This window comes from Lissotriton helveticus, chromosome 2_1 (assembly GCF_964261635.1).
Source record: "Lissotriton helveticus chromosome 2_1, aLisHel1.1, whole genome shotgun sequence".
In the NCBI taxonomy this organism is placed as follows: Eukaryota; Metazoa; Chordata; class Amphibia; order Caudata; family Salamandridae; genus Lissotriton; species Lissotriton helveticus.
The window spans coordinates 109572876-109644964 of NC_136059.1; the positions used below are offsets into that span (position 1 = coordinate 109572876).

The following is a 72089-nucleotide window of genomic DNA, read 5'->3' on the forward strand; positions in this document are numbered from 1 at the left end:
CTCCCCACCTTGGGTTACATATGGTCCAAACCGATTCTGTTGACAGTTTGGAATTCTTCACTTCCATTTTTATGAGCATCTTCTTTGAGGAGGCCACCATCTCATTCTGGCCCACTGATACATTTTAATCACTGACCTCATCATTATCCACAACTTTTGCACCGCACTGTAGCTTGTTTGTAGCTGAAACAAATCTCTTTCTCCATTTGCTGTTTCTTTGCTATTGTCTAGCTTCCGGTCTGCCATGATTCTTTCACATTGCAGAAAAATGCATTGAGTCTGGAGGCAAGTGCCGGCCCCCTCCTCATACACCTCCCGATCCAGGGCTCAATGTATACTGAGCAGCAGGGCTTGTGCCAGCACTGGTTCCTCCTGCACCACCACCCTGGTCAGGATGGAAGACGACATCCCACCCTCAAGCCTTCAAGCAACATGTCCCTTCCGGGAATCTATATCAGCCTACCCCTCTCACTGGCCAGGCAGTGGTCACAGAGGGGGTTGTGTGATGGAGAAACGCATGTCTCAACAACGCATGCCTTAACCACGCAGTCTAACCCCGACCGCGTCTTTACCGCGCATGCCTTTACCACACAATTTTGTGATAAAGACATGTTTTGTAAATGGGCATGTGTGGAAAAGATCACACTCCTGCTTCTCCGTCCTAAACCCTAAAAACACTCTAAACCTAAAATCCCTACCTCACCCCTACCGCAGCCCAACTGCCCCCTCGACCTGAATACTGCTCCTATCCTGTCGCCTACAGTGAGCCCTACAACTCAGCCCCCTTAAAACCACTCTGACCCTAGCCCGCTCCCTGAGCCCTAAAACAACCTAACCCCACCTGCACCTGCCCAAGCCCAACTTCCCCCTTAGCCTTAAAAGTGCCCTTTTCCTGTCCCCTGCCCTAAGCCCTAAAACGTCCGGCCCTCAGCCCTGAAAACTACCACGACTTTCTACCCCCACCCCCAAAATTACCCCCAACCCAAATAAATCAACCCCACCTCCATCCCCTGCCCTGAGCCTTAATACTCTCAACTGTCCCACCACCTGAAAGCTGCCTCTATCCTGTCCCCTGTCCTGAGCCACACAACTCGCTCACTAAAAACTACTTTGACCACAGCCCCCTCCCTGAGCCCTAAAACAAGCCCCCACCCCTACACCCTAACCCCACCTGCCCCCGCCCTGCTTAACTGCCCTCTCAGCCATAAAACTGCTCCTTTTCTGGCCCCTGCCCTGAGCCCTAAACTCCCAACCCCCTAGCCCTGAAAACTACCCCGACCATCTGCCCCCACCCCCAAAACTACTCCAACCCAAATAACCCAAACCCACCTCCATCCCCTGCACCCTAAAACTCCAAATCCTCTGTCGTCCATGTAAACTACCCTGACCCCTTGCAGCCCTGAAAACTACCCCACAACCCCTACAAACGACCCCCCCTCAAAACCCAACTTACCTCTACGCCTTTTTCTGATCCTTCCTCTTCCTGCTTCCTACTCTTCCGCCCGGAAGCAGCAGCAGCTAGAGCGCGCATATGACTTAACCGCGCATTGCGTTGTTAAGGCATATTCAGGTGTTAGCCGTGCGTGGTACCGCCTGTGTGGTCCATACCGGGTAGTTCATGCTGCGCGGGTAAGGCTGTTCCCCCACAGAGGGTCCTACTGGCAGCAGTCGTCCTCTTGTTCCATCACCACTACTGCAAATCCCAGGAACCTCATTCCAGTCCCAATTAAAGCTACCATGGCCTCCAAGACCAAGACCTCCTATAACAGGAGTTTAATCCACAAATGCAGATCATCGGCCAAACACAAACTCAACATTGCTGATGTGATTGAGGCACACAACCAGATCTACCGTTCCTCACTGAAGCATGGCTCAGGTCCCTTTCACTGATTAATCTAGACCTCCTCGTCTCCTCCAGATTGTACACTTGCTTGCATAGATCATGAAGGAAAACATAGAGGAGAAGAGTCAGTCATATAAAGAGCCTCGTTTCTGTGCAAAACCATAAAATCAGACCAACCTTGTACCTTCCAATGCCTATCAATGGAAATAAAAACTTCTAATCTGAAAACCATGATTACTTCACGCCGTCTACCATCCACCCGGGCAAAATACTCTGCTTCTGAACAAAGGAGAGAATTCATCCTAGAAAATAAGCGCTCCAATGCATCCCCTATTTTCCTAGGAGACTTCAATGCCCACTAGGGAGATAATCAAGACCCCACAGTCTCCAAACTGGAAACCTTTTTACGCAAAAATATCAGTGATTGATTATGCTCTAATCTCACTCACACTAAAGGCAATTTTCCTGACCCGAATATCTCTAACAGATATATAGTCAAGAAGCCGACTGAACTGAAGCAGGTTGCGAGAGAGAAGGATACTGCTTACAAAGCCAGGTCTTGAGGGCTTTCCTGAAAGATAGCAGATCAGTTTTCTTGTTCAGTTCAACAGTTAGGGAGTTTCAGAGTCATGAAGTGCTGCCTAACAAAGCCCCTTACACCCCAATGAGCTTTCTTATAGTTAGGAACAATCAGATTTTGAGCCTCAGCAAAGCGGAGTGATCTCAGCGGGTTGTAAAAGCAAAATCTTTGCTTGAAGTAAACTGGTCCACGTCTGAGGCAAATCAGAGGGCCTTAAAATCAACGCGCTTCTTGATGGAAAGCCAGTGGAGGTGAGTAAGGGCGGAGGAAGCAGATGCAAATTTAGAAATGCCCGAGGAAGTCGGGCAGCCACATTTGGCAGAATCTGTTTTATTGAGGCATTTCTTCTGAATGTTGACAAATAGGGCATTGCAATAATCAATTCTGGAAAGGATAAGGCATGATATCACTGTTATCTGTAATTCCCTTGGGATAAAGGGAAAGATATTCCTGAGAAGTTTCTTGTGAAAAATTAGGCTTATGTGGTGGAAAGGATGTGGCACTCAAAGGAGAGTTTATTGTCAAAGACATCTTCAAGATGTTTAACCTTTTTTGACTGGGGTGGGGAGTGTGCTGGGTTCCGGCGGCCACCACATTGGGAACCAAAAGGAGGTGTCTCTCCCGCAAAGCAGAACCTGTGTTGCTTCAGACAATTGTGGGGCATCCATTTCCCAAACTAAAGCATGCAGTTGTGGAAACGCTTGGCCGTATCTACAGGGTCACTGGTCATTGAGACCACAATTTGGGGATCATCGCCTAAAATACTGCCTCAAACCCAAATGACCTGACCAGTTTGGCCAGTGAGGTAACATAAATATTAAAAGTGTCTGGCTTAACGATGACCCCTGGGGGACATCACAAGGTAGAGTGAAAGGGAATAAGTTAAAAGCTTCAAGAGCAACAAATTGTTTTGGTTCAATTAGAAAAAATTTAAGAAGGGTGACTGACCCTAGATGCCTATAGATGACAGACACCAAGAAATATGTTGTGATTGACTTGTCAAATGCCGCTGAGAGGTCTAAAAGGATCAAGGCAGTGTTTCCTCCTGCATCAATAGTCTGTCTAATTTACTGTGACACTGTTATTAGAGACAGCTCTGTGCTGTGATGGGTTCTAAACCCAAACTGAGAGGTGTCAAGGTGACACTGCTCCTCAATAAAGGACAACTGTTGAGAATGAATGGCTTTCTCAGTAATTTTTGCAGGGAATGGAAGGCATAAGATCAGACAGTAGCTATTAGGATTCGAAGCAGGGTGGATACTAGATTCCATACATTGGGAGTATCCTGTGCTGAGCACCTGATTTAAATGTATGTGAGAATCACAGAGATATTCTCGGGTACAAGATGAATGATTTTAGTGGGGGGTAGGGGTCGAGAGGGGAGCCTGATTTAATTTAGGTGAGTAAGGTTGTGATGTGCTGGAGAGAGTGAGGAGAAGGTGGATAGAGTGGCCTGGTCATCGTCCACAGTGGGCTCAGACCTGTTTATGTACTGACTTTCTTTTAAAGCCTCTTTCTATGACAAGCCCTAGGCACAAACATGACCTCACCTGTAAATGTTCCAGGAAACGGAAATATAGTCACTTAAGAACTGGACAGAAAATTATGCATAACAGTTTCGAATTTTGCTCCCTCTCCATTTTCCGTTGGCATCAACATTTTAATTTTACCAGAAACCATGGTCATGTTTTCATTGCTGTTATGATTATCCGCTGCTCTTTGGTTCCATTCCACACAAGGGTTACGATAACTAAAAATGTTTTAATGTCATTGTTATCTGTACCTGTTCTGTGACGTTTTCATCATGGTGGTATGTTCCACTCTTTTTATGATTTTAACAGATCAAATAAAAGTATTTTTACACAGTGGGCTGGAGGCCAATTGTATTATCTATAGAAATGGCAAAGAGTCCTGATGGTCCAAGGGTGATGTGTGGTCCTAGGTCGACTGGTGGGACCTCCAGAGCGGAGACCTAGGTATGCCCTTGATCAATTGAAAAAAGATTGATAACTGTATTCACCTCATCTTGAAGGAACAAGGCTACTGAATTGCAAAACGCTTGAGTAATATTGCAATTGTTTTTTTCTGGGGGCTTGGTTAGATTTTTTAACAGTGGCAAAGAGTTCTTTCAAGGGGTTTTAAAGAGATTCAATCTTGTGGGTGTAATAGTTAGTTTTCTCCGTGAAGATCATGTCTTTGTATATTGCTAAAAAGCGTTTATACGTCTTTTTTTGGTTGAGCCAGGTGTCCCTTCCTGCTCATAAACAATTATTTAAAACAAAATTATGTTTTGCAACTTCTATGTGTGCTGTATTAAGCAGCACGCATAGAAATTACTAAAAGCCATTTAAAGATTGTGTATGTGCAGGAAGGAACACCTTCCTGCACATAAACAATATTCCCCTGCAACGCAGGCACCCTTGTACTATGGCGCAAGGGTGCCTGCATTGGCGTTAGGCAGCTAAAGTTAGACCCAGCTCAGGGGGAAACGCAGGGCTGCACCGTATTCTAGTAAATATGGTGCAGCCATGCGTTTCTAAACTGACGGAACGTGTTGTTAGCCTTCTTGGCTTAACGACAAGCTTTGCCACTTTCTAAGAAATATGTCCCATAGCTCCAATGGTGAATTCAATCTTATATATAGAAGGATTACAACATTTCATATCTGGTTTATTGCGAAATCCTGACTTGTTTCAGAATGCAGTGTCATTTTACTAGAAGTCAATGTCATTTTATCTTAACTCGCAAGGTCAGAAGGATAAACTTTGTTCTTCATAATACATAATCTTGAGGTCAATGTAGTTTTATCTACTGTTGTGCAACAACCATCCTATCTCAAAAGGTCAAAAGGTTATAACTTGTTCTTCAAGCCATAGTCCCTAGGTGCATTAATCAAGTTAAAACAAGCACAACATTAATAACACTTTTTATTTCCTTTGCATAAAAATATCTGGCATTTTGATTCTGAGCAGATGTAATTCATCTGATTAATAAGATCACAGAGGCTGGTTCCACAAACCCAAGTTACTTGTGTAAATCAATGTTTGGGTTTCACAAAGCATGCATTTATACTCACATCAAAGATTTACTAGCACACAGTTGTTTGTGTGTAAATCCTTCTCAAGTGTAGGAAGTGGGAGTTCCAGAACACAAATGTTTGTAAACAACAAATGTACATTTCTGGGGGAATACAGAAACATTTATTCAAGGTATATTCCTACTCTGAATAGGGTAAGAAATGTACTTCTGGCTATAGCAGCAGTACATTCGTAGCTACAGAGGGAGTGAGGCGAGAATAACACGATCTGAATAGGGTAAGAAATGTACTTCTGGCTATAGCAGCAGTAAATTCGTAGCTACAGAGGGAGTGAGGCGAGAACAACACGAGAATGAGGGGGCAGTTTCTCCCTGGGTAAAAATATTTTCCTCTGGAGACAAACAGATTTGAAGTAAAGTTGTACCATCATGACGTCTGTGCACACCTGTAAATGCACAAGATGCATAGCTGCACAAGTGAAAATGCCTTTTCATTTGAGAAAACTGAAATTCACAAAAGAATCTCAAAACTCATCCTGGGAATCATGTGATTGTCTCAGCTCCCGGCTGTACTCCTGGAATCTTCTATGAGTTTCTAGAACGTTTTTGCAGGCATATATCTACATATGTAATGATCATTCCTTTAGTCATTTCAAGCCCATAGAATTTCATGGCAACTAAAATATCAAAAAGCATTTTTTCTAAAATGTAATGCAGTGAGGGAGGTCCTTTCTTTCTATATATACAAAATGACATAGCAACTGTTAGTTTTTATATTTTCTCTTTTGTGACTCAATACAGCAAAAATTAAAACTGTTTCAAAGTGACATGACCACTGTAATCCCTTTGGTGACTTTGCGTATGGTTTTGAAAAATGTAGACGTAAAGAACGGAGACCTTTTGATGGTAGCCACATAACAGTAGATGTTTGTGATTAACTTTTTAGGTTTTTTTCAGTGCTGTTCATCTGTGGTAATATTATTAGCCACTGGAGGAATGTCACTGTTGCAATGGCTTGTATGTGAAATTGAGGTTTTTCATGTACTGTGTATTTTGTATTCATACTATGAATATGTTCCTTAATTGCTTTTTAACATTTGTATAGTTTCCCATTTGGTATGCCCTTTCCTTTATTCCTTGTTCCCTTCCCACTTGGTACATTCTGTGCTGGAATGTTAAGCACAGGGCCACTGTTTAGTCAGTTACCGCGACTTGAGGTTGTATAAGGTTGGAAAATAAATACCCTTGTACATTCTTCATCGTGTCCTTCGTTACTTAACATCAGTGGTGACAATTTTGAACAACGGAGCTTGCAATTCAGGGGACAGCAGCACAACCTCACCTCTGTTCACTTCGCAATGCTGTGCTGGTGTGCTAAGAGTTATCGAGTACAGGGGTCAAAGAAGCTCCTCAACCTGCCTCTAAAGAGGCACTTACATTTTTCATGGGGCGGTCGAATACATGGCCAAATTGTAAGGAACTTTGCTGATTAGACTGCACTGGTAAGGCCTCTGCTAAAAAATGTAGCACAATTTGTGTGGGATGATGCATGTAAAGTAGACTTTGAGAGTATTAAACTAGCTATTGTGAATGCACCGTCTTTGGGGAATTATTATACTACACGTAACACTATTTTGTACACAGATCCGAGTGCCAAAGGGTTAGGTGTGTCTTTAGAGCAGATGGCGGATGGCAGTGAAAAAATGGTAAGTATATGCGTGCCCCAACTCAAGGAACGTCCCCTTGGCACTACAGTGTCCCTAAACGAGGTTAATCCGTTTTCAATAAAAGTTTTGACTCCAATGTTGTTGTTGGTATTTACATTTTCATTTTATTAGTTCATAAACCATTTGGTATGCATGTTGCTCAAACCAAGTTATTCTTCACTCCCAACATGTTAAACATCAATCCAATGCATTTCGGGTAGTAATACCCTTCATCAGGGTACATGTATCTGTGAACAGATAAGTGTGTTTGAATGCACTTAAAAAATAAAAAAAAGTTTGTTTGAATGCACGAGAAGACCATTATGAAGTAATAGTGAACTGGAACCTATAAAATGTGAATTTAATGTGTGCTGAAACGTCGGGTCGAGTCCTACTACGTGCGGACCGTGAAAAGAGTGCACAAGATTATTTGAACTAACTAGGTAAGTCTTAAACGGAACTTGCAAACTATGCGCTTAAGTATAATTCAGTGAATCACTGGGTAGGTGTTCGATGGAACTATGAACTTAATGCAAGTGAAAGTGCCCATGAGTTTACAAGAAAGCTCATTGGTAACGGTACCAGAGTTAAATAAATGTCATGCGTTCATGATCAATAAAGGATTCATTGTGACCGACAAAACGAATGGTGCGTCATCGTCAGAGACTGTGTCTCTTGAACGATTCAAAGATGTAAGGTAAAACCGGGGTCGGTTACCTACTGGGATTTTCTCTTTTGGTGGCATTCTCATCAAGAATGTGGGAGAATGCGGAATCTAACTATTTAACCATTGAAAGGGAAGCATTAGCACGTTTCTTTGGCCATTACTCATTTCAAATTGTTTTTCTGGGGTCTTCTTTTTACGTTAAGGACAGACCATAAACCCTTGACATACATTTTCCTTACCAATGGAAGGGAACACCACTCCCCGTATAGCCAAGTGGATGTTCGGTCTAGAGGGATATAATTTTTTTATTGACTTCATTCAAGGGAACAGGAATTCTGTGGCTGATTGTCTCTTGCAATTACCATGGAAAGGGAGTGTGGTGGGAGGCGAAGGGAAGTTCGGGGATCTTGTTTTACTGATAAATTGTCCTGGTATTTCCAAAGAGGAGTGGGTTGCGTGTTCCACCAATGATTCTATTCTTGTTGGCTCAAGAGACAAAATTGTCAAAGTATGGTTCCCAAACCTAATGGCTTCCGTGGTTTTTGGGAAGATTTACATGGACATGATCATGGGAGAGGAGAAAATTGTTCCTCCTGAGAAGTTGTGGGAGAGAATTGTAGATTTGGCACATGAGGGACACTTAGGGTGTATCATTACCAAATCCTAAGTGAGAGCGACCTACTAGTTCCCTGGTCTGGATAGTCTTGTGCAAGAAAAAGTCAAGAAATGCGTCACATGTTCCATGAGTGGCAAGAGTAAGAACTTAAGGAAAGCACCTTTGTCCCTTGTAATGGTTGCCACCAAACCGTGGGACAAACTTGGTCTAGATACAGTGGGTACTCTTAACAGTTTGGCGAGGGATGGGAAGTTTATCATTGTTTTGGTGGACTACTTTTCACATTTGATAGTGCTGAAAGCAGTTCATCACATCGCTACACAAGACATGATTGCATTCTTATCTGATACTTTTATGACAGAAGGAATACCCAGTTCCATTGTGCCTGATAATGGTGTCCAGTTTCCTCAGAAAAAAATTGATAATATCTAACGGAATTGTCAATTGTACACCTTAAAACTTCCTTGTATTGCCCAAAAGCTAATGGACTGGTGAAAAGGGTAAACTGCATGTTAAGGAGTGTATTCAGTCAGGACAAGTAGCAGGGGCCCCTGTACGGAATTCTATAAAGAAGTTGTTGTAGTCTTACCACACTGCCCAGAATGGTGTAATAGGGGCCTCTCCTTTTTTGATGCTTAAAGGTCGTCTACCTAGTACTAAATTGTTCCCCAGTAGGATGGGAGATGGGGAAACTAGATGGGTTCATCAAGAGAGTGTGGATGAATGTGTCAGGAACCATGAAAATACGTATAAAGGAAGATATGACATTAAACATTGTGTGGTTGGTGATAAGTAGAAAGAGGGTGACTGGGTGGTTTTCAGAGCGCCTGATACCTCCAAAGGTTTATTTATTTATTTATGCCTTTTATGGTGTCAAAGCGCTTCGCAGTAGAAACAGTAATGATACATGAGGAGAAAATTACAAGTGAACAAATTACAAATTAGGTGGAGTCGCCAAGTTGTCCAAACCAGTGCGTGTAGCTAAAGTCAGTACTAATTTATTTATAAAGTGATGCTTGAAGATGGCCGAGTGTGGAGCATGGAAAGTATATCCAAGTGTAATAGCTCTTCCATAGAGAGGGTTCACAATACTAGTGAAACTTCTCCTCCCAGTCAAGACCAGTTTGAGAAGAGCTATGATTCCCGTTGACACCGCCCACCTGGGTGGCACCAGGGGTAAGTAATCCTCCATAGGAATGAGATATGTTGTAATGGCTTGTATGTGTAATGGAGGTTTTTCATGGACTGTGTTCTTTGTATTCATACTATAAATATATTCCTTAATTGTTTCTTATCATTTGTATAGTTTCCCCTTTGGTATACCCTTTCCTGTATTCGGTTCCCTTCCCACGTGGTACATTCTGTGCTGGAATGTTAAGCACAGGACGACTATTTAGTCAGTAACTTCGACTGAAGGTTGTGTAAGGTTGGAGAATAAATAACCTTATAAATTCTTCGTTGCCTGCTTTGTTACTTTACATCAGTGAATTACATAATGGTTATGTTTATGGAGTAAGCATCATTACTCAGGGCATTAGGGCCAACAGTGTGTGTTTTTTTGTGCTTAGCGTTTTTCTAACTACATTATTTTAAGCTCCACGTTGTTTACTAGTTGCTATATAAAATGTAAATCCATGCACGCATGTAATGTAGATATATACATTGTTATGCTGACTGACTGAGAACACTGCTACAGGGTAAACTGTCCAAAATGTGTCTCTTAACACTTGCAATCTTATGGTATATCCACAATAGATATGAATTTGGCAGGTTCCTACAACTGCTATTTGAGATGTCATCAGTGATGCAAGGTTTTTAAATGGCGTCATGTTATAGTATTACAATTCTGTGATGTCATTTGTGATGTAATCAATAATGTCATTTAACATGTCATGAGGGATGTAATATGTGCGGTCAGAAGCAGCATGTTATAGTTAGCTTAGAATTATAGCTGTTGAATTCAGTATTTTTGTTTTTAAACGTTACTTTTTGTGTTATTTCAACCAGTCGCTCTGTCCTGACCAGATTGTGGGGGTAGGTGTTATCGGCTCTGACCGCACGCCGAACGGGTACCTGACCCATACGTGCAGGTCCCACAGGAGCAGACTGCGGGGCACCTTAGGATTTTCCTTAGAGTTGCATCAAATTGGCAGGACCTGTTGGCCTGCTTTATTACTGACCTCAAGGAATAGAGTTGTAATACACTTTTATTTTTATTTTTTCACTGTGTAGTACTGAACACCTAGGTCCTAAAGAATTGCCATTTAGGCAAGAAACATGTTGACCTGATCAGAGGGTTGTAGGTATCTTGCTTTGAACCTCCTCAGCACACATCTCCCCTCCCACTATTTTAACCAAGGGCGTCGACCACGCCAATAAAGTTCATTGTGGATTGACCCACCTTTTTTAACTCACCACTATCTCACGACTACACTTTCACTTGCCCTCTCACTAGCATGCACCATATGGCTGGAACAAAAGATCTCCGATAAAGAGCCCCTTTACGGGTGCCCGTCAGACATTGCAGCGCCAGTCTGACGAGGAGCAGAAACCATATGATGAAGCATGACATCTAGCTTACTAGGTGTGTGAGGGTTTTAGTTCCAAAAAGGGAATTCCCCTCCCTTTCTTCTCTTCTTCTACGCTCTACACACACTTGTCCTCTTCACTCATATCGGGGAACTTTGTACCCCTCTTGTGTTATTATTATTTCAACACCTAACTATATGACTTTAACCTTTGTTTTTTTGTGTGGGTTCGAATTTCCCGAGGGAGATCACTCCAGGGGGAGGCAGTTTGCACTCAAAAGCGCTTCGAAATCATGTGTCACGCAGTGAGCTGTAGGTCGTGAAGGTGGTTGCTCGGCCTTTGCCATCTGCAAGCAGCTTGAAGGAGGGCTCTGTAGATTAGAAGCGCTCGAGCTCTGCAGACAGAAAGGCAGAGTCTAACATTTTACTACTGCCCTTGGAGGTTTCCAGTTCCATGTGGGTTGCCCTGCTCCAACTTCAGTTTATTCCTTTGAATTCTGGGACCTGTCGTTTTGTTTACTCTGTAGGAAGAGGTGTGGCGCCGCGGCCAGGGCGACTGACGCTGGAATCTGGGGACCACGGTTCGATCCCCGGCTCCGGCGGCAGGTCAGCCCAGCACCATGTGACTCTGGGCAATAGCTCGCTTAATCTTCCCGACGGCCCCCTAGAGACCCTTACGGGTGATTGTGCGCTTTACAAATGTGGACTTTACTTTACTTTGTTATATCATGAAGCATTTTCGAGCCAGACCTGAAAACAGAGCACTGTGGGCTCCCTCTTTGTTGAAGCCTTTTTTTCTGAATAAAAAAAGGTCTAAAAAGCTGCGGTTGAGTCTCCTGCACCTAAAACCCCCACACCTGTCCATTACTTGCTTACACACTCATAGACTGACATCCAGAGCGGCCGTGACTGTCAGTCTGACAATACAAACCGACACCCCTCTGTTGCATCGGTACCAGCCCCAGGGGCGGCAGCAGGGCACGCCAGGCCATCTGTCTGTCACGCCGAGAATGCGGCCTGTCCGGTGAGAGGGTGGGGGCAGGGTTTCGATCGGGAGTCATTATAGGTTCCACGCGGGGTGATTTCATCACTGTTGTGTTTAGGCGCTGCCCGACCGAGCCCAGCTGCATTATGGGAGCTCCCCATCCCAGTCCGTTCCCGGCTGCAGTGCATCTGCCCCATCATGTGACCAGCGCTTAGAGGCAGGCGGCTAGTGCTTCCGGAGGCGGCTGGTGTTTCAGTCAGGCGGCTCAGTGCAGGGGCGCCGACAGTCTGAAAACGCTGCAGGCGAAGGGCAGAGCCATTTAGTGAAAGCATCCTCTGCAGGTAAGGCGTCCCATCCATCGGCGAAATAATCATTTATTTAGGTCTGCACCGAAAACTGCCACTTTCACTTCGCTGTGTTTATTTATCGTAATTTAAATGTTAACACACATTCCCAGAACATTTCAAGGGCTGCGCTGAACTCTCAGTCCCGGCATTCACGCACAAATCTTAAATGCCCTGCATTTTCCTCCGTTGTCGTTTCTCATCTGTCCATTTTACTTGTCAAGTGACTCTCGATTGTGTAGTCCAGACAAGCCATTTCCTGTGGTCACCCTCTGATCATTTCTTCAGCTCAGGCAGGCAGGCGTGTGACACTCTCGGGAAGTCCCGTCTCTGGAACCTCGCTGAACGTGGAGCTGGTCGTGTATGGCAGTAAACAGAAGCTCAAACTTCCCATAATGCAGCTTGCTCTTGGGCAGCGTGAGTGACCAGGTCAAGTCTAGAGACATGACGTCACTCTACATGGCAATGTACTTTAATCGAAAGTTTTACAACAGCACTCTTTTAACCATTGGATTTCAACACCTAACTATAACATCACATTAACCTTTCTTTTTCAGTGAAATCTATCTGCATACATTTGTTTACTAAACAAAAGGTCAAATTAAAGTTATTGTTAGTTTTGGTTATAAGAAATTAACATTTAAATAAAAGTCAACATTTTCTGGAGAAACCACAGTAAGTTATGGTTATTATAATTCAAAACTGAAAAAAAACACTGACATTTCCACGTTATGGTTAGGACCTCAATCAGCAACTCACACACCACATGCTATGCCATTGACCTCACCCTAGATAATAATAATAATAATATCCACATTTGTAAAGCGCACAATCACCCGTTAGGGTCTCTAGGCGCTGGGGGCCTAGATGTGACAGATGCAATTACAAATGTGGTAAATGGTTTTACAGATGAGATTACATATGATATTATGCTTAACACTAAAGGCCGCTATTAATGTAGCATTAATTGTTGGTTTAATAATGCCTTGCTTTTAGGTGCTGTTTCCTATTAGGATAACTATTGTGAGGTCAAAAGCATTGCATTTGTTGGGCGAGTTATGGTTTCATGTCTTACTGATGGTTTCACGGTGTCACAAGTGATAGGGCTTCTGTCGTTTTCAGAAGAGCTTCCCACCCATACCCCAGGGCCTTACAGGCCATTCTAATTTGTTTCCAGAGGGGCAGCAGGAACCGCTGCCCACAGTCGCCTGTGCCAGCATGGAACCTGTCTAATTGCAACCTCCTGCAGTCTGGGGCTGGTTTGTTAATTTTTGCCAGGACTGCTTTCCAGGCCGGCCCTCTAAAATACACAATAGTGGGATGTCCCCATTCTCCCTAGACATGTAGGTCGTGAAATAAATGAATGAATGAAGAGATTTGTAGAGCGCTCGGCTACTACGCGAGTGTCCTGTCGCATGCTCCTAAAGAAAAATAGGTCGTCTATGGCCATCTAGCTATCGGAAGGGCAGCGGTGACCTGGTTGTTCCCAAATGACTCCACTAACTCAAACTACAGGTCTCCCTGGTTTGTAAGGTGTCTGTCACACTTCCTACAAATCCTCAAGGTGCTCTTCTATTCCACTATGCTACTTGTATAGCATATCCTCCTGGCCTTATGCATGAGGCGAAAACATACTGCTTACACAGAAGCTCCCCAAGGGCTTCGCCTTGGCCTTCTGAACTGCAGATCCCTAGCAAAACACGCCCATGAAACATACCTGCTCATCCAGGACCGGATGTTAGACATTCTGTTCTTGACCGAAACATGGCTGACCCCACACACTGACTTTGACATGGTCAATGCAACACCCCCCGGTTACCAAATCTGCGGCCTTAATAGACCTATCGGGAGAGGTGGTGGCCTAGCCATAATTCACAAAAACCATCTCAAATGCAGAATAGAAGAGGGAACCATCAAAGATTGTGAAAATTGTAATTTCACCATTCAGATCTCGCCATCTATCTCCCTCTCGGGAGTTTTAGTGTACCGGCCGCCGGGCGCACTGGGAGAATTCTCCAGTACCCTGATGGATTACATCTCACTTAAAACGATTTCAGTTTCGAACTTCCTCCTTCTAGGGGATTTTAACCTTCACTTTTTGGATCCCGCGGACAATGCCGCATCCAACCTTCTCGCTGACCTAAACACGGCCGACCTCCACCTCCAAAATACTAAAGCCACCCACGAGAAAGGCCATCTCCTGGATCCTATTCTCACCAACGTTAAGAACTTAAAGACCCTGGACCCGACCCCTCTGCCTTGGACAGACCACATGCTGATCCCAATGCACTGGTCAATCAATCCCACCACTGTCACTAAACAGAAAACGAGGATACGCACCAGACGATGGTATAAGCTAATACCAGAGGAATGGGAATCCATGCTCCGGGAAACCATGAGTCCCCTGCCCACGGACCCCAACTCCGCTGACAGAGAATTTAACGACTGGCTAGTTCTTCCCCTAGACAGTCTTGTTCCCCTCAACAGTACCCTAAAACACGTCAAACGGGCCACTCCCGCTCCCTGGTACACACCCGCTCTCAACACCCTCAAGAAAGAGTGCAAAAAGTCCGAACGTTCTTGGAGGAGAAACAAGTTGACACCAGAGAAAAATGCGTACCAGTCATCCATGAAAGCATACAAACGTGCCCTCCACGAAGCAAAAAGTGCCTTCTACGAGGAAAAAATAAAGGGCTCCTCTTGTTCAGCTAAGGAGACATTCTCCATCCTTAAAGAGCTCCTCCATGTCCCCGACCCCCCACAGACACCTATGGACCCCAAAGCAGCGGAGGAAAAATGCGTAAAGCTGGCCGTCTTCTTTGACGAAAAAATCAAAAGAATCATCACCTCCCTTCCTGTCACTAAACCCGACATCATAAAATCCAAGGACCCATCGCCAACAACCAATAAGCCACATCTAGCGGCACTCGGCCCAGTCACAGAAGTGGAAGTGATGGCCGCACTCATTTCAATCAAGAGCGGAGCCCCCAGTGACCCAGTGCCGGTACGGTTCGTCAAAACCATCCCTCAGGCCATAGTCCCTCAACTGACAGCCCTTATTAACACCTCACTGGCACTGGGAGAAGTCCCCTCGAACTGGAAAGAGGCTATCGTCAAAGGACTCCTTAAAAACCATCGCTAGACCCTGCCGACCTATCCAACTATAGACCCATCTCACTCCTCCCTTGGATAGGCAAGGTGGCAGAAAAACTAGCAAATAAAAAATTATCACACTTTCTGGAGTCAAACCATCTCCTAAACGACTCCCAGACGGGCTTCAGACCAGGTCAGGGCACGGACACCGCCCTCCTGGCTGCAGTAGAAAAGACCAGGGAAATTATCGATACAGGAGGATCAGTGGCAGTGGTCCTCCTGGACCTGAGTGCGGCCTTCGACACGGTCAGTCACCAGGTCCTGACTCACCGTCTCGATAATATCGGGGTAAAAGACAGGGCACTGAAATGGCTCTCATCCTTTCTCTCCCGACGCTCCTTCCAAGTATGGGAAGGTGAAAGCCGCTCCCCCTCCATTCCCCTCCAGTGTGGCGTGCCTCAGGGCTCATCCCTGAGCCCCACGCTGTTTAACGTGTATATGGCCCCACTGGAGGAACTGGTGTCACCCTATGGAGTATCCATAGTCAGCTACGCCGACGACACCCAGTTAGTGGTAACGCTCTCCCACCCCAGGCTAGAGCCCTCTAATCTCCACGACTGTCTAACCAGTGTACATCAGTGGATGAGCAACTCTGCCTTGAAACTAAATGGCTCCAAGACAGAGATTCTGCTCCTAGGGCATAACACCACGAGCCTTCCCCCGAACATCTGGCCCGCCTGCATGGGTGAACCCCCCACCCCCAAGACTGAGGTCAAGAGCCTCGGAGTGTGGCTAGAGACTGATCTCTCCTTTAGGACTCAGGCAAGAAAGACAGCCGGCATCTGCTACGGACTACTGAGATCATGCAGGAAGGTACTCCCCCTACTACCTTCCCAATCGCGCCTCCTGCTGATCCAAGGCCTAATTTTATCGAGGCTGGATTACTGTAATGCCATATACCTAGGATCCCCAGAAGCATCACTCCAAACTCTTCAAAAAGCCCAAAATGCCGCAGCCCGACTCCTCACAAACACCCCGGCGAGAACATCTGCCAAGCCCGCCCTGAGGACGCTGCATTGGCTCCCTATTAGGGAAAGAGTTACCTTCAAGGCCCTATGTCTGGCCCACAAGGTACTGCACAATGCTGGCCCCCCTATTCTTCGGAACTGGATCACTCCCTACCGACCCACAAGAGCGCTCCGCTCCGAACATGGGAACTTCATCACGGTCCCTAAGGTGAAGAAGGCCCGGTTCGGTGGCCGTCGCTTCTCGGTCAATACGGGAAAAAAATGGAACACACTGCCCCTGAGCCTCAGAACAGAACCAAACCTTCTAAAATTTAGGAAGGCTCTCAAAACACTACTCTTTCCCTGAGCCATCCATCCCACTCCTGACTATCCTCCACTGGTGGTAATAGGTTCAGCGCTGGGATACCCCTGGAGGTGACTACGCGCTTTAGAAATCTATAAAAAAAATAAAAAAATATACGTGGCACTGCAAACAGCCTTTCCTGATAATGCACAACAAATGGAGTAACGTCTTACTAGACCAACCAAAAAAGCAGTTTACAGAGTAATCAAGCAGAAGTAAGCAATTGAAACTCCACACTGCTATATAATACAGACAAAGGCTCCCATCTTTTGAAGCTACAATTATGTCAAGTCAAAGATAGCTTTATTCAAAGTTCAAAGTTTATTTATTATGTTTTGGCTCTCAATAGAGGGCCACATAAAATTTATACACACAATTATATTTCCAAATAACACATAAAATCGACTTAGAACATAAGAGGACACTAATTATCAACAAGTAAAGCGATCATCAACATCTCCCTGTATTTCATTAATAAATATCTAAAATCTCTTTAAAAAATTTAAAAATCCTGGAACAAAACATTTCATTTGGGGGGCAATAAAGTGCATGGAAGAACATTTTTACATTTACAATTCCCAATTGTAAACAAATTGGTTTTAACCATTTGAGGCGCAATGGGCGCAATGCGGGACAAATAAACATAACATGATTGACATCCTGTACCGCAGTATTACAGAAATTGCATAGAGGAGATATCCCATACCATTTTGCTAGAAGTATATTAAGTGGAAGCAAATGATGTCTTAACAGGTACCATAGTCTACGGACACTGTGGGGAATATTCCAAATAAGATATTGTTGGGCTAATTTTGGAATATATGTTTTTATCAGGGCTTCTCTTTCTTTTTGGCTCGGATGGGCAAGGATGTCAGACTTATAACATAGCTCCCAAGATGCACTTTTTAGTTTGAGCTTAAGTTCAGATGGTGAAAGTAAAAATAATGTACTTTCATCCAATTCAAGCAGAGATACCGCTTTTCTAAAGTTTTTTACTAACTGCGAGTACTCATTAAAGTTACCCAGGAGTTCTTTTTTGATAAGTTCTCTTAAGGTACCTAGTTTACCTCTAGCCAAACAGGCTACCCATCTTACAAGAGCAACCAACCCCTGTACCCAACAGCTACGAAGTCCGAATTCTAACCTGCATGCAGATGTTGAGCATGCAGTGTTAAGGGAAGAAATTTTCCTTAGTACCTTTCCTTCTATTTTATGCATAAAGCCCCATTGATTCAACTCCACTAATTCCATTCCATATAAGAGTGTAGCGGGAATTTTCGCTCTAAATACATCCAGGAAGAGGGAAAAGTGCCTTTTCCCAGTTGCATTATACAAAGCATAAAGCCCTGTCCCATGAGCCAACGCTTTACGGGAGTTATGTTCAATATGAGGCTTCTCACTCAAATTTGCGGAGATTATTTTCCCTAAGAAGGTATAGGTTTTCACCACCTCAAGTTTTTGTCCGTTAATAGTCCAATTATAGTTACCGGACCTGCATTTCTTTTTATTCGATTTCAATTGAAAAATCATAAAAGCACATAAAAATAGATATATATATACAATAAGATTCAATAATAAAATGGCAAAGTTGAGGACAAGCCTTTATACTGTTCATAAAAAAATCTATTTCAACACATTGAGGATCTGCATCTAATGATACTTTTTAAAAACATAGAGACCATAGTTATAGACTTTTCATCTTGTAATAACTGGATCTTAAAAAAGGCAGGTCTACATTGTCTCAGGCCCCATGTCTTTAACAAAGGTAACAAATATCTCTTCCTGCTATATGCATAAAATTTACAAAATAGGATACAATGTATAGGTGATTGTAAGGAAGAATCATCACAGGGACATGGTATTAAATCTTTTGACCAGTCATTTATGTCTGGAAAAGTTACCAATCTGAAGAAAGTGCCAGTTCTCAATCGTGATAGCAGCATTCTGCTGTAGCTGGACCAATTAGATGATAGGTACAGGTGAATGCCCGGACCCTGCATTAAGTATTGATGTTGAATAACAGAGGCCTTCTTTCCCTCTGCCTGCCAACGTTTATCTTCCATATACACAAAACAAGCCTCCTTCAATGCTTTTCTAGAGATGGTGGTTAGTGTAGACGGGTCATTATAAAACTCCGGATAGGCAATGTCTGTTAGAAAAGTTTTTACATATCTTAACCACTGAATGTATTTTGCACCATGGTGTTTTACACAGTCCTGAGTAATGGCCCTATTAAACTCAGTTTCAGTAGATGACCATACTTTATGCCACAACAAAACTGGGGAAATCTTTGCCAAATCTGAAATATGGAGCAAGGCAAGCTCCTTGTGGCATACATATGTGGAGGTAGATTTTGAGGCGGCTAGCAGGTATCTCGTAAAACCATTTTCACATTTTTGAATTTCTGTACAATCAGCAAGCCCCCAAATGCCCGCCCCATATATGGCAGTTGACACGCATTTTGCCTTGTATATATCCAGCAGGATGCGTACCGGCCTTCCCCCCCCCCCCAATTTATTCGCAAACTGTTTTACAGCACCAATGGCCCGACCAAAAGCCATTTTCCTTGAAGCTGCAGCTGTGGACCATGTACCTTTGTTGTTAAAAACGATCCCTAGATATGAAAAAGTATTTGTAACAGCTATCTTTGACTGCTTTAAGAAAATATTACAAGGTACATTCTTTTTAGATGAGCAGCACATGGCAAAGGTTTTCCCGATATTAATCTTTAGGCCTCTTACGTCCATATATTCTGAAAAACTGGTTAGGGCCTTCTGGAGGCTCAATTGGGTCCTTGCCATTATGACAGCATCATCTGCGTACAGAAGTATAGGTACCGCGACACCGTCAATACAAGGGTAATCCAGATCTTGATCAATTAAAAAGGTTGCCACACTGTTTATGTAGAAATTGAATAAAAAGGGTGCCAAAATACAGCCCTGCCGTACGCCTTTCTTTATTGGGAATTTGGCTGTACATTCACCATTTTTGCCAAAACGTACCTTCGCCCCTGCCCCTCTGTATAATTCTTTTATAAAGTTAAGAATGTTAGCCTCAATACCGATATCTTTTAAAGTGTCCCACATCACTTCATGGCTCAGACAATCGAACGCTGAGCTCAAGTCAACAAATAAATTTCCCTTTTTAGCCACCACATACTTTCCCATAATCATGGCTAAGTTAAGACCTTGTTCGACAGTGCCTAAACCAGAAACAAAGCCATACTGGAATTTAGAAAGGGCGTTTACTTCCTTGGCCCATGTATGTAATCTGTTCAGTATGATTCTGCCAGCCACTTTCATTAAAGAGTCCAGTAATGATATTGGTCTTTAGCACTTAGGATCACTTCGATCTCCCTTTTTAAAAATTGGTACAACAATCGCCTCCTGCCAAGTTGATGGAAAACCGTTTTTATTACAACTGTTAAGTCCATTCGTCAGGAGGGGTGCCCAAAGGGAGATATTGAACTTGTAAATGTCTATCGGTACTCCGTCTGGTCCCAGGGCTTTATTTGACGAGCTATCTGTGATAGCTAATTCTACTTCTTCTAATGAGAAAGCTATTTCCAGGGGGAATGATCCCTGGGTTTCGGACTCATCGCTTATCTGGTGGGCAAGACATTCTGAGCTAATTGTATCATCTTTCTTGTATAGTTCAGAGAAATGATTTACCCATGCAGCCTCTTCTATTGCTATCTCGAGTGTGTCTGTATTCCTTTCAACGAAAAAAGGGGCATTTACGGCCTTCCAAAAGGCCGTATTGTCTCGCAGTGCACATGCCTTATGGAGTTTTTCCCAGGCAGCCTCCTTTATTTCTGATTTTCTCTTCTTTAATGCAGCTTTGTAGCCTGATCTAGCTGCCCTTATATCTAGAATGTTTTTGGGTATTTTTTTAAGGGTTGACATTAAGAGAGCATGTGTTTTGCTGCAGTCTGAGTTAAACCAGCCTTCAGTATTGAGTCTCTCTCCTTCCCTTGTCCTACGAGTTAGTTGGGTACAGATTTGACCTGTTATTTTAAGAAAGGCGGGTACGACCAGTATAGGATTGACCTCTTCTGTAAGGCAGGTCATAAAATTGTTCAAGTTGCCAGATATTAAAGTATGCAGAAAGGTGTCTGGGTCCACTTTATTCCATTTTATTGAGTAGCCGTTAACTCTAGACAAGGCAATCCCATGGCGATAAATATTTTCAGCTACTTCTATATTCTGTGGGTTGTCTACCGTAAAGTTAAAAGATGATGAAATTGGGAAGTGATCACTCATCACGTTATCCTCCGTTTTAAAACTCAGAACGCGGTGATGATAGCTTGTTGTTACTAATGTGAAATCAATCACTGACCCAGCACCACGCCCATTAAAAGTTGGTTGAAAGGCCACCTGTTGGGTGCAAAACTCGTTTGCAAATTCTAAATCCCATTTATATATCAGGTTATTAAAGAAATTCCCTATCTTTGTATGCTCAAAGTGGGTACAAGAATCTCCCTTAAGGATAGTCAATCCGCATATGCCAGGCCCGCTATGAGGGCATAAGTGGCAGTTGAAGTCGCCAGTCAGAATGACACACATCTCATTTTGCTTCTGATCCTGATGAGTGTGGAGGGTATTATTTAAATCCTTAGGGCTTTATCTACTTCATCTTTTGGGATATTATTATATAGATTAATCAGGAGGACCTGCTGTTTCCCCCCCCACCTTCAGTAGGAGTAACTGGTAGTAATCTCCGCCAGTACGTAGAATTTTTACTACCACGTTCAGCGTGTTTGATATGAAGGTACAGAGACCACCTGAACTCCTACCCCTGCTAGTCTGTTTCGCTGCAGTGAAGAATGTACGGTAGCCATTCATATGAATCTCCTTTTTTTTCCCAACATTCCTGTAAACAAATAACGTTTAAATTTTCTACAAATAACAGGAATGTGGGTTTTTTAACTTTACTGGACAATCCCGCTATATTCCAAGACAGGAGGGTTAAATTTCCCCCTACCATCATTTACAAAGGGCTACCATTATCGTGAGATACGACTTCTGGAGGTTGTCCATGATCACCCCTCCCATCACTTAAGACCGTTAGATGGTGAGCCCTATTGCCCGGGTCATCATATATTCGGGTGGGTCCACTGCAATCATTTAATTCCTTCCCTTTTTCTGGTGGACAGTCAATAATAAAGTTATCTGGTCAATTTTCCAAGTTTTGCTCGAATGATGGGTTGGTTATGTAGTGGTCACCCCTGATTTCAGGTAAATTTATTTTAATCTGTTCTCTCCTATAATCATCTGTGCTCCCTGATCTCGTTTTCAGTCAGTCCACCATCTCAAGACAACTGAAACGGTTAGTGGTGGGAATCCCCCTCCAATTTTCCATATATAAAGGGTTTCCATTTAAGTATCCTCCCCACTCTCGATGGCCTGTGTTTCCCAGATTACCCCATTGACCTCCATAATTGGGACCTGAAAAATTCCTATGTGGGTAGAAGTTTGAAAGGCGTCTGGTTTCTATCCCTACTTCACTTGTTTGTATACTCCATGTGCAAATATAATCGACCGTACGGTGGTCCTCAAAGTTAACCAGCACACAGTCTCCATTAATTGTTTTCCTCTCGTAACCTACCCATGGCGCCCTACGCACCATTAGAATCTTACTTGACATGTTCGGGGGTAGGGGACGATTTGTATTCAGCCAATGAGATACTTTGTTTTTCGAGGACCAAGTTGATTCCTCAGCTAATTCTTCCAGTTCTGGTATACCTGTCAGGACAACTACATAAGGGCTCGCCTCTGGGGGCAAATTCACGGGAGGTCTGCCCTCAGTAACCCCCCTTCCCCTGTGTTTTTTATGGTGAACATCGGGTGTAGTAGATGAATTCTCCTCCCTCCCAGATTGCTGAGTCGGGCCAGGGGGCTTATCGGCTACTTTCTTCTCAGTTGCAGATACAGGTTTAGAAATAGCTTTTTTTGCTGGTGTTGGGAGTTTTGTAGTCGCTAATCCTGTTTTGCCAACATTAGGGAGTTTAATATTAGGATTTGGATTTGGATTTGGATGAGGATTTATAGAGCGCATAGCTACCCTTGGGCATCCCAGCGCTGAGAGGACCAAGTTTATTCCAAGTGAGGTCAGTGCAGGAAGGTGATTAGGGAAAGAGCCAGGTTTTAAATTTTTTTCGGAATGATAGTAAGTTCTGTTCACTCCTCATGGGTAGTGGAAGGGAGTTCCACAGTTTAGGCGCGTTATAGGCGAACCTGCGGCCGCCCGATCTTGCCTTTTTTATTCTCGGGATGGAGGCCAGTGCCAGTGAATCAGATCTTAAGTGACGGCTGGCTTTGTGAGGTTTCATCAGGGATCTGAGTATAGGGGGGCCTTTATCCTGTAAGATTTTGTGCGCTATGCAGAGCGTTTTGAACGTAATGCGCTCTTTGACTGGGAGCCAGTGAAGGCTCCTGAGGGCAGGTTTCGCGGAGTTCCGTGCTTTGGTTCCCGTGAGGACTCTGGCTGCGGCATTTTGGGCCACCTGGAGTTTTTGAATGACTGATGCAGGGGCTCCCAAGTATAGGATGTTACCATAATCAAGTCTTGAGTTAACCAGTCCCTGCATCAGTAACTTCCTGGATTGGAAAGGGATCAGGTGGAGGATCTTACGGGCCATACGGATTAGTCCGAAGCAAGTCCCTGATGTTTTCCTGGCCTGAGTTTTGAAATTAAGGTCCTGGTCGAGCCAGATACCTAGGCTTTTAACTTCTGTTTTGGGAGTAGGGTAGGTGCCCATGCAGGCTGGCCAAGGAAGGTTTACAGGTAGTTTGTGTCGGTTGCCCAATAGGAGGATTTCGGATTTGTCGCCGTTGAGCTTGAGTCTAGAGTCCGACATCCATTGTGAGATCCCTTCTAGGCAACTAGCGAGATTTCCTAGGCTAGAGTCAGAGTGGTTAATGGACACCACCAGCTGGGTGTCGTCGGCGTACATCACTGACTTGACACCGAAGGGAGTGATGATGTCGTCAAGGGGGGCCATATAGACATTAAAAAGTGTGGGGCTGAGGGAGGAGCCCTGAGGGACCCCACACCACATAGGCAGGGGTTTAGACGTGGAACAGCCGTCTGATACCTGGAATGATCTTCCATCGAGGAAGGATTTAATCCATGCGAGGGCTGAGTCGGTGATTCCCAGCTGGCTCAGCCGGTGGACCAAGATGGAGTGGTCCACCGTGTCGAAGGCGGCACTTAGGTCGAGGAGGATCACTGCCACTGATCCTCCTGCGTCAATGATGGCTCTCGCCTCTTCGACAACTGCGAGCAAGGCGGTGTCGGTGCCTTGGCCCGGTCTGAAGCCAGTCTGGGAGTCGCGTAATAGGTGATTGGACTCCAAGAAGGAGGATAGCTGTTTGTTAGCTATTCGTTCAGCCACTTTACTAATCCCTGGAAGAAGTGAAATCGGCCTGAAGTTGGAAGGGTCTAGAGGGTCCAGGTGGGGTTTCTTTAGGAGGGCTTTAACCGTAGCCTTTTTCCAGTTAGCTGGTACGGCCCCACTCCTGAAGGAGGTGTTTATTAGATTGGTGAAGGGTTGGGCAATTGTAGGGGCAACCAGTTTCAACTTACTGATTGGAGCAGGGTCCGCTGGTGAGCCACTTTTTACAGCTTTCAGGGTTTCTAAAAAGGTATCCGTGGAGATCTGATCAAAAGTTCGCAGGCAAGGAGCCTCTGGCTGAGGGGGGGGAGTGCAATGGGATGGAGGGAGGCGGAAGGTGCGGGGAGTGAGGTGAGTATTTTCTCAATTTTTGCAGATTTTTGTAATTTTTTTGTTGTCCCAGGATTCGCCGTATTCTTAGTCAGATTATTTAATTCATTTAGCTGTTTTTCAATGTTTGATAATCTGCTTTCTAGTGGTGCGAGGAGGGTTTTAAGTAATTTCCCCAAATTAACTAGAAATTGGCCCTCTGGATCCGCATTGGTCTAAAGTCGGATTTGCGACTCCTGTTATCAAATGTTCCTGCCCTATCTTAGTTGGCTGCTCTAGGCCCTACCCCTGTTTATTAGATATATTTTGAGTACCCTTGGGTTTAACTACTTTAGTTTTTGTTGCCCTTGGGGTAGTCGTGTGGAAATTAGTGTTTTTCTTTTTAGGGATTGCGCCCTCGCTCCTTTCCCTAGATGAGCTGGTGTATATTTCTTGTTGTGTACGTTCTAAAATAAGTGACGGTGTTTTTTCCAGGTCTGTATCTGAATTCATCGATAGGTCAACTAAGGGGAGCGAGAATCTTTGAGCTCCCCCAGGCGGTACACTATGCACCTCCGCATTGATCTCTAGGGGGACAACTCCCTTTGTCAGTTCAGGGGTGCGAGCCGCCGCGAGGTGTCCCATGGAAGACCTTTTAGCAAACGCTAGGTCTTGGGATACCCTGCGTTCCATTAAAATGATGCCCTGGTCAATTACTGAATTAGCCCGTATTATAAAGTTATCAAGGGTCCCTGTTAGTTTGACTCCCTCTGCAGCAGTTTTGCTCCTGCTGCCTCGAGTGGACATGCTTATAGATTAATATTAGGTATCCACAGGTCAAATAACACACAGCGTTCGTACACTTTAGTCTGTTATAAATTGGGGAAACAAAAGACAGAAGGAGGCGAAAGAGGGGGGTCCCGGTCCGGTCTCACCCGGTCTCTAATGGGCTCAAACGGGCCCGCCCTTTGCCAGGGCTTCGCCCGGCGCTGCCCGCGCGTGTCCCGTGTGCGCGTGGGTGGGAATACTTAAATAGTGATGAAGAGGAAGAGGACGGGAAGGGGGCACAGGTGCGGCAGGTCCGTGAGCCGCAAAGCCCCCTGGTCCTCGCAGTCCCGCACTTCACAAGATGACCCAAATCGGCGTGGTCCTGGATTAATAACGCTTTCCCCAGCAGGTAATTGCAGCTGTGAAACTTCACTCAAGTCCCGACTGCGAGCGGCTCCCGCGGGGCGGGGGCGGCGAGTCGTTCAGTGCTGCCAGGTGGAGGAGGGCGGGAAGAGGGCACAGGTGCCGCAGGTCCGTGAGCCGCAAAGCTGCCTGGTCCTCGCAGACCCGCACTTCACAAGATGCCCCAAATCGGCGTGGTCCTGGATTAATAACGCTTTCCCCAACAGGTAATTGCAGCTGTGAAACTTCACTCAAGTCCCGACTGCGAGCGGCACCCAATTATGTTAATATACCTTTTACCTAGAGTGTGGACAGTCAGTTTAATGGGAAAATTAGCCTCCCCCAACTGGGCTTTCCAAATATTGGTCTGTTTGCTTATGGAAGCCCTGGACTTGAACATGTTGTAGCCCTTCCAAATGTCACTCATCGGGAGTCGGAGAAACACACATTTGTCACCATCACTGCACTTAAATAAATGTCACACAAATTAAGCAGCTCCTTTGCAGCTGTTCCACATGTGCTGAGAGCTTGGAAGAGATTGTAAATGATGGTGCGATCCTCACGCTGTCAAGCATCATGTTGCTGGACGCTGCATCCAACACCTTGGCAAGCTTCTTCGCCACCAAGACCTAAGTGGTGTTTCTGCACTCATGTTAATCTGCAGAGGTGCCCCCAAGCTGCAAGGGGTGTCTGGGAAGAGGGGTTCAGCGATGGGCAAAGGATGCTACACCTGGGCTTCTTCTTTGTGAGCCAAACTGACACCATGAGCTTCAGAAATGGGCTTGGATAATCCGTCTAAACTGTCCTTTTCCAAGATGGAGATCTGTCCAGAGAATTCTAGCAGAGGCTCCCAGTTCAAGATGAATGGACTCTTCTTGTCGTGTCAGTTCCTGTTTAAGTATGTGTGAGCTCAAGTTGTCTTATATCCGGTGCAAGTTCCTTTTTAGGTCTCGTCCTGGCGTTAGCAGTGCACATGCCCTGCTCTCGCCATGCGAGGGCCTTTTGGAATCGATACAGATTCCAGATGTGCACGCGGACGGACAGAAGATATGCACACAGGGACTGGATGCTTTACTCGTGGCGTGAGACGGACGTACTATATTTTTCCTGTTTGTTTCCTACTCAAGTGAACACGTCTTCGGACACCATGGTTTGCTCCAGTGCCACATAGGCGCACTGCAGTTTCTTCTTGCTTGAATTTGTTGCGAGTTTGACTCTGTATATGCTCAGAACCTTTCCATTTCTTTTTTTATGTCTCCCACATTAATTTTATTTATTTAAAAGGTTTTATATAGCGCTGGCTAGACCAAGAGGTATCAGAGCGCTTTACATGAGCATCAGATCATAGTTACAGGTTACATCGTTACAAAGGTTATTTATTATTTATTTATTTAAGGAATTTATAGAGCGCACGGCTACCCCCGAGGGGGTGTCCCGGCGCTAGCGACTAAAAACTCAGAAAAAAGTACAAAGAAACAGAATTATTGAGAGGAAAATAGCCAAGTTTTCAGTTTGCGGCAAAAAATGGGTTCAGTAGGAGCAAATCTTAAATCCAAGGGGAGGTTATTCCACAGTCTGGCAGTCAGGACTCCAAATGCTCTACCGCCCATCCTAGAAAGACGGAAACGAGGAACGATCAGAAGACGTAGACTATTAGATCGTAGAGATCTAACGGATTGTGATAGGACAAGCCGTTTTTTCAGATAACCTGGACCGGAATCGTTCAGAGCTCGAAAAGCGAGGGTCAAAATCTTAAATTGGATACGACAGGCAATAGGGAGCCAGTGCAGCTTTTTGCGGTAGGATGCTACAGACTGACGATAGGGAATGTTACCAATCAGTCTCGCCGCCGCATTCTGCACAATCTGCAAACGTTCAATTTGGTACAAAGGAGCACCGGCGTAGAGACTGTTGGCATAGTCCAAATGGGACGTAATTAATGCCTGGACCACAGTTCTACGAGCATCTAAAGGGAGGTATGGAAGAATCTTTCTAATCATACACAGTTTTGCAAAGCATGCAGAAGTAGTCTTGTTAATTTGGGGAGTGCAGGAGAGGGTATTATCAAACTGGAAACCCAAATTGCGTACTGTTAGTGCTGGGATGGGCGGGGGGTCGAGTACTGTCGGCCACCAAAGGCTTGAGGGAATAGCAGTTTTCTGATTAAAAAACAAAACCTCCGTCTTATCAGTGTTAAGCCTGAGATGGTTGGCAATCAATCAATCAATCAGGTCATTTGTAAAGCGCACTACTCACCCGTAGGGTCTCAAGGCGCTGGGAGGGGGGGGTGCCGCTACTGCTCGAACAGCCAAGTCTTGAGCTTCTTCCTGAAGGAGAGGTGGTCTTGGGTCAGGCGCAGATTGATGGGAAGTGAGTTCCAGGTCTTGGCGGCCAGGTAGGAGAAGGACCTTCCTCCTGTTGTCTCTCTTCGGATGCGGGGGACGGCGGCGAGGGCGTGGTTGGTTGATCTGAGGAGGCGCTTGGGAGTGTAGAAGTTGATCCGGTTGTTGAGGTAGCTCGGGCCTTGGTCGTGTAGGGCTTTGTGCGCGTGGGTGAGGAGACGGAAGGTGATTCTCTTGTTGACCGGGAGCCAGTGCAGGTCTCTCAGGTGTCCGGAGATGTGGCTGCGTCGGGGGATGTCGAGGATGAGTCTCGCCGAGGCGTTCTGGATCCGCTGGAGTCTCTTCTGGAGTTTGGCCGTGGTTCCGGCGTAGAGGGCGTTCCCGTAGTCCAGTCGGCTGGTGACGAGGGCTTGGGTGACCGTCTTCCTCGTCTCGGTGGGGATCCACCGGAAGATCTTACGTAGCATGCGCAGGATGTTGAAGCATGACGAGGAGACGGCGTTGACTTGTCTGGTCATGGAGAGGGAGGAGTCCAGGATGAAGCCCAGGTTGCGTGCGTGGTCCGTCGGTTTGGGTGCGGCGCCCAGGGCGGGGGGCCACCAGGAGTCGTCCCAGGCGGAGGGCGTGGAGCCCAGGATGAGGACCTCCGTCTTGTCTGAGTTCAGTTTCAGGCGGCTGGTCGTCATCCATTCGGCTACGTCTCTCATCCCTTCGTGCAGGTTGGCTCTGGCGGTGGCGGGGTCGTTGGTCAGGGAGAGGATCAGCTGGGTGTCGTCGGCGTAGGAGATTATGTTGAGGTTGTGTTGGCGTGCGATGGCCGCGAGGGGGCTCATGTAGATGTTGAAGAGGGTGGGGCTCAGTGAGGATCCTTGTGGGACGCCGCAGATGACTTTGGAGGCCTCTGACTTGTACGGTGGTAGGCGGACTCTTTGTGTTCTTCCGTCGAGGAAGGAGGTGATCCATTCCAGTGCCTTCTCCTGGATTCCGATGTTGCTGAGGCGCTGTACTAGGGTGCGGTGGCAGACAGTGTCGAAAGCCGCGGAGAGGTCCAGGAGGATGAGGGCCGCTGTTTCTCCGTTGTCCATCAGAGTTCGAAGGTCGTCGGTGGCGGCGATGAGGGCGGTCTCGGTGCTGTGGTTCGCTCGGAAGCCGGACTGCGAGGGGTCGAGGGATCCATTCGTCTCGAGGAAGGCGGCCAGCTGTTTGTTGACGGTCTTCTCGATGACTTTGGCCGGGAACGGGAGGAGCGAGATGGGACGGTAGTTCTTGAGGTCGGTGGGGTCTGCTGTGGGTTTCTTGAGGAGAGCGCTGAGTTCGGCGTGCTTCCAACTCTCAGGGAAGGTGGCGGAGTCGAAGGAGGTGTTGATGATGTCCCGTAGGTGGGGTGCGATGGCAGCGTCGGCCTTGTTGAAGACGTGGTGAGGGCAGGGGTCAGTCGGAGATCCGGAATGGATGGAGTTCATCGTGCGGATGGTGTCTTCGGTGCTGATCGGGGACCAGGTGCGGAGGGTGGTGGTGGGTGGCGTCGTTGCGGTTGTGGCTTGCGTTGGTTGGTTGTTGAAGCTGTTGTGTATGTCCGTGATCTTGTTGTGGAAGAAGGACGCGAGGGAGTTGCAGAGTTCTTGCGACGGGGTGATGTCATTGTTTCCGGCGTTTGGGTTGGATAGCTCTTTCACGATGTTGAAGAGTTCCTTGCAGTTGTGTGCGTTGTTGTCCAGCCGGTCCTTGTATGCATTTTTCTTGGTGGCGCGGATCAGTTGGTGGTGCTTCCGGGTGGCGAGCTTGAGGGTGGTCATGTTGTCAGTCGTTGGTTCCCTTCTCCAGGCTTTCTCGAGGGCTCGGCAGTTCTTCTTGGAGCTCTTGAGTTCGTCGGTGAACCATGGTGTTTTCCTGCTGCAGGATCTGCTGGGTGGGGTTCTCAGTGGGGCGAGTTCGTCCGCGCAGTCGTTGATCCATTTCGTGAGGTTGTCGGCGGCCTGGCTGGGGTTCGCTGAGTTGGCGGGAGGGTGCTGGCTCAGGGAGGCGGTGAGCTGGTCGGCTGTGATCTTGTTCCAGCATCTTCGAGCGACCTGTTGCTGGTGGTGGTGGATCGTCGTTCTTTTGAAGGTGAAGTGGACGCAGCTGTGGTCCGTCCAGTGGAGTTCTGTGGTGTGGCTGAAGGTGACGTCTTTGCTGGATGAGAAGACGGCGTCGAGTGTGTGTCCGGCGAGGTGGGTGGGGGTGGTCACCAGTTGCTTGAGTCCGAGGTTGTCGAGGTTGTCGAGCAGGCAGATGGTGTTGCGGTCGTTGTTGTTCTCCAGGTGGAAGTTGAGGTCCCCCAGGAGGATGTAGTCGGCGGAGGGGAGAGCGTGCGGGCTGACGAAGTCGGCGATGTCCTCGCTGAATCGTGTGCGTGGTCCCGGGGGTCGGTAGATCAGGGTGCCTCTGAGGGTGGTGGTCGGGTTGGTGTGGATCTGGAAGTGCAGGTGTTCAGCGGTGGTGAGGGTGTCGTCGGTGTTGGTAGTGATTCGGATGGTGTCTCTGTGGATGATGGCGATGCCTCCTCCGGTCTGGTTGTCGCGGTCCCTCCGGGTGATCTTGTAGCCCTCTGGGATGGCGATGGCGATGTCTGGGGCTGAGGAGGCGTTCATCCAGGTCTCGGTGATGAAGGCAACGTCGGGGACGGTGGTGTCAAGCAGGTTCCAGAGTTCTACGGCGTGTCTGTGGACGGAGCGGGTGTTGAGCAGGATGCACTTGAGGTGGGTGCTGCTGGAGTTCGGCTTGGCGGGTGCAGGGAAGGTCCGGATGCAGGTGAACTTGCAGGCGTGGCAGCTGAAGGGTCCGTGGGTGTGCTTCGGGGCGGCTTGGTGACATCCTAGGATGCGGCCGGTGTTGAGTCCGTTGAGGTCGGCGGCGCTGTAGGTTCGTCGGGTCGGCTTCCGTCGGTGGGGGCCAGGGGTCCTGGCGCTGGTCGCGATCCGGTCGCGGACGGGCGCAGACGGGCTTACCTTTGGCGCGCCTTCGGCGCACAATCGGCGCGCCCGCTGCGCGTGACCGCTGCGCGTTCGCACGGTCGCCATTTAAGGCGAAGTGCGCGGGTGGGCGGGGCAGCTGGGAGGCGGGAGCGGGGAGGGATACAGAAGAAGAAAGGGGCGTGGCCAAGCGGCGGTGGCGGGAAGGGAGGGTGGAGGGCGGCGGCGGGAAACACGAAGGGAAACAAAACAGGCGCAAATCAGCAACAAAACAGGGGGTGAGAGGGGGAAAGATACCAGGAACACGGAGAGAGTAGACAAGCACAACAATTAGTCAAAACAGGCAAATGCGGAGGAAAAAAAGAAATGCACGGAGTCTTAAGGCGAGAAAAAAAATACAGGCACAAATGTTAGGCAAAAACAATCCTACTGCAGGGGCAGCCGGCAGCCGGCAAAACGAGGCAGTAGCGAGGCAGAGGGCGGGCAGGGGCACACACAGCAGCTGGTGGCCGTGCGGCGCGGGGGTGTCCCACAAGTGGGTCACACTCACCTGCGTCGCACGGTCGCCATTTAAGGCCAAGTGCGCGGGTGGGCGGGGCAGCTGGGAGGCGGGAGCGGGGAGGGATACAGAAGAAGAAAGGGGCGTGGCCAAGCGGCGGTGGCGGGAAGGGAGGGTGGAGGGCGGCGGCGGGAAACACGAAGGGAAACAAAACAGGCGCAAATCAGCAACAAAACAGGGGGTGAGAGGGGGAAAGATACCAGGAACACGGAGAGAGTAGACAAGCACAACAATTAGTCAAAACAGGCAAATGCGGAGGAAAAAAATAAATGCACGGAGTCTTAAGGCGAGAAAAAAAATACAGGCACAAATGTTAGGCAAAAACAATCCTACTGCAGGGGCAGCCGGCAGCCGGCAAAACGAGGCAGTAGCGAGGCAGAGGGCGGGCAGGGGCACACACAGCAGCTGGTGGCCGTGCGGCGCGGGGGTGTCCCACAAGTCATCCAGGAGCATATGTTGTTCAGACACTGGCGGAAGTTGGCAAAGCAGGAGTCAGAGTGATCTTTAAATGAGAACACCAACTGAGTGTCATCAGCATAAGAGACCACCCTGACTCCCCAAGATTCTACCACCTTGAAAAAAAAAAAACAGAGGGCTCAAGGCTGAACCCTGGGGAACACCACAAAGGAGGGGTTTACCAGCAGATTTAAAAGGCCTGAGAAAAACCCTCTGAGAACGATCTTTCAAAAAAGAGTTAATCCAGGTCAACACTGTACCACCTATTCCCATCTGACTCAAACGATCCAGCAGTATTGCATGGGAAACCGTATCAAAGGCGGCGGATAGGTCGAGGAGGACTAACATAGCCTCCTCGCCCCTATCCACACACTCTCTGATTGTCTCGGAGACTTCCAGGAGAGCCGTCTCTGTACTAAAACCCGTTCTAAATCCCAACTGGGAATCATGTAGTAGCGAGTTAGTCTCCAGATATTCTGCCAATTGCAATTGTACAGCTTTCTCCAAAATTTTAGCTGAGTTGGGGAGAAGGGAAATAGGACGATAGTTGTTAAATTGAGCGGGGTCTGTGTTCGCCTTTTTCAGGATAGGGACTAACATAGCCTCCTTCCACACAGAAGGGAATTGGCCTAAACCGAGAGAGGAGTTCCAGATGGAAAGGAGAGGTCTAATCAATACAGGGGCTAAATTTCCCATCATTTTAGCCGGGATAAGGTCAAGAGGGGAGCCAGATTTACATTGGGTAATTAACCTCAATGAGGAATCGATAGTCATCTCCTTAAAAGACTCCAAGGAAGCTGTGCCCAGATCTACCTCCCTAGGGGTCGGTAGAATTCCCTCCATGGGAAAGGAAGATCTGATGTTCAAAATTTTCTCCTGAAAGTAGTCAGACAGACCGTTACATAAGGCCTGACTGGCCGGGATCTGGGGGGCCATAGCGGGAGGGTGAAAAAAATCCTTCACAATTTTAAAGAGAGATTTAGAGGAATTCTTAGACTTCTCAATTTGTAAAGAGAAAACATCTCTCATTCTTGACCGTTTTAATGTCAGAAATTTTCTTAAGGCAGATTTATAAATAATTTTGGCCTCTGGGTCATAATCTTGCCGCCATTTACGTTCAAGTTTTTTACATCGGCTCTTTTCCTCCCGGAGAGTCGAGGAAAACCAGGGGGCAGAAGGATGGGATCTAGCAGAGGTAATAGGTTGGAGAGGCGCAATAGAGTCTATGGCAAGCAGTAGGGAGGAATTAAGTTTAGACACATTTTCATCGATATTGTTGGAGAGGGGTTCAGAGAGGTCGGAGAACACGTGATTCAAAGTGGCACAGGTAACTTTATGCCATTTTCTCCCGTACTCCTTATTAAGTGCGATAGGTATGGGTGCCATGGTAAGGGTAAGATCAAAAGGGAGAAGATAATGATCTGACCTAGTGAGGGGAAGGGGGGGATGAAGCAAGGTGTCCAAATGCCTTGAAAAAAATAAGATCCAGAGTATGGCCTACTGCATGCGTTGGACCCTGCACTAGTTGATGTAGATTCAAACCCTTCATGGTATCCAAAAACTGGGTAGCCTGCATACATAGCGGATTGTCCACATGTAAATTGAAATCACCAAGCACAATAAAATGCGAGTGTTTAAGGGATAAGTCCGCAATCAGGTGGACTAAAGACGTTAGGGAGGAGGCCGAGGACGTGGGTGGATTGTATACTAGAATCCAAGCAAGAATAACGGCAGCTGAATCAGCAATAGTGAAGTACATAGCTTCAATCTTGCCAGTGTTCCTAAGTTTACTAATAGTCAGCTTAAGATGGGTTTTAATTATAATGGCAAGGCCCCCACCCATTTGTCCGCCTTCACGACGAATAGCTTTCAAGAGGTAGCCTGGGGGGGTGGCTAAAAGGATGTCCGGTTACGCCGTTATTAGGGCATGGCAACATAGTTACTTGTAAGGTCAAGATAAAACAATAAGCACAAATACGTAAGCAGGCAAGGGGAAAGATTCAGAGGAGGGGTAATGAGGGGGAAAGAGAAGAGGAGGGTGACGGACACAGCATGGAAAGAGGAGGGGAAGGGCGTCGGGGACACAAACTGGTAGACGAGTCAAAGTCAAAGTCAAGTCAAAGCAACGTTCAAAGTCCAGTAAGCTGTGATCCCAGGGGAAGTGGTATTACTTCTCCATCTCTGTTGCGGGAGGTTCCCTTTTACGAAGTGGACTCTATCAGAGGGGTCTCTAAGACTCCCAAGGCCTACAAAAAGGGGAGAGGAAGTGCTTTGGCAAGGGGTGCCATACCATACCTCAGCTGTGAGTGGCTCCCTTGGCGCAGTGGAGTCTCTCAGCTGGATTGCTGAGACTCCAGAGTATAAATATTGGATCTTTCCCAACAAGTGCTTAGTCAAAGGGCACAAAGGACAGGGGGCTAGGCAGACTAGCAGGCAAGGTGAGAGATTTAGGGGAGAGGGGATAGGAGCTAGGGAAGTAGACAAAGAGAAAAAGAGTACTAAATGGGAGCAAATTTAAATTAATGAGTTATTATAAAGCGCTGGCTAGACCCGAAGGAAACAGAGCGCTTTACATGAGGCACAATAATGTTGCAATTTACATCAGTTAAAAGTTACATGAGTATCAAGAAAAGCATAGGGGACAAGATGAATGGCACAAGGAAGGGTAAGGGGATAGGGTAAAGGGGTAGGAGGAAGATCTGCCCAAAGACCGTCTGGGTAGGTGATGGCAGGAGAGGAGCCCACAACCCATCTCCTCTTTAGCTATATGGTAGCTCCACCGGGAATCAGCCAAATCGCTTGGTCTCTACAGTCTGGGGTAAGTTACACAGGTTCCAAGTCCTGATGTGTATGCAGGTTAGGGGATAGGTTCAAGGTCTGATCAATGTCCAATTGTTGTCCCAGGGAAGTAAAACAACGTGGGGGGGACCACCAATGAAGCCGTCTTGGGGTCAGGCAAGGGACTGTACTGTACACTGGTGGCCATCTTAAGGTCCGGCATCTGGCAGTTAGAGTTCATTTCCAGGAAAATGGCTGCCGGAGAATAACAAATCCAGCGTGCACACACCATCATAAGCACAGACATGCACAAGCACATACAAATGTGGGCACACACTCTCATATGCGCACATACACACACACACAAGCACATAGACAGAGACATCCAAAAACACAAGTACACATAAAATCCCATGCTCTGGTACAAAAAGACCCAAGTACATGCACACGCAAACACCATCACATACACAGACATGCACAAGCACACACAAATGCGCTCACACTCTCATACACACACAGAAGCACACAAGCACACATACTGAAACTACTAAAAACACAAGCACACATACAATCACAAGCTCCAGAACAAAAATACCCAAGGACGTACACACAGGTACATGCACACACACACACCATCACATGCACACATGCACAAGCACACCCAAATGTGCACGCACACTCATACGCGAACAGAGGGCGCACACAGGCATGCATACAGAAGCATCCACACGCACAAGCACACATACAATTCCATGCTCTAGTACAAAAACACTCAAGCACATGCACACGCCATCACACGCACAGACATAAGCACACATACAGAATCATCTGCGCGCACCAACACGGGCACTCATAGAATCACATGCTCTAGTACAAAAACACAGAGTACATGTCCACACCATCACACGCACAGACACACAATCCCCGTGGGTCACTTGTGCACGTCGCTGGCTTGACTCTGGGCATACTCGCAAGCGTGTTGGCACCAGGGTAGCGCTAGCCCCCTGCGGGTGTCAATGTAGGTTCCAGGGACGTTTGTGTTGGGCCCCTCTATCAGTACACCATTTGCTCAGGAGCCAGTCTGTTATTGGATAGTGTTTATATAATGGTGCTGAAAAATGATGAATGACTGCATAAAACACATCTCTTGTAAACAAAGCCACCCCCCCTGTATTTTCCGACAAGGCACAATCTAAAAACATCCCTATTTCTCTTACATTAACCGGGCCGATTGTCGATATTAATTCACCCCCGTACCTTACTCGCACCACCATGCAGACATTTCAACATAAGAGACATGTAAGTGTTTTCGTGAAGTGAGGAATGCATCCTCATTTCACGAAAACACTTAATATTTACGGAGCACTTCAATAATACCTTCCCAAACACTTATAACAAGTACCATAATCACTAATCTCTTTACCACCATGTATTTCACCTCATCTGTCTTTTCATTCTTCACTACTCCGCAACTACTAACAGTGTTAACTCTATCTAAATGCAAAGCAGAAACCCTTTTCATATCACAGTTGAGAGTGTCACAATATCACTGAAAGCATGCGTACATGGAGCTGTATCTTTTCCTAGTAGCACATACTTAAAAGAAACATACAAATGGATATATACCACTATTATATAGTTATCAAATCTTCTGATGCATAACAAGTGTAAAAATACATATAGAAAGGGATGTGTCATTCTTAGTCTCTCGATCTGCTGGCCTTCTAATGTCTGCACATTCTGCACGTCCAGTAACTGTGACAGTTGCCTTCACAAATATAGCTCACCAGTCTCAAAAGTCAGAGCACATATCTGCACGCAACATTTATGTTTTTTTGCTATTTCGCTCAAGTTGATAAAACATGCCTCTTCTAACCCCTCTCTTTCCCACTATTTTTCGACAAGTAACAATGTGCGAACATGCAACATTTTCTTTATGTTGCCCGAATCCATTTTCGAACTCAAATTAATCCTGTACCTAACTTTCAAAACCATATACGCCTTTAAACATGATAAACTACACTTCTTCTTCCTCAAAAACTACTAAATATATATGGGGTACTTGTTCAGCAAATACACTATATGCACATTTTGTAACAAATGAGAAACAGCACACTTCAGCAACACTATATTATTTAAAAAAAAATATTTTCAAACTTAAACAAATCGCCTCAAAGACTTAACCACTACTACACAATATATAACACACGTTATTAATTTGTAACTCACCTCTGTAGTTGGTATGCACATTTTCAATTTCACAAACACATGCAATATTTTCTTTCTCATACAATAAATGTAATTCTAGACTCTTGTCAAGAATAGAACCAGTAATAGCAACATTTCCCTCTCTTTCCGCTCATAAATACATGTACATAACAAATCAAAATCCTTCCTTCATTATTTCAAATTGCAAAACACGTTCCTATTGGTTACTCATATTGACCATCTATAACTCTCTTCTAAAACGCCCCAAACTGGTTCTCTTACTTTGTGGATTGGACACTACCCCCACACTACTGCATCGCCATGTATCCCCGAACCCTTACAACAATTCAGAAGCCTATATCTAATAATATTACTGCAAATTTTAAAGAACACATTTCTTCTAGACATACTTCTCATTTTCAAAAATTAACTTTTAATAGCTTACCAGTTGTAATTAATTTTGCATTTCATATTTTAATACTACAGTTATTTCTACTCCTCCCCCAATCACCTATTCACCCATTTCCAAACCAACAGTTTCTGCAACATTCAACTGAAGGCTGCAGGTCACAAGTTCATCAAATTTCATCCCAACATTTCCAACAACATTCAACGCCACGTGCATGTCATAAGTTCACCATACTTCATCCTAACAGTTTCTGGAACATTCAACGCCATATGCAGGTCATAAGTTCACCATACTTCATCCTAACAGTTTCTGGAACATTCAACAGCAAGTGCAGGTCACAAGTTCACTATTTTTTTAAGTTCAGAACAGTACCTTCCAAATGCAAGTAGCAGATGTGATTGCGCTCCGTACGTCTGATCGTATCCTATGTAGTGTACGTCTGAAACATTTTTTATAACCAATCAGAAACATACTTTTTCACGAAAGTAACACGCATCCTAGTTTTCACTACTCAATGTTCTTCATCACCCAATCAATTATCGTTTTCTAGAAAAAAAAGCTTCTACCAATGGACTACATGAGCTACAAACATCTTTTGATTCCTTTCAGGCATACCTTCAAAATTCTACTATGGATCGTAGGACACAGCTATGTTTTCTGGTGCAAAAGGTATGCTGAACAGACGTATTAACAAAGACCTAGGTTTACAAAATGTGGACATTAAATGGTTTACACTGAGAGGATTAAAGTGGCACCAATTGTTACCTTTGGTTAAAATCTCTTTGCATCTCCAACCCCCTGACCTCACAATTGTGTACTGTGTTGGCAATGACCTAGGCACATTGACTTGGGTAGGTCTGGAAATGCTCATGAAGGTTACCTTTGGACAATTCATGTTGCTTTTGTCTTAGTATACTCCAATATATGCCAAAGACAGAAGTGGAAATTGTCAAATTAATTCTGTCCTCAGAATGAGAAAGCTAGGAAGAATGTCGATAAATCTGTGTCTGTATACCCCAGATATCACCCTTAAATTTTACGTATACCGCCAAACAGATGCTGCTCCTCGGAGCGCAGAGGGAGAGAAGACGCGTGCCTCTCCCATATCATTATATTTGGTCCAAGGAAGTGGCGGTCCCCATGACAGAAGTAAACCCTGCATCATAATTAAACATTGCTCCCGGGACCTGTCCCACCCGGTGGCTTAATTAAACAAAGCACTCGACACCACGCTTCGTTTTTCTTTTTCCCTCCGTGATTTCCGCAAAAAACATATACACGTGCAGTTCCTCGGAGCAGAGCGGGAGGGAATACGCGCCCCCTCCCCCTATATCCCCATATCATTATATTTGCTCCAAGTAAGTGCTGGTCCCCGTGACAGACGTACACCCAGCATCATAACTAAACATTGCTCCCGGGAACTGGCTCACTCAGGGGCTTAATTAAACGTAGCACTCGACACCGCGCTTAGTTTTTCTTTTTCCCGCCGTGATTTCCAGTCCCTATGCGAATCCCGCCGAAAACATATTAAAAATATTCTTTACGTTCTAACTCCCTGTCATACCCCCTGAGCACCCTAGGAAGTTGACAGTGTTCCTACCCTACCCTCTTCTACTTTTCTTTCCCCCTTTTCCCCCTACTCATTTCAACGACTCACAAAATGGCTGCCAACGCGTCCTAGTTTGAAGCGCTGGCAGCCAATCCCAGGCAAGCTCGTGCTCGGAAAGCCTCAGCCAATCCGATCTCACAATTCTCAAAAATCAATATCTGTAAATCTTTAAATATCTCAAACTTCTGAATGGATTTACACCATTTAAACAAAAGCATGCTTTATGGGCTCTACGGATGTATGACGTTACAACGGGAACTTTTACATCGCATACCATTACAACGCGAATTTTACAACGCAGGATCATTTACGACGACTACCTTTACAACGCATGTCATTACATAGCAGATGCTATTACAACGCATGCAATTACAACGTAAGTATATCATTAAAAAATATATAGTAAGTAATAATAATTTTATTTATTTATTTAATTTTATTAATGTAAGTAATTTTTTTAAGTTATTTTTTTAAAATGAACCCTTAAAATACCCTGTACCCCAAAACCCAAACCTAGCCCTGAAACCTAAAAATACCCCTGTACCCCAAAACCCAAACCTAGCCCTGAAACCTAAAAATACCCCTGTACCCCAAAACCCAAACCTAGCCCTGAAACCTAAAAATACCCCTGTACCCCAAAACCCATAACTAGCCCTGAAACCTAAAAATACCCCTGTACCCCAAAACCCAAATCTAGCCCTGAAACCTAAAAATACCCCTGTACCCCAAACCTAGCCCTGAAACCTAAAAATACCCCTGTACCCCAAAACCCATACCTAGCCCTGAAACCTAAAAATACCCCTGTACCCCAAAACCCATACCTAGCCCTGAAACCTAAAAATACCCCTGTACCCCAAAACCCATACCTAGCCCTGAAACCTAAAAATACCCCTGTACCCCAAAACCCAAACCTAGCCCTGAAACCTAAAAATACCCCTGTATCCCAAAACCCAAACCTAGCCCTGAAACCTAAAAATACCCCTGTACCCCAAAACCCAAACCTAGCCCTGAAACCTAAAAATACCCCTGTACCCCAAAACCCATACCTAGCCCTGAAACCTAAAAATACCCCTGTACCCCCAAACCCAAACCTAGCCCTGAAACCTAAAAATACCCCTGTAGCCCATATCCTAAACCTAGCCCTGAACCCTTAAAATACCCCTATACCCCTAAACCCAAATTAAATAAATGATTAAAAAAAGATAAACTTAAAACTAAACTAACTAAACTAAAAATACCCCTGTACCCCATATCCTAAACCTAGCCCTGAAACCTAAAAATACCCCTGTACCCCATATCCTAAACCTAGCCCTAAACTCTTAAAATACCCCTATACCCCTAAACCCAAATTAAATAAATGATTAAAAAAAGATAAACTTAAAACTAAACTAACTAAACTAAAAATACCCCTGTACCCCATATCCTAAACCTAGCCCTGAAACCTAAAAATACCCCTGTACCCCATATCCTAAACCTAGCCCTAAACTCTTAAAATACCCCTATACCCCTAAACCCAAATTAAATAAATGATTAAAAAAAGATAAACTTACCTATACTTACGTTGTAATGGCATGCGTTGCGATAGCATCTGCTACGTAATGCCATGCGTTGTAAAGGCAGTCGTTGTAAAAGATCCTGCGTTGTAATAGTAGCGTTGTAAAAGTAATCCGTTGTAAAAGTTGCGTTGTAACTGTTGTTTCCCACCAAGAGCTATCTCTGCCAAATTTGGTGTAATTCCGTTCAGCAGTTCGGGCTGTAGCCGTGTCTAAAGTTTCCTATGGAAATTAAAATGGAGAAAACACGTTTTGGGATCCCCCTTTTTCTCGCCCCCCACTTCATGAATCACCCCCCAAAATTTGAAGGCAGGAGCTGACCTGAATGTACAATTCGTTTTAAAAATGTCGTGAAGATTCGTCAAACGGCGCCAAAGGAATTGGCAAAACAAAAAATGCTTTTCCTATGGAAACTAGGTTCTACCTACTGGCAACCACCAGTAGGTAATGTGCCTTTCTCTCTCACACATACACACACACATATATATATATATATATATATATATATATATATGTGTGTGAAAGGTATTTTTTGGTTTGCATATCATCTTGACGCTGCTTGACGAATCCTCAACAAACTCTCCAAAAACAAGTCTTATCACCTCAGCTCCTTTCTGAAAAGAAAAATGGTGGATCCCATTGCGCTTTTTCCCTATTCATTTTGCCATAAGAAAATTAGACCCAGTCACTGCCAAAATGGCTGAATGGAGTTACATTAAATTTGGCAGAAAGTGAGTCCCCCGATAATGTATGGCCCAAGTACTCAACAGATTTCCTAAATAGTTTGCATTTGTGTGCCTTGAGGGTAAGACCACACCTCTCTAATCTACTGCATACTTCATCTAAGTGTGAAGCATGCTCACACGCATTTTTTGAAAAAATCAAGATGTCATCCTGAAAGCATTTTACAAATAAATCAAGGTCTCTAAAAATTTGGAACATCACTCGTTGAAAAACAGAGGCAGCGGATGCCAACCCAGAAGGCATTCTTTTATATTGGAGGCATCGGAGGATTGACCAAGAAATCCTCCGATGCCTCCTAATAGTTGTGGCTGCTAGGCAATGCTCCACAGGACTTGATGACAAATGGAATAAAATAAAAAAATATATATATTATGCCATTAAATGTAAAAGATGCGCTAAAGATCTGCAACCAAATATGCAAGCGCTTCACAAAAAGAAACGAAAATGTTCGCGTCTTCCTGAGAAATGTTCCGGTGTTAATGGTTGCTGTTAGAAAGGCGACCCCGGGGGAGGCAGAAGATGTCTGACTGACCACCCCTAGGTCCACCTCTCCGTTAAGAAGTAGCCGAGCGTTAATGAGAGGCCTCCTGGGTGAGGGCCCTCTCCTAGGATCGCACAGCCGAGTAACCACACACTACAAATGGACACCACACCAGAGGTCGAGTTCGTAAGCTTTATCAGGAAATAAAGGTTGCTGGTTCTCAGCGATATGTACAAGCAGACCGAGGGGTCTGTAAAGTCTCGCAAGAGGGGATCAGGGTAGCGGGACAGTCTCGGTTGGGGAGTAGGAAGGGATACCTTGCGCACAGCTCTCAATCCTCGAGCCGGGGGTTCCGAGAGGGTGAGCCGCGGCAGCGCCAGCAGGCTCTCAAGATGGTTCGGCAAAGGTGGGCCGCGGCAGCGCCAGCAGGCTCTCAAGATGGTTCGGCAAAGGTGGGCCGCGGCAGCGCCAGCAGGCTCTCAAGATGGTTCGGCAACGGTGGGCCGCCGCAGCGCCAGCAGGCTCGCAAGATGGTTCGGCAAAGGTGGGCCGCGGCAGCGCCAGCAGGCTCTCAAGGTGGTTCGGCAAGGGTGGGCCGCAGCAGCGCCAGCAGGCTCTCAAGATGGTTCGGCAAAGGTGGGCCGCGGCAGCGCCAGCAGGCTCTCAATATGGTTCGGCAAAGGTGGGCCGCGGCAGCGCCAGCAGGCTCTCAAGATCTCTTCAGGTTACAGGAAATGAGTTCTTCTGGGGTCGGCCGTGACAGCGTCAGCAGGGCTCTCCAGTCCAGGATACAACTGCCGTCCTACTCCGGGGCTGGCCCAGATATAGGACTGGAGTCCTTTGATGTCCGGACCCTCGCGCCTGGGGGTCAGAGGGGCCGGGATGATGGTGTCCAGACACCCAGCAGGGGGGTGGAGCCAGCGCCCAGGGAGGCCGGAGGGCGATCGAAACCAGGCGTCCGGGGACGGCTGGAGGGCCATCGAAACACCCTTCTCTCCGGGATCTGTCGAGTGGCCACTCGACCACCTGGGTGGATCTTGGTGCCTTGATGTCTGGGCTGTGCTGAGGCCGGGGACGAGGCCACGTGGTCGTGACGTGGTGGGCCCAAGATGGAGTCGGGCGCAGCCTCGTGCTTAGGTCGTGAGGGGCCCACGCTGGAGCCAGGTCGGTAGTGGGGGTCCGGGATGGTGGCCGTACCAGCAAGGTTGGGGCGTGCAGTGTCGGGCAAAAGGGCTGCCCGATGCTGGGTGGAGGGCCGATGTCGTCCTGGGCCCGCCATGCGGGAGGGGTAGGGCCACGCCATGAGGCCGGGTCCAACAGTTGCCAAGTAACGCTCAAACACAATGCGAGCGGGATGATGTCACACACTGCTAGTAGAAATAAAAGAAGGACTTGACACGCTTCCGTCAGCATCAAATAACCTCCAAGTGAGACCACGCACAACCAAGCGTGATGATGCAAGTGTCGTCAGCACAAACCATTGGTTACCAAGCAACAGTAGTGTAACTTCCCAACTCAGCGTGATGACGTGAACGTTGTCAGCGTGAGCAAATAGTCACCAAGACACTGACGAGCACCTATGACGTATGGAAAGCTCCGGAGAGGCAGCGTCCGTCGAAGAGCAGGTAAAAGGCAATTCAAATGATGCATACAAGGTAAAAGGAGTTCAAAACACATAAAAATCTCTGGAAAAAAGAAATCCTCGTAGAAAGAATATTCCTTGCAATAGAATAAACAGACAAGTTCCTTTTAAATGAATAAAGGCAGTAAAAGTCCAAATTCCTTCCAAATTGTTGAAAAATGCAGTAATGGGTCCAAACTCCGCTCCTGTGCTGAAAATGGCTGGAGTAAAGTTGTCCTCATCGCCAAAATTTGTAATAATCCAAGGAAAATTGTCTCTTTTGAATATTTATTTATTTATTTATTTATTCTACTGTATAATTGTTTTCCTTTAACTTTGACGCCAGACGTGCACTTCTTGCCGTGGAGTTCCAACCTTCACCAACCGATAAGATATTCATTTTGCCATAAGAAAATTAGACACAGTCATTGCCAAAATGGCTGAATGGAGTTACACTAAATTTGGCAGAAAGTGAGCTCTTGGTCCAGAAAGCATGCCTTTTTGAGCTGGTGTATTTCCATTGAGTAGTTTTGCGAAATTTAGGCTAAAAAACGTTGTATATTTCACAAAGTGAAAGATCTACGGAGATGAGAGATCTGTAGATAAGTTCTGGATGGCTGCTACCACATTTATTTATTTATTATATTTCTAGAGTGCACTGTCACCTGGCAGGCATCCCGGAGCTAGCACTTTCAGAGACATAGCAAGTATAGGGCCACGCTACAGACAACCGTCTAAATCTACGGAAACAGACATGTTTTTAGCCTCTTTCTAAAAAGCAGGAGATCGCTAACGTGTCTAAGTTCCAGGGGCAAAGCATTTGAGAGCTTCGCAGCTGACACCTCAAAGGATCTGCCACCTGATCTCACTTTCCTGAATCTAGGTACCTTTACTAACTTTACCCCCAAGGAGCGCAGAGTTCTCGTGGGGAACTACCATTCAAATTTATTTTGAAAGGACACGGGCCCCAACCCATTCAGGGCTTTGAACACTAGGCAGAGATATTTAAACTGGACTCTTTGTCTCAGTGGAAGCCAATTGCAAAAATAACAATTGATGGACGGAATGTTGCGCAATGGCAAAACATTCACCTCCAGTACCAGATCTGGGTTTAATCCATCGTTATTTTGCTCACCACACCACCCCACCCCAGTTCAGACATGGCCACATGCAAATCAGTCTTGACCCTGTGCCTCATGGGAACAGTCCAGCCTAACAGCCAAGCCATGTCTTTCCTGGACCGGAATCAAGCATCCTAGGACTGGTTTCTGGCTATCAGCCGTCATCAGCCAGGATAGCTTGATTCCAGTGGCATGGAGAGCACGGGACTCACGTCAGTGGAAGCCAATGCAATTCAGCCAAAGCCAAGGAGGAAGAAGACCTTCTGGGCCAGGCAAGCACTAATTTGGCTGGCGTTGACTGGATCCTCTGCAGCCTATCAAGTAGAAAGTTAGGAGACTCAAGCAACAAGGCAATGCAGTAATCTAATCTACTGAGAATAGTACTGCGTGCTAATAATGTGTGAGCCACAGGGGGGAGCAGAGGAAAAATCTTCCTCAGCGATCTAATAATGGTCAGACAGCAGCCCACTGTTTTTGTCACCTGCGCTTCCAAAGTTAGTTTACTGTGAAAGATCACACCCAGGTTACGGACAGTCTTACAGGCTGAATGGGAGTCGGGGTGTCCATGGGCCAGAAATTACTGGGCAGCCTGGAGGGAAGCCTTTCCGTAGTATAGTAGAGCACCTCCGTCTTGTCAGCATTAAATTGCATCAAGTTTTCCCACAACCACAACGCCATGTCCCGCAAACAGCTATGAAACACTTCCGATTAGTTTGACTGATCTCCCTCAAGAGAGAGAATCAACTGCCTGTCATCAGCATAATTCATGATGTTATTATTATGCTTTTTGATGACCATCATTAGTGGTTTCATGTAGATATTAAATAAAATGGGACTGATGGCCGAGCCCTGCGGTACACCATGCGTGGTTTTGGTAAATGCAGATTGATAGGGGGAGAGAGACACTGCTTGCTGTCTGTCCAGTAAAAAAGACAGGAACCATTTCATAGCACACCCTGTTACCCCCACCTCTCTCAACCTTCTCGGCAGGATTCCATGGTTGACCGTGTCGAAGGCGGCCGACAGGTCAAGCAGAATAAGTACTGCTGACTGACCCTGTCTGACCACCTCCTAAGTTCGTCCATCATGGTCACCAAGGCCGTCTCAGTACCATGGGACGGCCGAAAACCAAACTGGACCTCCTCCAATAAGTTATGTTGTTCCAAAAATTTGGAGAGAGTGCTGCTAACTACACGTTCCAAAATTTTAGCAGGAAAGGGCAAGAGAGAGATGGGTGTTATATTCTGTTATAATTTTATTATTATTTAACCTTTTTATGCCTGCCTCTTTAAATGCATGTGACATGTTATGTTTCTGTATACATTCCATATTCTGAACAGAGCTTTGCTCATTCATCATTCTGTACTGCCTGTCAGTTGTAACTTGGATACTGCTGTACAAGGATCATATGCTGTGCTGGTAAATAAATCTTCAAAAGAGACAATTTTCCTTGGATTATTACAATGGGCCTATCATTTTTAGAGCAGTCCGGGTCAAAGCAAGGCTTTTTTAGCAAGGGTGTCACCACAGCTTGCTTCCATTCAGTAAGCGACTGATTACAAATCTGATGGAGTGTAGGAAATAGCTCGGCCTTGACTCTTTCCAGATTTTATAGGGCAGCGCATCTAAGAGAGATCCAGAGGGAATCCCACACGCTAGTCCATAAAAGTCCTCTGCTTCAAGGGGCAGAAATTGGTGGTGAACCAGACCACCTTCTAAATTAACCCCCACCGTCTCCACACCTGTTCCCATAGTGCCCACCATCATGGCATCTCCCGCCTCAGATTGAGGGAAGGACCCCACCCAAATCATCAATGATATTTTTAAGCTTATCATGAAAGAACCTAGCCAGGTTCTCGCATAGTTCTTGGGAGGGGGGTGTCACATTCTTGGCACATTCAGGGTTAGTCAAGCGGTTCAAGATGTTGAAAATGCTTCTAGAACTATTAGGAGCATTGAGGATCAGAGTGGAAAAATGTTCCGCCTTAGCCTTATTGATCGCCTTCTTATTTATTTATTTATTTATTTATTTTGTGTATTTTGTTATAGCGCACAGTTACCCCAACGGGGTGTCCCGGCGCTACTGTGCGATCTTGAGCTGAGTTAGATGTTATATGAAAAGGGGCTCTTTAACAGAACAGGTAAGTTTTTAAAGCTTTCCGGAATGGGGGTTCTTCCTGGATCATCCGGATAGAGTTTGGTAGCTTGTTCCAGAGGGCCGCGGTGCATACTTGGAAGGTTTTTCCGCCTGAGCGGGTTTTTTTGAATCTGGGAGTGGTGAGGAGATTTTTGGAGGTAGAACGAAGAGACCTGGTACTACTGTAGGGGGTGAGGCAGGTGGAAAGGTGGGCAGAACCCTTGCCCCTCATTGCACGATGGGCCAGTACCAGTGCTTTAAATTCTGCCCTTTTTTGTATGGGTAGCCAATGAAGTCTTCGGCGGTGGGGCGAAATGTGCTCACGTAGGGGGATGCCACCAACCAGTCGTAATGCAGCATTCTGGACTGTCTGGAGTCGATGGCATAGACCAGCAGACAGTCCGATGTACCAGCCATTGGCATAGTCCAGATGTGAGGTGATCAACGCCTGGACTATGATCTTCCTGGTGTTGTTATGTAAAAAATTTATACATTTTTTCACCATCCTGATTTTGGCAAAGCATGCTGCAGAGACTGTGTGTACTTGTTGTTGAAAAGAGAGGTTAGAGTCCCATCTAACCCCTAAGTTCTTCACCGAGTCTTTGGGCTGGGGTGGTACACTCAAATCAAGAGGCCACCAGATTCTTATAGCCCCCATCTTGATTTTCCAGGTGCGCTTATCCTCCTCATGATAGCCATGTCTCCATCTCCTCTCAGCATGTTTACAATCAAGTTTCAGATTTTTCAAACTCTCATTAAACCACGGGGCCGAGGGTCTGCCCCTCTTACGATGTTTCTTTAAAGGGACTAGAGAATCCAGGGCCAACGTGATTTTTGAACAGAGAGCAGAATAATTCTCCTCAACTTGAAGATCACAGGAGAAACAATCTTCAACCAGGAACAACTGGTCTAGTCCCCTTTTACATAAAAGAGCCTTCCAGTCTCTGCTCATATATTCACACCGGGGGTCAGCTGCCCGAGGCACTTGCATAGCAAAGTTCACATAGAATTTAATCAGGAAGTGATCTGTCCAAACCAAAGGTAAAACTTCCCCAATGAACAAATGATTAACCTCTGAAAAAATTAAGTCCAAGAGATGCCCATCACTATGAGTGACTTTAGACACTTGCTGAAAGAGACCAAGTCCTTCACAGGACTGAAGGATGTTAGCATAACCCCCATCAAGGGGGCCATTTAGCCACAGATTAAAATCACCTAAAATCACCAATCTACAGTGATTAACGGCCATATTAGTAAAGGTCTCCAGCAGCAGCTGCTGCTGCTGCTGTATACTAAAGGCCCCCCAGTAGTCTATAGCAAATGATCCCCGTTAGAGCCTGGCCAAAAACATCCTTAATGACAAAACCTAAATGTTCAAATCCCGGGACCATATCAATGTCTATAGTAGCTACTTTTAAGGTGTCCCTATAAATCAGCCCAACCCCCCCACCCCTCCCCGTAAGTCTTGGTTTATGGAAAATCTTGTAGCCAGGGGGGCACGCCAGGCCAGGATCAACCTCACAATCAGAGCAGGTCCAGGTTTCTGTCATGAACAGCACTTAAAGTTCATGAGCTTCCAGCAGCAATTGAATTTCCACCTTATGCTTCGGTAGCGATCTCACATTTAGGAGCCCACAGGAAATCAGACAAAGGCAAGGACGACTCATCAAAGCAAAAGGCCCCCTTACCATAAACCACTACATCAATGTGGCGAAGTTCAGCACTAGAATAACGGAGCAGACGGTGCCCATTGTCAATGCCCACATCCCCGAAACCAGGAACAGCATGGCTGGCACTGGGCGTGTCCTTGGTGCGGACGGGCGCAGACGGGCTTGCCGCTGCACACTCGCGTCAGCATCGATTTAAATCAGATCCAGCCCCCAACAACTAGACCGCTAACTCCAAGATGGCGGGACCGCTCGCACAGACGGCCCGGCCAATCAAGGAGAGCGGGATACGTAGAATGAGGAAAATGCTCGTAGTTACCCCCCAGCAGCCAAATAGGTGAGTCCCAAGTTTTAAAATAGTTTTAGAATAATAAAAAGCAGGTTACCACTGCCGGGCAACACTCAACAGCATATACATGCACGTCCTCTAAAAGAAAGCTAATCGAACGCATCAACAATGATGTGATGGCAGGCATTTTATTTTTGTAATTTTACTATTAATTTGTGGTGGATCTGCAAATCCGCAGTAAAGGATATTTTTAAAGTGCTTAAAAAACACCTCTGGGGGGCCAGGGCCACATATTTTGTAATTATTTTGGGGTGGTGGCATGTGGCACACCTTCCTGATGCCTTTTATGGCCCGGGGGACCCCAACTCCCAGGGCCGCATGTCATTAAATAGGGAGGGGGAAGAGCTCACTTCCCGAGCCTATATCATGCCCCGGTGTCCCCACCACCAGGTACAAATCTTCTTTTGAAGTGGTCGGGGTGCGCTCATTCCCTTCCCTGAGCCATTTTCTGGCCCTGGGAAACCCCAGCCCTCAGAACAGTGTGGTGTCCCTGCCCATGAGAGCACAGGCAGGGAACTGGTATGTGCTCCCACCAGGTGGGAGCACATACATTTCCCTGTCCTCTCTCTCTCTCCAGCAGGAAAACGTAATTGTTCCATCCCAGTGGGAGATAAAGAAAACTCCTCCCACGGCATAGGAGCTGTGCTATGCCATATCTGGAATGGGTACAGACAGGGTTGCCGGCAAGGCTGAAGGACGACTCAGGGCTCCCTCCGCTACCCCTAATGTAAAACATACTGTGGGATTCACCATGTGGCCACCATGAAACCTCACTATTATAAAACAAATTTAAAAAATTGCTAATATTGCCACCATCTGAGTGGTTTATGGCACCGCTTGCTGGGAGCAGACGGAGCCAAGGGGGCCCAGGACCTTACCCTGAAGTCCCCATCATAAATTATGCTGTGGTGTGCCCCCAGATGGGCTCCATGGCACCCCAGTTGGGGCTACTTCCAGGGCCGGGCCCTAGGGGTCTTTTGGCTCCCCTGCACCCCCACAAAAAATAAAGATGTGGGTGTCCCAGGCGGGCAAAAGGTCACCCCAAATAAAGGGGGGGGGATAAAGTATTTATTTATTTATTATTTAAACCTTCCTAGTCCAATAATTGCTGCACAACAGCATGTTCTGCATGGGCTTCAGGGAGCAATGGGCACATTTTTTATTTGTTGTGAGGACTAATCTAGCATAATGGAGGAACTGTCCCTTCCTGTTGGACCTGGCCCTTTTTGCAGGGTCCCCCACAGATTTCTGCCTTCTGATGCGGAATCTATTCTTGCATTACAACATGTTTTCCCTTCTAACCAATGGTAAAGTGTGTAGTATATGTGTTATTATGCTTTTCATGTCATCCACTGATCCACCAGTGGAACCCTTTAGATATGATGTAACATAGAATGTTGGTGTATGAAATCTACAGTTGGAGAAGGGCTGAGCGCTTTGCTGGCTGCTCCTGGTGGGGTTGTATTACTGATCATGGATAAATCCTCTTGAACCACATCTACCTGCGTGGAGTGATTACTACAATTTTATGGCCACAAACTCTTCAAAGAACCATGTGTATTTACTTTTCAAGACCTTCAAATTCAAGTCTGGAGTACCTACTCTCATGCTAAAGCAACTCCTCTGTCTACAGCTGCACTTCCTCAACTACTGGCACACATCAGCCCCACCAGTGACCTCCCACTGGTCGCCCTCTACGCAAAAGTGCCAGTTCCACTCTCTACGCAACTCAAGTCTCTGCCTGCTGTCCCTACAGCGTTTGTTTCTGCGTGCAGTGTCTCAAAACGTCTGTTCAAGCTGTTCCTACAGTGTCTGCAATCAAGGTAATTGTTCTGCCCATCCTCGTCGCCATAAAGTTGTGGTAATCTGGTCCACGCATGTAGATGTGGTTCAAGAGAATTTATTCAGGTTAGTTACAAGATCAGTTATACAGCCCACACCAGGAGCAGCCAGCATGCTACTCAGCCCTTCTCCAACTGTAAACTACCACTCTCAACATTCCATATTACATCATTCAGAGGGAATCTCACTGGCAGAGCATGAACCACATTGCAAGCAGGATACTACTAAGTGTTTGTGCAGGCTCCCTAAAACATGGTACAATATGCAGACACCGAATTTCCACATTTAATTTACTTGTAAGTTCCTAATAAAAGGTACCACATGTACTCGGGACTGTAACTTAAATGCTAACTAGTGGGCCTAGAGCACTCATTGTGCCACTCTCTAAAGTTGCCTTTTAAAAAATCTCAGGCCTGTCACTGCAGCCTTGAGTGCAGTTATAAATTAACTTTTCAACCTGGCAAAATAAATCTTAGACTTTCCTTTTTAATACATATAAGTCACCGCTAAGGTAGGCTATAAAGGCTTATAGGGCAGAGTTCATTGTATTTAGAAAGTAGAATGTGTGTTTAAGTTTTACATGTCCTGACAGTCAAAAACTCCTAAAGTTTTTTTTCACTACTTTAAGGCTGTAAGGCCTATCTCTCCCAATGACTAACCCTGGGTTATCTTATTACGTTTACTATGGGAAAAAATATTTGATCGGGAGCAGGTAGAAATGTGCAGTTTAGACTTAAATGAATTGTAATTTGAAATCCTCTTTAACAATAAAGTTAGATTTTGAGTCACATATTTTGAAAATGTTAATTTTATATAGTTGTCCTATTCTTGTTCTAACCACTTTTCCCTTCTGAGAGTATCCTGTGTCACATGACTGTGAATAGGTCTGCTGATGAGGTTTGTGTATTCCTTCCAGGCAGTGACACAAAGTGGGATTAGGCATGGATAGGATGGGCCATCCTGCTAGGATGGGCCATCCTGCTAGGATGGCTGGAGATGGAGCTGGACCCAGCCCCAGCCCCACTTACATTTAGAAGGGATTTGGCCTCCTGCATACACAAAGGAACCTGCCACTAGCGTTTTGTCACCCCTGGCTTCTAGGAGTCTTGACAGGGTAAGAGTAGAATTTTCCAGAACCAGATGTAGGAGTAGTATACTTCAAAGATTGGCACCAGGTATACATATTGGACCTCTTAAGCCACTTATCAACTACACTCATAGACTTGTGGACATAACAGAGAAAGGACTTCCTTGCCCCCCCCCCCCCGCATTCCTCCCCGAGGTCCTCCCGAAATCTCACGGTCTGTCTTGTTCACCAGAGGACTGCCCTGCTGCTTGGGGCCTGCCCTGCCCTCTTAGAAGGAAGTTTGGACGTGCTCCCTGCATTGCAAGTTACCTGAGTGATTTTAAGGGCCACAACAACTTCAGAGGCCTCCCTCCAACTGCCCAGCTGATATGCTGTTCTGGACCTGCAACAGGACATGCCTGAGCCTGCCGGCCTTTGCTGGAGTGTGTTCCTAACCACCAAGCTGGGTTTCCCCAGGTCCTAGACCCTTGGCTGGCATTGGTTGAACTCCTGTGAAAGAAGGTGAAATCCTGACATTTTAAGCTCTTCACACCATGACCTCCAATGCAAAGGTCCATTACATTGACTGCCAACAACGTCTGGTAACTCGAGATCTGCACTTCGCGTTACACCAACAACATCCTGCAGTCGTCGCAAACACAAACCTTCAGCAATAACAATCCGCTATGCTTTACCAGCTCTTTCTGCTACAGCGACGACAGCTGGCGCCCCTGGCTTGCTGTTCTAGCTACATCAATGACCATCCGCGAAGCTCTCCCTGCTTTTCGTGGCCTTCTTCACAACAAACAGAACTCTTTGTGCAAGACTTTGAGAAGATCACATTTTCAGCACAATTAACCTGGTCCCTGTAGCCAGCCTGTGCTCAATCACAATTGGCCTGTAGTCCACCCTCTAGCACGACCAGATGATTGTGAGTGGTGCTTTGTGCTTTTAGACTCTATATTGCCTTAAAACTTTGAAAATTAATATTTCTGGTATCATTTCATTATTCAGAATTACTCTATATGTCTAAATTGGTTTGGCATTTTTCTTGTGTAGTGTTGTCACTTTCTTATTGTTTGTTTGCTGCATTGCCTCTAATGTAAACATGACTGTTTTGTGCTTGGCTAACAGAGGGTTAAGCACAGGTTAATTTAGTGAATTTAGTTTTGTGCTTGGCTAACAGAGGGTTAAGCACAGGTTAATTTAGTGAATTTTTTAGTTCTCCCCGACAAGGATTATGGTTGCTCTGAGTGAGGCTTCCACCCGTCTCAACTAATAACCTGATTTCCTACACTTCCCCGCTCACAATTTCCCCTATGCCTGTTTCAATATCAGAAATTTGTTATTGAGGAATAAGTCCCCAACTTTGAGGCATCTCCCCTCTAACCATTTCATTTCCATTGTGAACGGTGGCCTCTAAAGAACCCTTATCACCACCCTATGCCACTATTCTGCAGCCCCTCCAGACCCCCATTCCTATATAACCAGTTCATCATATCTGCCTGCTAACAGTGGGCCTAGTTTAGATCTTGGCGGATGTGTTAGTCCATCACAACGGTAAAAGATATACCATCCGCTGAAATTTAAATCCCATTATATCCTATGGGATTTATAGGTCAGCAGACAGGATGTCCATCACCGTTGTGATAGATTAACCCGTCCGCCAAGATCTAAATCAGGCCCAGTATCTTTTCAGATTTGGGGCCTTCATCGATCCAGTGTACTATATGGTGTAACAGTGATGCCGTGTAGTATAAGAAAAGTTCAGGGAGGCCCAATCCCCCCCTCCGCACATGGGAGCTTCTGCGTATCCAGTTTTATGTGGCTCCTCTTTCTAGCCCACACCAATGCTTTTCAGCCATCAAAATGTGTCCGCAGGAATGGGGAAAAGTGTATTCTGAGACATATACAGGCATTGGGGCAGTTAAATCATCTTTGCGACAGAAATCCTACCCATAATCGAGAAGGTCTGCATTCTTCAAATCTCTACCAATTTGCTCAATCCCTCAATCTCTCTGCCCACATTAAGAGTATATTGGGTTTCTGGGTCATTGTCCAGACACCAAAAACTATTTTTTCCATTCTAGTCCCTTTCCATCAGGGTTTTCCTGTTCACATACGCTCCAGTGACCCAGGAGGGACAGTTAGGACTTACTGTGGGGAGTACAAAAGTTTGACACCGCCCCAAACTTGTCTAACACATTCAGTGACACCATCCGCAACCCTTCCTACACCCCTCCCTGCTTATGAACAAGACTGAGTGGTCTCTTTCTATTTAATAATGGAGGTCAAGGGTCATTTAAGTTAACTTTCTGGAATGTCAACAAGCGGTTAAAGAACTATGATGCCTTGTTCATGTGATCACTATAATTTTGGTAAAATGATGCCTTTGGTACAGTTTTCAAACACTCATCTACTACTTTATCATTTACTTTTTAGGAACTTCCAGATTTGAACTACTGTACCATGGCTGGCTACATTATTCGGGAATACAAGGACACTGACTATGAGGCGGTGCGCTCCATGTTTACTGCTGGAATGCTTGAGCATTCTCCAGCCACTCGCAGATTTATACTGAAGCGCCCTCAGATCCAAATGTTCCTGCTTGGAGTGCTCCTGGCTTTCTTTGTTATATTTAAATCTTACCTCCTAGCCATCACAGCTCTAGTCATCTCAATTGTAGCTGGCCGTCTTTACCTAGACTTTGAATTTCAAGGATACGTCCAGCAGTGTTGTAAGGAAGACCTGCTAGACATACAGGAGTCTTACATGAAAAGGGAAGGTGCCTGCTTTTGGGTGGCAGAATCTGAAGAGGAAATTGTTGGGATGGTTGCTGCCCAGCCACCCCAAATACCCAATGGTGAAAACACGCTGGAGCTAAGACGTATGTCAGTGGGGAGCAAGTGTCGAGGACAAGGAATTGGCAAAGCTCTCTGCAGAACAGTCATTGGGTTTGCGCGGGAACGTGGCTGCACAGCAGTGATCTTGGATACATCTGTGGTACAGTATGCAGCTCATAAGCTGTATGAGAGTGTGGGATTTCAGAAAGGCAATAGCCAAATATATCCATCATTTATGGGAAAGGTGTCAAACTTTGGTATCATTCGTTTCAGATATGACATCCCAGCGTCAACGTGAAGCATTGCTGCTGGGAAGTACCATAATAAATTAATGGCACCCAATGTTTAACAAACAGTGATGCTTTTGGTAACTTGCTTCACTGACTACTGCGTGCCCATCTTTAGACTTGAGACGTGACAGGTTTACTGTCTTTTCCTTTTTCATCACACTGAATTGGACAGAATTGTTGCTTTTAAATGGTGTAACTTGGAGAGATACTGTACCACAATGTGCCATTTGCTCTGGGGATTTGATTTATTTGTGTCATGGCTTCCTGCTGGCATCAAGAATCCTTTAGGAGTTCTAGACCACAAGAACCTCTGTCATTTTCAGTCTGACACTGGTCCTCAATCCCTTTTCCATCAGTCCACTTAGGGTGGGTGTTGTATACCGATGCTTCTATGTGACCAACATTCCACCCAAATCACGACCAACAGAAGGTTCAGGGGCTTTAAAATGATCTGAGGACACTTGTTGCAAGGAAGCTGAACTGAAGACTGCACTACTGGGAGGCTTCCTATCAAAGCCTTGAAGCATTAACTGTGCTTGTGTTAGATTCTTTATTGAGGTAAAGATGACTGCAGGTGGCCTTGATTCACTATCCACCAGCAGTCTCAGAGCTGTCCCAAGCGGACTGTTTCCTAAATTCCACAGGACCACAAGCATTTTGTGCACACGTTCCTAACTTTATCTACCTTTGAAGGTGGACTATCTTTGTGATGTGGTTCTAACCTGATACTTGGTCCCTAATCCAGGATGTCCCACATGGTGTTTGTTGCCTAAAGCATTTGTTCCGTGTACATGGAATAAACCTGTGCTCTTTAGTGTTGCTCTATTCTGGATTGTTTATTGGCATTAGGCATTGTTCATAAAATTGTTATTGTATGAGAGGCGGCTTGTGTCTTTTCATACATGGCTAAACCCATGCATAAAGTTTTACTATGTTGTATAAATACTAAAATACTTTGAGAAAGAGAGGAATTGGTGAGTATGCTTACCAGCTTCTTATGATGTGCCACTGTTTACCTAACCACAAACGAAGAAAGCTGATAACAGCAACGATGGAATCCCGAATCTATAGCAAACATGGAATTAAGTGAGAATGAGGGGAAAAACAAGCAGAGCATCCAATATTAATACATAATCTAGAGGCAAGAAAGAGCTCCGGCAACCGTTCAGCAAACACAACCAAATGATAATCCAAGAGTCAAGGCTTCAGGCAACCGATAAGCAAACTGCACCACTTGTAATCCAGATTGCAGGACAGAATTCAGGAAGGAAGGTAAGGAAAGCAAAGGTGAAGGACCCAACAACAGTGAACAAACTGAACAAAAGTCAAGGAGCCAATCAAACATGAAACGGTTGCCAGACACCTCTCCAAAGGGAGTGGACTGCTCATAAAGCTCTGCTACAACTCATAACCTGGTAGCCCCTTAACATGTCTGTCATCAGGGAAGATCCTCTGTGGCAGTTACCAAAGACAAGCTCTCCATAATATTCCTTGCTTTATGACCCATATTCTATGGCAACCAGCCCAAGATGTGAATCTCTGAGTCAACGTGAGTGTTTAAAAGACAAATTTGTGATGTGACTGACTCTCACCTTTTTTGCAGTTGATCCAGGCATATGGCAGCTATTCCTTAGTCCTTCCAGTCTTTTAGAGGTAATGCAGACATCTGATTCACTGTGCTCCAGGTCTGCCCCTCTTTCAGAGATGACCCTGACATGTGACTGTAGTGCTGCCTTGCTGCCCCTTGTCCTTATTTACACCTTCAACCAGGTCAGGCTTTTTAGCCAGCAGCATTCTGCTCTCTGGGCATTTTTATATTTTCCACATAAAATGTACCATCTGAAGCTTCAGCTTGTGAAGTGCATTTGTCTTACTTTCAAGAACTGGCTGTTCTTGAACCAGAACAGTCTGAAAATGGAATTAAGAATCCCAGATAGCACAATTGACCCTGATGTGATGAGTAAGTAAGTAACTTTTATTTGCATAGTTAATTAAAACCATTGCAGTACAAACATCAAGATTTAAAACTAGATCTTCATGCATTGGTAAAACCAGTATATCATATATCACAATTTTTCGTATCTTTTTAAAAGTATTAAAATGTATACTTTTTAGCGACCTTTAGTGCAAATAGATATAGTTTTGTAAAAACAGTATATCATAAATCACAATTTTTCTTTTCTTTTTAAAATAATAAAAATGTATACTTTTTAACGACCTTAAGTTGAAGTAAATACAGTTTTGTATTATAATATAAACTCATCTGTTTACCGGTGCGGCATAAGTTGGTTCCCTCTCTGTCTTTCTCTGCCTTTCTCCACCGCGCCAGGATACTCCCAAGTAATAGAGCACGCTATAAAATGGTTTATACATACATACATAATACCATCTAAAAGGCAATTAGGAATCAAGTCTTGGCATTTTCCTTTCCACCACCTTCATAAACTTCACAAGGCTACAGTTCAGCTGTGGATCATGGGGTGCAAAGCAGGCAGGAACTGCTTGTCCTTGTGAGCGTATCCCACGCAGATTAAGATGGATTTTAGCAGTTGTTTTCGTTCTTCCAACAGTTTGTCACAGGAGCATAACAAATGCAGCATATCCTCTGGCTCTGAACCACATAACCGATAGAGGGAGTCCACCTTATCCTTTTGCCAGTGTGGAAAATGCTGGATACAGGGTAACAAGCACAACGTGTACTTTAAAAACTTCATTTTGGCATTTTTGGCATAACCCAATTCAAGGTAGCTCTGTGGTGCTTGTGTGGAATACAAGTTCAGGGTCATCCAGCCGTGTGACCTTTTCACGAGGAATGCCTTGTCATCAACCCACGAAAGATGTTTGATTGTTTTCCTAACCAGTTTTTTAAGCTTGTGATGAAAAAGGCTGAAAAAATTGCTCCAACGCCTGCATGAACATAAAATACCAGAGAATGTGGTTGGCCTCTGATGTCTGATTCAGGCAGGGAGCACATTAATGCAGTGGCAAACACCTACTTAAAATCTCACGATGCTGAGATGGGTTCTATTTCTTGCTATACAAAGGTAGAACCTTCCTCAGCATCCTGAGGTATTACAACTAAACCACAGAACTGAACTTACAACAGGTCTGGTGGTGCCTACAAAGGATAATTGTAATATACTCTACATTAGTGCCCCAAAAAAATAGTTCAAAAACTCAAAATAATTTCAAACTATATTGCAAGACTCTTCTGTTGAGACAGAACCACACCGCTCCCAGCCTTGAGTAATTTCACTGGTTTCCAGTTATAGTTACCTGAAGTAACTATAACTTGTGCCCCTGCCAAGCAGTCTTGTCATCAATTATGTCATTTCAGATGTCACATTGATGTTGTTCATATAATGTGGCATGAGTGATGTAATATGTGTGCTAATAAGCAGAGCATGACAAGGGCGTGGTTTATAGTTACTTCAGTTAATTATAACTGGTTAGTTTCTGTGCATTTTTGGACTTAAAATGTAACATTATTACAGACCGTTTCACCTAACTATAACATCACTCTTTGGAATTTAAGTGAATTTCTCAGCTTTTTTTTAAATGTAAAGTAAGGTATAATAACCACACCTAACTAGAACGTCACCTTAATCATTGTTTCTTCAAGTGAGTTTCTAGTTACTTTAAAATTGTGGCAGGTCCTGTTCCTAACCCTATTTATCCGTCTTAGATCCCTTTGCTGGTTAAACCACATGGTCTCGCAGCTCCTCCAATGCTCTGCCCCCTCTTATCAGAGTCATTCTTAATGAAATTATACAGGGATCATGCTGATCCTCTCAATAGTACCTCAGTTCTGCAAAAATATATTTATATATATATATATATTTTGACAGCAGGGAGTGCCCTCTATTCCTTGTTTTTATTAGTTTTGTATGGCACAGGGGCCAAGTCCCAGCGTCCTAAAATGGTGGCTACAACTTTCTCTTCATGTTGCTGACAGACAATTAGATTTTTGTTTAGGTCAGGGTGTCCACCGGAAGAGAGCTCTTTGTTTTGCTGGTAACTTTGGCACTATTTAACTAATCTGACCGAAACTTTCCCCCAAAAAGTTTTGCACTGATTTGTCAAGTGGGTGTTCAAGAAAAAGGGGAGGCAGGAGACGCCGTTCCCAATAGTTGAATTTCCCATGTTATCTCCCATAGAATACTTTGCTCTCCAAACGGCCGAACAGAATTAAACCAAATTTTGCAAAAAATCTGAAATTCAATCAAAGTTAGCTTTTTGTGATTTTGTGTACATCAGTCAACTGTTTGAAAAATTATCATTTAAAGAGCTGCTCTGCTTAGGTATGAAGGGGATAACACTCACAAAAACCTAGGTTTATCTGGACAGATGGTTCCGTAGTACTCCTGTGGGTGTTCGTTATTATTGATTTTTTTTTTATTTTTTTTTTAAAAGCCTTCTAATTGGCCGAAGGAGCTTTTTCTCCCATCAGCCATTCAGTACCATGGTACTGGTGCCAGTACTGCGGTACCAAATTATCTGATTGATTGGCCGCAACTCTGAACATAATGTTTCAGTCCCCAGAAGTCGGGAACCCAAATGATGAAAGAAAATGAAAAGTCAAAAAGGGAGGCACGGTGGGCATAGTGGGGGTTGGCTGCCTACGGTCAGTTGGGAGCAGGACTAATTCACTGCTACACAATGCTGAAGGTTGCATGCTCTGGGGAGTTGCGCACAGGCCCTTGCTGGAGGCAAGGTCCTGCAGCCAGCTTCCCACTGTGCATAGCCAAAGGATTGGGTGGCTGCAAGGTTGAATGTAGGGCCTGGCTCTGCAGTCAATGCTCCTTGCGCATGTCCAAGGGCAGTGTGTAGCAGGGGTTGGGCTTCTTGCGAGTGGGTTGGTTTTGGTCATCTGAAGAGTAGTTGAGCACAGCGCCGGGCCAGATATCAAACCCTGTTGCCAAGCCAAAGACATTGTACAGCAGGGGCACTGGCTGGTTGCCAGAGGTGGTTGATATTTAATTCCAAACTAGAGCATAAACACACAGTAATTCACAATAAAAAGCAAAGGCTAGAGTGATGTTACAGTTAGGTGTGGAAATTAATTAATAATTTATGTTTAAAAAACATTGAAATTCTCAAGTTATAGTTTACTCAGCTGACCATAACTTGCAACCTGCCATGCACTGCTTATGACCTTACGTATTACATCACTCCAGACATGTTAAATTACATAATTGATAACATAACTTATGACATCTCAAATGACATTACTAATGACATCATCCAGTCATTGTGACAGCGTCCTAAAGTATTTGTGGACTTAAAGTAATTCAACACAATAGACATGGCCAATTGTTTATCACCAATCAGGCTTTAATGGGCATAACAGATGATGGTGGTGGACAGATAAGATATTTGTTGAATCATCCACTTTTGGTGGATGTTGCCCTCTTTTTACTGGTATTCACCCGCCAAAATGAGTATAATATGACCACCCCTTTTCACTGATCGTAATCACCCTCTTAAAGGCTTCATATGACCCGCAGTTTTAAGTCAAAAGGTTTACCGGTATTCATTTACCACTGATATGACTCCTTATAAGACACCTTCTGACAGGGAGGTGCTAGATGGGCGCACTGTAGTGAGGCTCTGTCCGCCCCGGAGCCCTGATTCAGCAAATATCCTTTATTCATGGGGCAATCTCACTGTGTAACTACCCCTTGGTGCAGCAGAAGGTCCGCTGCAGAGCCTGGCTCTTTGAGCACTGACCCCCCCCCCCAGCGCCTTGAGACCCCCACGGGTGAGTAGCGCGCTTTACAAATGCAATGATTGATTGATTGATTGAGAGCCGGCCATCAAACACAGGAGACCACTCGAGGGCCGTGAGAGAGCTGCAGCCTGTAACACAAGGGGCGACTGGCTGAGCCATGTGAGGTGGGAGCCGGAGGCCGGCTGTGCGTGCCGGGCAGGCCTAATCGCGTGGGTCTGCCCCCCTACTGCAGGAAGCCAGACAATCCTGGGTGAGCCTTTGTGCGAAGCACTTGCAGAGCTTGGAGGGATTGCGGCAGAGCGACAGCGGCCTACACGTCGGAACACGCCTGGCTGGGCTGCATGAGGAGAGGGCCCGCTACCGGATGACTCGTTCACGCTATCCCATCTGCATGGGCCCCCCCACCCCTGGCTTCAGGGCACCTGAGCGCCACAACCGAAGTTCCTGAAGGTGAGACAACGGAGCTGGGGGCTGGCTGCACTGAGCATCAGGCATTGGGAGCCGATGCTGTGGACTGCCTCAGAGGCATCCTTGACACTAGCACGTAAAGCCGGGGACTTGGGCCTTTTGCGCACATGGCTCCTCCCCCCTGGGATTGAGCTGCAGTCCCCCTTTCCAGGCGCACAAGGCGGGAGCCCTCTTGCAAGCACCCGCAGAGCGCTGCGTGGGGTGCGGGGCGCGGGGCTGGGAGGAGGTGCTCACAAACATCAGCATGCGGACCGGAGCCCATGATCTGTGCAGCAGACCAACTGTTTGCAAATATGGTGGGTTTGCGTTAGTGGCCCATGGTGTGCATTCAACATTCTTCATACGCTCCAGCACGGACTTGGGGACTTGTGTTGTGCCACCTATGTCCAGGCCTACTGCGCTATCCACCTGACGACTGCCTGATGACCGTCGACACTGCACCTTGGTGCGGGGCCTGCTTGTGGCGTACTGCATGACAACCCGTGCATGTTGGGCCCTGGGCGATCTTGGGTGGTCCATCTTGCTGCCCGGCCCGGCGGGGTGTGGTAAAGCGCACCCTCTGGAATTTGATTGAGGGCCTCTACTGCTCCCGGAGTTGCCCACTCGGTGCTGGATGCAGGTTCCCCCCCCCGCCCCCTCCAGGACCTGGGTGCCCATCCGGGGAACACATGGAGACGCTGTGGCACGCTAGCAACTCATTGAAAGACTTTGCACAGACTCCCCCATGGGGCCCTGGGCGCATGGATCCCCCACCGGCTTTGCGCCTGTCGCCGCTGAGCATCTACCATTGATAGACATGAGGCCTGGGGGACTAACGCCCTGTTGTCCTGCCCCACTTTTATCGACTGGATGCTCAGGTGCTCACTGCATCCCTGATCCTTGCTGAGAGCCCTCTATTTCTGCTGTTGGGAACTGGAGCTTTAATCTCCGTGCAGGTGCAAGATCTATACTGTGGACAATCACCTTGGCCATCGCAGCAGCGGAGCAGCGGCACAGTAAGGCACCATACCAACTAGCGCAACACATGCCTAGAGGTGCACAGGCCCTGAGAAGCCCGGGCCTTGCGACAAGCTGCACGTCCCGCGCCGATCAAATGCAACCATGAGGCGCTGCAATGCTGGGCCCACGCGGAGAGTTGTACTAGCGGTGCGTCTGGAAGCTGGAAAGTCTACAGCACTTGCCCTGGAGTGATTCTACAACCTCTGGCGCTGTACCATAGCCCAAGAGGCACCAGGCACAGTCACTGGAGGAGCCGCAACGCACGCATCGGTGCATAGGACACTGGAACAGAGGGCACTAGCACCTCTGCCGCCCACCAAGACCGCAGCGACAATGGGGAAGCCGAATGGCAAGCAACCTAAGCTCACGTTTGCTGCCCGCAGAACGCCCAGAGGACATCCTCCCAAAGAGGAGCAGGATGACGCTAGTCAGGGGAGCCAAGGCGCGAATGTAGTGGACATGAAAAGGATGCTTACCACAATGAAAACTATCTTCGCTTCCATTGAGGGAAAAATTGACTCTATGTGCACCAGAATGGATCAGATCACCCAAAAGATTGAAAATCAAGATGGCAGAATAAAGGAGGCAGAAACATGGATCTCCACTCTTGAAGATGACCACGTGCGGGTAGCAGGGCAACTCACAGACATCAATAAGTTACTAAAGGTGATCGCAGCAAAAAATGTGGATATTGAAGCCTGTTCCAGATGGAACAATATCCGCATCACTGGTGTCCCTGAGACAACCAACACCGGACAGCAGGAAGAATACATTGAATGGCGGTTCACCACATGTTTCGGACAAGAGAACTTTTCAAAAATCCTGGTCATGGAGCGGGCACATCATACACTGACACCGAAACCCCCCCGGGTGCACTGCCCGACCCATAGTCGCCAGACTTCTCAACTATCGAGACCACGTTACAGCTCTACGTAAATCAAAGGAGATGAAAGACGTTCTCTTTGAGAACAATGCTCCATCACTGTATCCCGACTTCACCCTCAATGTCCAGGCGGCGCAGAAGAAATTTTTTCCTATTCAAAAGAAGCTGCAACAAGGAGTAGAATATGCTATGCTTTACACCGCACATCTGCGAATCACCTACAATGGCAAACACTATGTTTGCACTACCCCACAACAGGCAGCGGACTTCTCCAAGAAAACAGTGTTAGCTGCAAAGAGAGTGGAGCGCTTCCCATTGTGTGGCAGGGAGGGCCCAACACATCAGGACGAGGATTGAGGATAGTGGGCGAGCAATTGATGATCACTCCTCACAGGTTTCAATGTGAACACTGCAAATGTAGTTGCGTGCTCCGAGCAACAGGTAACGCTACATGTCATTATGTGACCTTCCAAACTATTATCAGATCGAACACAGACAGTGAGAAACCTACTGGATATCAACCATGTATTCCGGGGCCCCCTCCTGCACGGAATGTCAGTGCTGGAGGCACTGCATCGCCTCCTGGGACACACGCCTCAGAGAGTGTTCTCCTTCTCTCCATTAGTGGTGATTGTATTGTTAGGCTGTTGCCTTTATTGTTGTTCTGTGGTGTTTTTTCAGAAAAAAAGACACCAGTGAATCTGGGACCAGAACACTATTTGTCATGTTATTCTTGCCGCCTACAAGCCATCGTACAACAATGTCATGATGTTGTTGTTGCCTTGTAACTCCACAGCATTGATGGCGCGTTGTCAATACGGGCTAGCTGTGACTCAAATTAGTTTTTTTTTTTTAGATACCCTGGGAGGGGCGTTAGAAACAAGGACGCCGATGTGGGAGGGACGTTAGAAACAAGGTAGGCATTTTCAAAACTGCAACGGACTACGGGTGCCGTAGGTACAGTGCAAACTTAGTATCCGGAACACATACATTATACATGGACACAGTCGGGGCAATAGGCGATGGTAGGTGAGGGACAAAGAGACAACACTGCAACGCACATGGAACTCCTAACATGGAATGTCAGGGGGCTGGGTGACCCTAGAAAAAAACAGCACATATTAGGCTACTTGGACAGTCACCACGTCAGCGTAGCTTTGCTGCGGGAAATGCACACTCTCCCTACATAGCAGCCTCAGTTCGCTTCTTGTTGGGCATCCCATAGGTACTTCTCCTCGTACTCCACCTTCTCGAGAGGCATTGCCATCCCTGTCAAAAAAACGGTGCCCTACATCGAGGAGGGTTATGCAATTGACCCACAGGATAAGTTCTGTATGACATGGGGCAGACTGGCGTCAGCTTCAATCACCCTGGTTTGTAGCTAAGGGCCTATTGTAGACAATGAAGACTACGTTATCACCTTATGGGCACGCATAGTGAGCATAGGCTTGACTCGCCTCATATGGGGGGTGAGTTTAACTTAACATTGAATCCTGTGCAAGACCACTCCCACCCGGTGTCACATCACTATTCTAAAGCACAACGCTAATTACAACAAATATTGATGGACAACCTGCTGGTCTAGTCTGGCGCCACCACCAATCCACTAGGTGTGAGGGAACATTCCACTGGGCAGTACACAACAACTGGTCTAGTCTGGACCTACGGCTTGCGTCACAAGACATAGCACTACACGCCCTCTCCTCTCACCATCTAGCGCGCACCTACTCAGACCATTCCCCGTGCTTATGTTGCTGAACCCTCAGGCTTGACGCCTCAACCTCCGCTATGGAGTCTACTACCCACGGCACTTCTCGATTCGGCATTTAGTACGGAATTGGGGGAAACATAAGAAGAATTTCTTAGGCTCTACATGGGCTCAGTCCACTCTCTGGCTACTGTTTGGGAGACGCTGAAGGTTACTATTAGAGGCCACTGTATGGCTAAGGCAGGGGGCATACTCAAAGGCAAAAGTACAACCATAGCCAACCTGGAGCATCAGATCAAACAGCAGGAATTAAACACACATGCGGAACGCGAGGGTCCTGCACTAGCAACAATTCACGAACTCCTCACAGAGTATCTGACTGAAGCAGAAAGGGATTGCCAATTCCACGGCAAATACCATTCAGCGTGTAAATATGGTGATGGCAAGCACCCCAGTAAAGCGCTTGCAGAGACTATTCGGCCACCAAGGACGGCGAATCATGTGATGGCGGTCCGAGATGGCGAGGTAACGGTACACTGTGATACCCATATCATTATGGGGGTCTTCACCACTCGTAATCAAACGCTATACACGTCCTGCAAGACACGGCAAGCTGAGACTCCACAATATTTGCAGCAGATAGAATTAGCCTGGCTCAGTAACAGGTAGTGAGAATTCTTAGCAGCTGATTTTGGGGTTGACGAAATTCAGGAGGCAATCATACAAATAAGGAATGGGAAGGCACCGGGCTCTCATGGCCTCGGAATTGAATTTTATAAAACCCACGTAGACACCCTGGCCCCCTTTCTGTAAGCGCTATATGAATAAGCGGCCCAAATCGGGACGCTCCCGCCCACCATGTGGGAGGCACTGTTGATCTCGCTCTAGAAACTCGAGAAACCGCCAGATTCGTATCATCCTCTGTCCCTAATTAATTGCAACGTTAAGATATTGGCTATACTACTGGCTAATAGGCCTGCACTGTTGATGGACAACCTCAACAGGCCAGACCAAGCAGGTTTCATACCTGGCCGGTCAACTTCCCACAATTTGCGGACCCTCTTCGCCGTAATGCAAGGTATCGACCTAGATGAACAGGCGGTAGCGGTCTTTCTAGACGCCACCAAAGCATTTGACTCCCTAGAATGAGGGTACCTATTCGCAGTCTTAACGCATATGGGGTTTCCGCTCGGGTTCCTTCAGTGGATTAAACTGCTTTATCATCTCTCCAGCACTTCACTGCTCCTGAATGGGGAACGCTCCCCTGCCTTTAGTATTTCCAGGGGTATGCGTCAGGGGTGTCCTCTCGCACCCCTACTATTCGCTATAGCAATAGAGCTGTTGGCTGCCATGTTGAGACAGCACCACAAACAGTACGCGCTTGACAACCACACTCGGCCAGTTTTAATTTCGCTATACGCGGATGAAGTCACGCTGTATGTGCATGACCCGGTAGACGGGTTGAAAGCCATGATTTGCAAAATAATACAATTTGCGGCTTTCTCAGAAATCACCATGAACTGGGGCAAATCTCAAGTCCTGCCGCTCTCCAGGGGTACCTCCCCTTTCCCAATGGACTACCCGCTGCAGTGGTGTGAGGATGAGGTCCGTTACCTAGGCATCATCATAACCAAAGATAAAGGCGAACTCTTGAGGGCAAACTAGGGTGTGTTCCTCAATAAGGTAGAAGACGATTACCAGATGGATAGCACTACCGCTCTTCCTTGCTGGCCGGTGGCCTTTATGAAAATGATCATAATGCCCAAATGTTTATATCTGTTCACGAATATCCCCTTCTCCCCAGGCCACCACTTCATTAGACTGAAGAGCCAGCTTATTTACCTGGCATGCGGTAGGAAGCAGCCCCAGATCATGTGGAGCACCCTCACTCTGCGGTTCGCCCAGGGTGGTTTTGAAGCACCCAATCATGAACTTTACTATCTCAGCGCTCAGGCACATTACGCAGCATTTTGGTTGGACCCCCCTCCCTTCATGACAAATCTTGCGGTAGAGCAGAGACTCATGGCGCCTGTACCCCTCACAGGGTTCCTTGGGGTGTGGATAAGACAGCAGATGGGGAAAGACAGTCGACAGTAGCCTGTACTAATAACACGTGGCACGTTATAACTAAGCAGCCCCAAGCTCCCATGCAATACTCCCCATTACTTCCCCTCAGAGAAAGAAGGCATCTGTAAGCTCATGCTCCTAAAAATAGGTATCAACACCTGAGGAAGGATGTTTCAAGTAGGGAAATTCAAAAGGGCAGCAGAGTTCTTTGGCGCCACTCCTCCCACCGCTATGGACCAATTCCTCTACATCTGCCTGCGACAGGATGTCCGGGCCGCCTCGCCGATGTTCCCGGAGGAACGACCCACACTGCTCCCACTGCACCAAACAATAAATGCTGGGGCATCACAGCAGTGTCCCATATGTATAGGGCCACCGTTGGGGCGGGGAAGCATAACGCTCAAAAAGCAAAACGGGTGGGAAGCGTAGTTAGGCCACCCAATCACAGACGGCGCCTGGGCGTATTGTTGCCAACAAATTGAGCGCATCACTGCCACCAGCAGATTTAGGATCATTCACTTTAAATTCCTCCACAGAATGTAATATACCCCTGTGAAAATACACAAATTTCACTTACGAGATAGCGACAAATGGGACCGCTGGAGGGAGCGCGTTTTTTGCACATTGCATGGGAGTGCAAGCCCATAGCATACCACTGGACGAAGGTGGGAGCGTCATTGGGGAACATGGTTTGAGGGCAGCTCAAGCTCACACCTGAAATGGGACTCCTGGGCTATCTCTCCGGGTACAAAGGCTGCACCAAGCGCTTCCTGGTGATAGGCCTCCTACTGGCCAAGCGAAATATTGCATGAAGGTGGGGAAGGGCTCCCAAATTTAAGGACTGGCTGGCAGACTTCTATTATTGTCAGGAGCAAAATAACATCTATGCCAAGCTGTTTCCACCCCGCTCACGGCCCCATGATATCTGGTAGCCTCACAGAGGAGAGCGCTGAACAGACATAGACTAGTAAACGACTTAAAGCCACTATGCCCCTACTTAGGGGGTCACCCTACAGTAACAACCACTGGAACAGTCTGGATGCCTCTAATGCCGACTTCAGAGATAATGTATTGTGTCCTAACTCCTTCTCCTCGTCTTTCTCTGTTTTTTTATGCACTGTACCAAAGTCTCCAAGCAATGCTAATGTAATGCCTACCATGTATTGTACCCGTTGTGTCGCTGAACTAAAAATGCCAATAAACAAAGTTAAAAAAAAAAGTTACCTTCTGACAGGCCCAGCATGACTCAGTTTACTAAAATAGACTAAACACTTCCCTGAGAGAGGGCATAATGGCATACAAACTCAGAGCCTGGATTGACACATAACTGTGACTTAAATGTCCTGTTAGCGGCTCACCCCTACATTCTACATCACCGAACACTCTGCAATGCCTCAGTTGGTTATCACTCACTTGGAATGGACGATGCTCCTCCTCCAAGATCAGCGCTTCATCAGGAATTCTCAGAAATCGGTTCTAACTCCTTCCCAATGCATAGAATTTTTGGGATTTCAAGTAGATTCTCTCCTTTGCCAACTGATTCTCCCTCCCCAAAAAGTCCAGAATATCAAGAACGAATTGAGATCAATTTTGAGCAAGCGAACTGTATCCTTGAGGCCGATTGTGCGAGTAATGGGTTTGTTGGCCTCATCAATACAGGCCCTTTTTCACGGTCCCCCACTTTATTGTGCACATGAGAGACTCAAAATTCATCATCTCTGGAAAGGCCTCAACTATGCTGAACAGGTTCTCCTCTCGGAGGAGGTGGGGTAGGAGATGTTGTGGTGGTTAGATCACATGGAGACCAGGAATGGCATGGAGATATTTGGCTCAACTCCGGAGATTGTGATAGAGTCCAATGCCAGCTGCTGTGGTTGGAGAGCATGTTGCGGCCCGATTTCAACTGGAGGTCGTGGTCTCCGGAGGAACTGTCCCTCCATATCAATTGCTTGGAGCTCCTACCAGGATCATTTGCGACTGGCAGCCTTTCTCAAGAGAGGTTGGATTGTTGCATACCTCTTTGTCTGGACAATATTTCAGAAGTTCGCTGTGTGAACAAACTGGTCCAGATGAAGTCCCGCATTCTGTTAGAGACTGCCAAGGACTTCTTGCTGTTTTGCCTACGGCATCAGATCTCTGTAGTGGTGGAACACCTTCCAGGCCACAGCAATATCATTGCAGATTGGCAGTCTAGCATCTTCAGTATTTCAGTGACTGGAGACTCCATCCAAGAGTGTTCCATGCAGTGAATCACCTGTGGGGACCTTGTTTGATAGATCTTTCTACCTCTCGGCTCGATGGCCAACTGCCAATCTTCTTCAGTTGGCGTCAAATCTGGTAGTACAAACCACGGATGCTTTACTTCATCACTGGAATTCCAGCCTGTGCTATTTGATTTGATTTGATTTATTGATTTATAAAGTGTCCGAATCACCCCATCAGGGGTATCTCCTCGCTAAGATTGTTATAGCCAACCCGAGAGCGACAATTCAGAACGGTATGGTTTTCAGCAGCTTTTGGAATATCAGTATATCTGTGGATTGGCGTAGTTGGATAGGAAGTTGTTTCCAATAGAGGGGAGCCAGATGGAAGAAGGCTTTGCCACCCAATGCAAGCTTTTTTGACGTATGGGATGTGCAGCAGTGCTTTGGACCCTGATCGGGGTGGCCTGGATGGCTGGTATCTGACAAATTTGTCTGATAAATAGCTGGGATCTAGGTCATGTAAAAGTTTGTAGGCCATGCAGCAGATCTTGAATTTTATCCTTTTTCAAACCGGGAACCAATGGAGCGTTTGAAATAAGTGAAGAGAAGCTGTTCTTGGGGGGCATTGGCAACCAGGCGGGCCACAGTATTCTGGACAATCTGCAATTTGTTCAAAGAAACCTCTTTGGCTGAAATCAGCAGAGCATTGCAGTAGTCCAGGTGACTTGCACTAATGCCTGGATCAGAGTTATCTGCGTGGAGGATGACAAGGAGGGGAAAACTCTTCATAGGAGGCTAAGCGTGTGGAAGCAAGTCCCAGGCATAGAGGTGGCGTGCTCTTCTAGGGTTAGTTTTTGATCTATCCGAACTTCTAGATTTTTTTGCCACTAGTTTTGGGGTTGGGGCAGAGCCTAATTCCTCAGGCCACCATCCAGGGGACCATCTTTTTACAGCATCTTCAAACAACATTATCTCTGATTTTCCTGCATAAAGCTGGAGGTGTTTATCCCTCATCCAGTTAGCGATGACCTTCACACCCTCCGTAAAGGTGGACTGAGTGATATGGTTAGTTTTGTCGTAGGAGAGTAGAAGCTGGGTGTCATCAGCGTAGGAGATAGGACAGAATCCTAGTTTCCTCTGTAAGCTTGCCAAGGGAGCGACATAAATGTTAAATAAAGTGGGGCTCAGACAAGAGCCCAGTGGTACTCCCTTGGTCACTTTAGTGGTCTGAGAACAAAAAGAGCCCACGTTGATGGTCTGGGCTCTGTCTGTCAAGAAATTGGACTTTTTGCAATTTTTGACTTTTTGGGACAGTAGCATCCCTTGGATGCTACTGTCCTACAGTCTCCTGAGAAGGGTTTTGTTAGAGATGGCATCGAAGGCAGCGGATAGGTCAAGCAGCACCAGAAGTACTGCTTGACCATTATCCAGGGACATTCTGATGTTGTCAGTGACCGCCACCAGAGCAGACTCTGTACTATGTCTGGGTCGCAACCCCGACTGAGAGGGATCGAGGCAGTTAGAGGATTCTACAAATTCAGATAGGTGGTTATAGATCTGTTTTTCTAGGAGTTTGCTCTGTAAGGGGAGCAGAGATATAGGGCGATAGTTGGATGCATCATCCAATGGTGCTTTCGGATTTTTCCTGATAGGGATTATCTGTGCCGCCTTCGACTCTAGAGGGAGACTTCCATCCTTTATGGAGCTATTCAGAATTGAGCAAATGGGGGCCGCTTGTTGATTGGATAGAAGGGAGGTGATTTTGGCAGGGATGAGGTCCAAAGGGGACCCTGATTTAACTATTTTTAGAAGAGGTTCTACCTTTTCTGGCGTAAGTGTTGGAAAATTCTCTAGAGGTTCGGTATTTGGAATAGACCGAGAATAGTCTATTTTAGTGTCTTTCTGAAAGTCCCTGGTTAAGGTGATTTTTCTATTATTGCATATGGCTTGGGTTGGAGCTTCTTCGGTGTCGCAAGCCTTAATGTTGGTAAAAGTTTTTTTAATCTGGGAGAGTGTTCTGAGGGTGTTTCCTGCCTGATTGAGTTGTGACGCAATATACATTTTACGGGCGGATTTCAGCTTTTTGTGGTATTGGGTCAGTGCTTGTTTAAATCTTTATTTGTCTTGTAGGTCATGAGAGGAACGCCAAAGGCGTTCTAGTTGTTTACAATGGTTTTTTTCAGTCCGGAGTTTGGCGGAGTACCATATAGTCTGGTGAGGTTTGCCAGATATTGAGTGCTGTTTTAAGGGGGCAAGATTGTTTTTTTTTTTTTAAAAACCTTTATTTGCAAGAGACAAATAGAAACAAAGATGTGCCTACAACCCTCTGGGCCGGCCGGTGCAGCATCTCAAAACAACGTTAAGGTACACAGCTCATCAGCCAACAACCAGGGGTCCGGCAGCCATGGTGCATGACATCGATCAATCACAAAACGACAGGATATAAAGAGGTTTCATTTTTTAAAACAACTAAACAAACGAAGAAGAAAAAGACAAGGCTATGCCCGAGTTGTTACGTCCGTTTCATAAGACGCGGGGCGAGTCAGACCTAGAACAATAGGGAAAGACAGGAGAATCTTCAGAGGATAAAAGAAAAAGGGAGGGGGGAGAGAGGGGGGACCCAGCGCCAGTGGTCTAACAAAAATACAGCACGGGAAAGAGCCGAAACACACAGCTAAGGGGAACAAGGAGTATCAGGGGGATCAGTGAAAGGGGGGTCGCAGACATCCCCACGGAACGAGTTCCATTGGCCCCATATCCTACCCCATTTTTTGGGCCTGCCACGGGAGACATACACAATCTTTTCCTTGAACATGCACCAGTCCATACTATCTTCCCACCCGGAGACCGATGGAGCCCTCTGAGATCCCCACAATTGTGCAATGTCCCTCTTTGCAACCATGGTCCCCAGCGTCACCCATTGAGTCTGAGCAACATTACAATCAGTCGGCTCCCATACATTCAAAAGGCAACGCCGGGCTTCAGGCAGCAACTGAACATGCGTAACTTTCCTCATCACCGCATACACTCCATTCCAAAAAGATACAACCTCCGGACACTCCCATATAATATGGAGGAAGGTAGCAAGCATACCACAGCCCCGCCGACACAATCCATCCTCTGAAAAACCCATATGCATCAGTCTGGGACCCGTGACATAGACCCGGTGTAGAATTTTCAGCTGAACGAGTCGCAGACGCGCCGGAATCGCAACCTCCTTAGGAGAAGATATCGCGGCCTGCCAATCCTCATCATCCAGCTCCAGTCCGTCATCAGTCCAGGAAGTACGCAGATGAAGAAGCAAATCCGACCGAGTATTAATAAGCTTCTTATATATAAGAGAGATAGTGCTGTCTGGC

The 72089-nt window shown here is 46.3% G+C and overlaps 1 protein-coding gene across 2 annotated transcripts; it reads left to right on the forward strand.

Annotated features, from left to right (window-relative positions):
* The first annotated feature begins 12080 nt into the window (after positions 1-12080).
* Positions 12081-55551, forward strand: LOC144817772 (putative N-acetyltransferase camello). Of its 2 annotated transcripts, XM_078674572.1 has the most exons (3): positions 12081-12302; positions 37957-38016; positions 53980-55551. In XM_078674572.1, the coding sequence occupies exons 2-3, from the start codon at positions 37978-37980 to the stop codon at positions 54676-54678; spliced, it is 738 nt and encodes a 245-aa protein (XP_078530698.1). In that variant the 5' UTR covers positions 12081-12302; positions 37957-37977; the 3' UTR covers positions 54679-55551. The 2 variants fall into 2 exon arrangements, with proteins under 2 accessions (XP_078530698.1, XP_078530699.1); XM_078674573.1 differs by lacking the exon at positions 37957-38016.
* Positions 55552-72089: the final 16538 nt, after the last annotated feature.

Coding starts and splice junctions, on each gene's coding strand:
- LOC144817772 (XM_078674572.1), top strand. CDS start 37,978: ATGGATCGTAGGACACAGCTATGTTTTCTGGTGCAAAAG. Junction 38,017..53,979: donor TATGTTTTCTGGTGCAAAAG/GTATGCTGAACA, acceptor TTTACTTTTTAG/GAACTTCCAGATTTGAACTA.